This window comes from Ambystoma mexicanum, chromosome 2p, assembly GCF_040938575.1.
Source record: "Ambystoma mexicanum isolate Mex_15411 chromosome 2p, UKY_AmexF1_1, whole genome shotgun sequence".
In the NCBI taxonomy this organism is placed as follows: domain Eukaryota; kingdom Metazoa; phylum Chordata; class Amphibia; order Caudata; family Ambystomatidae; genus Ambystoma; species Ambystoma mexicanum.
The window spans coordinates 179680196-179752284 of NC_090923.1; positions in this window are offsets into that span (position 1 = coordinate 179680196).

The window sequence follows — 72089 nt, forward strand, 5'->3', positions numbered from 1 at the left end:
CTCAGGATCTTTGGGGTGCCGGAGTCGGAGGGAGAAACTAAAAGAAAATTGAACCGAGTGGTGAGGGACATTATCACCCTCCTTTTCTCGGACGAGATGGCGACCGAACCAACATTTGATCGGGTCCACAGAGCGGGGGGGCAGAGCTGGGGGGCCCCGGTCAATTCTGGTCCGCTTTCATTACTACACCGAGAAAGCGAAGGTTCTGGAGGAGGCCAGGAAGACACGGGAGATAACTTACAATAATGCACAAGTGTCCATTTTCCAGGACCTCTCTTCATACACGCTGGCCAAACGCAGGATGTGCTGCCCTCTAACACAAATGCTAAAAAGAGAAGGGGGTGCGCTTTAGATGGGGGTACCCCTTCTCCCTCACGTTCGAATACGAGGGTCAACGGTCGACCATGATTACAGAGGAGGACATAAGGGGAGCCATCCAAGAGTATGTGTCGGACCCGACCCCGCGGAGAGAATCCACGGGGTTCGCAGCAGAAGGAGCCAGAGAACGCAGGTCACAAGGAGAGAGGAGAAAGAAGATGGGTCCACGGAAATGTAAGAAACTGAACCCGCCGTCCCCGACGACGGACAGGGAGGACGCCGACCCCGGACACGGAGGAGCTGGCCGGTCGGGCTTGGGGTAGTCTGGTAGTTGAAACACCAATCTGGTAGTGAAAAAGGGTACGGGAAAACCGGGCAAAGAACTCAGTTCACGAACACAACATCTGGCCCGGCTCAAAGACGATTTGACTTCCAGGACCATGGAGTCCAAGGACGTAAGGGGCCTCCCAGAACAGCAAGTATGTCGGCTACCTGGGAGAGGGTGGCTTGGGGGGGGGTGGGCGCTGTGTAGCGCTCACCTGACTCCCACGGAGGCGCTGGCCTGGTTCGCGCTGCTGTGACCTCTTCTAAGGTGATGCGCAGGGTTCGGAAGACGGACTGGACCGGGCCCCCAAATCTGGCTTGTCTGGCTCGCAGACGTATCCTTCTCTAGGCGAAAATAGGGGATTAACTGTCTGCGGGGTAATGCAATCGGCATCCCACTTCCCCCTCTCACCCTCCTCGAAACCCTTCTGTGATTACTCGTAGCGTCTCACCTTAGGGTCTGGAAGGACGAGCTCTCCATCCTGCTTCTGATGCAGGGGCGCGTTGGTATCCAGTTACTTCACTGGATTTTCGGATTGGTGAGAACCAAACTTGCTAGGCTTCCAGGTAAGTTTTTTGATAAGAGGTTCCCATTGTGTCCATGCATTAATGTACTAATGCTAGTGTCTTTTTCCCCATAGGGGCCGGGGAACGGAATGCCGGGGAACAGGCACCGACCCGAGATGAGAGGTGAAATCCTTGTAGAAATCAGGTAAGTCTTTAATGAGCGTTTTTTGGTAATGTCTTTTCATTCGCTCATTAACACTGATGTCTCTTTTTCCCCTTAGGGGCCGGGGTCCGGAAATGCCAGGAAGCGGCGCGGACCCGAAATGGAAAGGGAATTAATCAGCAGGTAAGTCTTAACATGGAGATTTAGCTTTCCTTATTCCCTTCTCTCTCTCACCTTTTGTTCTGGTCTTTTTCTCCCTAGGCGCTGGGGCATGACTGCGAATCCGGATGATCGTTGCTGAACATGGAGGCACCCTGTAAAGGTGAGTGGAATGCGGCGCTGCAGCGATCGACGCGATGAGCTTTTAAATAAAAGTCTTCCTTTTCAGGATTGTCGGCGAGATGTCTCCGGGATGCGGTTTTAGCAGGTAAGGACTTTTCCTTCTTCTGTTCTCTTCTTCTCTTCCTTTGCAGGTGATTCAGGATGCTGGCAGGCGTGGCAGAAGTCAGGATGCAGGAGCAGACACGGTGAGCGTCCAGCTGCTAGATGCAGAACAACGTGAAGCACGTGTGGCTGTTCGGGTGGGTTTTAAATAGCCTTGGAAGAAGTTCCAGGTATGTATCCTTCCTCCAATCAGGTATGTATCCTTCCCCGACCACGCCCGGATGGTAAATTAGTCCCACAGGTAAAGTAGTTCCTTTCAGGCCTCAAGGAGGCCGGGATCCTGCAGCATGGTCTGCATCAGGTAAGTGCACCCAAGCACTCCCATAATGAGCCTGGCGCCTACGGCGCCAGGACTGATGTCTTTTATGAGCCTGGCGCCATAGGCGCCAGGACACTGTCCAAATGGTCCCTATATGGGGTTGCTGGGTCCTCCCTTGGGGACTGGATGTCCGCTTTCGGGGACGCAGGGCTTGAACCGGCTCCCCGGGAGCGGGCATCATGACAGGCGGGGTTGAAAGGGGGGGCTCAAGGAGGAGTGATTTCCGACATTAGCCCAGCCGGAGGCGGTAGGCTGGTGGTCCGGCCAATTACCAGCAATAGTGGAACTATTTGGCTGGCGGCCGGGGTGGGGGTGGGGGGTTGAAGGAATAGTTGGGGTTGTTCAGTTCGGAGGGGGGACCAGGGGGCAGTTGAGGACAGGTTTAAGGCCCACCTGGGGGACGGAGGGAGGGGGCAAGGGGGATCAGGACATAACACAAAAGGAGCTGGAAAGGAAAAGTGCCATGAGTCAGCTATCCAGTAAGATGTTGATCCTAGACAATGGCTGAGGATCTGCCTGTCCTGGGCGTGGGTTCCCTTAATGTGTGGGGGCTGAACACCCCAACCAAGAGATCCTTAGTCTGCAGGGAATTCAGGAGGGCAAAGCTTGATCTGCTCTTTCTTCAGGAAACACACTGGGCTCGGGGGAAGGAACCGAAACTGCGAGGAAGCGGGATCGGGGAGGTCCTCAGCACATCCCACAGAACCAAGACAAGGGGGGTAGCCATATTGCTAGCAAGGGATGTTGGCTTTGAAGTGGAAGCCACGGTGAAGGACCCAGAAGGCCGATATCTGTTGGCAAGGGGCTCTTTGCAGGGCTCCCCTCTGACTCTGGCAGTTGTGTACGGCCCCAATGAAGGACAAGCGCAATTCTGGGAGGGAGTGAAGGACAGATTGAAATTGTTTGTTCACGGGATGTTGGTGGTGGGGGGGGGATTTTGATATGGTCCTAGACCCAACCACAGATAGAAAACGCTTAGGGCCCCAGCCCACTAGGGCTGCAGATGAAACCATGGCCAGTACCTTCAAGAGGGTAAACGCGGAGCTGGGCCTGGTGGACACCATTCCGACTCCCAGGATGGGGCTCCCCTCTTTCACATACTACTCAGCAATCCACACATCATACTCCCGTATCGACTACATCCTGGTAGACAAACCCCTTCTTCCACATGTCTCTGGCCACAGGGTTGACCCGGTCCCTTGGTCCGACCACGACTTGGTCCGTACCACCATAGTGGGGGGTTGGTGGAGTGGCAGTAGAAGGCGATAGAAATGTAATGACTCCCTGTTGAAGGACGAAGTTCTGGCACAGGAAGTGCAGGACGCCATCTCGGAGTATTTTGAGTTGAACGACAATGGCGAGGTGGGCACACACGTGCTGTGGGATGCCTTTAAGGCGACCTTACGTGGTGTTCTCATTAGAATGGGAGCCCAGAAAGAGAGGGAGGCCCAGGAGAAGTCCCTGAGGGAAAAGATAAACTTCAGCCGGGTGGCCTCCCGGAGGTACCCCTGGAAAGGTATCAGATTGCCTCCCTAGAAAACTATAAACTCCAGTTGAAAGACCTCCTGTTACATACGACTGAGCAGAGCCAGCAACTAGTGAAACAGAAGTATTATGAGAAGGAGGCCAGAGCTGACAAAATCCTGGCTTGGAAACTTAGAGAGATTCAGAGGAACAGAACGGTGAAGGCAGTGAAGAATGAACGGGGATCATTAGATCACGACACCCCGAACATTGGAGCGGCCTTTTGCCGTTACTATGAAAAGTTATACTCATCAGAATATGACGGGGGTGACACTCAGATTGCGGATTTCCTGGACTCCATCCAGATCCCGTCCTTGACAGGCGAAATGGCGGAGGGTCTAGAGGTCCGGGTGACGAAAGAGGAGGTGGAGCACGCGATCAGTGGAATGAAGGTGGGAACATCCCCGGGGGAAGACGGCTCCTCAGTATACTTCTATAAGAGGTTTCGGGCTATCCTAGCCCTGCATCTGGTGAGGGTGTTTAACGAGGTGTTAGAGGGGGGCTCTCTGCCGGATACCATGATGAGGGCCATAATAGTGGTACTGCCCAAGGAGGGCAAAGACCCCACCGAATGCTCCTCATATCGCCCGATTTCCCTTCTCAATATAGATGTTAAGATTCTGGCCAAGGTGATAGGTAAACGGATGGAGGTGATAATGCCCAAGCTGGTTCACAGGGATCAAGTGGGGCTCATAGGGGGCAGGCAAGGCTCTGATAACATCAGGAAGACGATAGACCTAATCCACCATGCCCAAGAATCAGACCTCGAAGCAAGTCTGCTTTCCCTGGACTCCGAGAAAGCTTTTGACAGGGTAGAGTGGTACATGCAACTCCTCCTCCGTCGAATGGGCTTCGGGGATCACATCAGGAACTGGGTTTCCACCCTATACGGGGCCCCAATGGCGAGATTACCAGTGAATGGAGAACTTTCCGACTCATTCCCTCTCACGCGGGGGACGCGGCAGGGTTGCCCACTCTCCCCTTTAATATATATTCTGACGATGGAGCCCCTGGCCATAGCGGTCCGAGCCCACCCCAACATTAAAGGGATTAAAAGAGGAGAGGTGGAGTTCAAGATCTCCCTGTTTGCTGACGACATTCTAGCATATCTGGTGGAGCCAGCTTCTCGCTCCCCCCCTCCTGTCCCTGATGACGACCTTTGGGCAATTCTCGGGGCTAAAAATAAACGCATCTAAATCAGTGTTACTCCCTATGAGGGTCCAGGACCCGGGGCTGGACCACCGGGATAGGTGTGCGGGGATTGTGGTGGGGAGGGACTCCATTAGGTACTTTGGTTTGCTCCTAACGAGAGATCTCTCAAAATTGGCCTCGGCGAATTATGGGCCCATAATGGCGGAGATTACATCGGATCTGACGGGGTGGGGAGGTATGATCCTATCCTGGTATGGGCACATGACGGCGGTGAAGATGAACATCCTGCCGAGACTGCTGTATCTTTTTACGGCACTCCCAACGGGGGTCCCCGACCAGATGTTTCGAGACCTACAGAAGGCAGTCCGAGAGTTTGTATGGCAAGGGCGGAACCCGAGGATAGGGAAGGTCATTCTAACGTTACCTAGGGAGGAGGGTGGTTTCGGGCTGCCGAACTTCCTTCTCTACCACCGGGCCGCCCAGCTAAGGGTCCTGTTGGAGCATATGAAGGAGGGGATGGGCACTTATTGGTCTTATCTGGAGTACATGGATGCCCACCCTCTGAAAGTATGCGACCTTCTGTGGTTGCCGCGTAAACACATCCCAAACAGACTGCAGACCCACCCAACCCTGGGAATACTTTGGTCTATCTGGAAGGAAGGACCCACAACGGCACACCTTACTTCTTGGCCCTCCCCGATGTCCTCGCTCTGGGGCCACCCGCTGAAACTAGGCAGCAGGGGATTCAGGAATGTCCAGTCCTGGTCAGATGGGGGGTTGGAATGGGCGGGGCACCTGTTCAAGGAGGGCGAGTTCCTCGAATACGAGGAGCTGCAAGATGCGCTTGGGTGGGGGTCTCTTTCAGTCTTTGAATATTTGCGCCTGAAGGGCATCCTTTGTGACCAGATTTGGGGCCTGAACCTGCGGAGACAGTTGACCCCCTTTGAAAAGTTACTGGATACGGCCACAACAAGGAAGGGGGTAGTATCCAAAATGTACCAAATATTGAACACTGTTAACTTGGAAGGGAGGAGAGGGTTTCGTGCGTTCTGGAATGACTTGGCGGGTGAGGCTCTCTCAGAGGACGCATGGTCCAGGGTATTTAAAATAGCATTCCATGGGAACCTATTTACGTCGGACATCCAGCAGAACTTTAAGATCTTACAGGGATGGCATAGAGACCCATTAAAATTATCCAAGATGTTGTCGGGGGTGTCCCCCAGATGCCTAAGAGGATGTGGCCAAGTAGGGAAGAGGGGTCACATGTTGTGGTTCTGCCCTAAGGTACAGGGGTTCTGGGAGAAGGTACGGGGGTGGATGGCAGAGGTCACCGAGGAACTACTCCCACACAATCCGTTGACGATGTTGTTGGGCCTCCCACCGGAGGAGGCGGAAATATATAGGTACCCAAGAATGTGGGAGATTATGTTGCGAGCAGGAAGAGTGGCCCTAGCGCAAACATGGAAGAGCCCGGAGACCCCCCTCTAAGGAAGACTGGCTAAAAAAACTTAAGAACATGTTCCTCATGGACAAACTGACGGCCATGGTAAATAACGAATCGAGCGCCTTCCAGGCAAATTGGTATGGGGTTTACCAGGAATGGGGGTGGGACGCTCACTGACATTATGTAGACAACCTGGGGCATGAGGGCGATGGAGCCCAGAGAGTACCACTCAAGGACAATGGTGTAATCCACGGCCCGGGAGACAGCGGATCCGTCTAAGCCAGCATTTACGTGAACGCATAGCACAGCTCAAAGGCACTGAACTATGAGTACTGATGACAACTCCTGCGGTTGGTTTTTTGATGGGACACTGATCTGGGGGGAGGGGCGGAGTTGGGGAGGGAGGAAAGGGGGGCAGGAGGGGAGGGAGACCCTGAGGGTTTGATGATGATGTTAAACGTGATTTTCATATTGCTCTGAAAAATCGCCAATAAAACCAAAGTTTAAAAAAATAAATAAAAAATAAAAAATATGGATCTGAGCGCTGTTTTCCTGTGCCATTGTACTGTTGTCCTTCAATTGAGCTTCCAGTTCGGTGGTCCTCTCTGATAATTTAGGCGTCAGCCTTAACAGCCCGACGCCTTTTATTACCTCGTTGATCTTGGCACTTAGCAACATCTTCAGTTCTGCAATTGCCATTAGGACCTGGTTGTTGGCTTCGCCCGCATCCGTTTTGTTGTCTCGCATCATGGCCACCTTGTCTTGGGAATTTCGGAGCAGTGGTAGAGTGAAGTCATCAAGTGTTTTTTGGCTGCCCTTCACTTTGGACACCTTAGGAGGCATCTGGCTTGTTAGGGTGTGGCGTTGTTGTATCTGCAGTCTAGGGTATGACTGTTTTATTGCCATGGCACACTGCGCTTATCATAGCAATTGAGTTCTCCCGCTGATCCTCCCGCATGCACTGTCCTGTAGCTGTCTCAGAAGTGGATCCCAGGAGGGAGAGCAGCAGTTTAAGTGTGCCGAGGGGCCCCACAATTCTTTGGTCCCCGGCTCTGTCCCGCCTGTCCCCCCTGCCGGGAATATGCACTCCAAAGTCCTCTTGCATGCTATGGTGTATGTGCCTCAGTGAGGCAATGCAAGTATTACTTGGTGGCGCCCTGCGGTTGGGGCTATCCTGCAGAAAAACAGTAGGGTTCACTTCCCCCCCTTTTGTGGTTATGGAGGTGTGTATGGGTCAGTGCAGACTTGTGCAGCAAGTTATTATGCCTCTCCCCAGCCTCCCATTTGTATGCGCACCTTCCATAGTGGCGCCGGGTGTCAGGCACACGTCCTTTGCTCCTCATCGCCAGCTAGCTCATCTACTGCCTCTGCAATATCCCAGCTTGAGGCCACTGTGGGACAGCTACATCTTGCTCCGGGCGTGCAAGCACTCCTACTCTCCACTCCACATCCCCACTGCACCCCCGCCTCTGTGCCGGTGCCTTCTGATGTAATTGCACCGCACTGATGGCTTGGATTTTATCTTCCCAGGGGGCACTTTCTTTGCATGTGGTTGTTCCACTGCGTCACTGGTGTCTCCCTTAGCGATCGGCTGACGTTGCTCATGCGGGTTACTGCCTTCCCGAAGATGCCATCTTGTTCCCTTTGTTTGATGGCACAGCGCAGTTTCGGAGGGCTTTCTCACAGTGAAGCACAGTGTAGGACTATAGTGCAGACCAGAAATGCTTTGCCACCATATTCCGACGGGTCCTCCCATTGTGGAAATCCACACCGGCTCGATATTACTGCTTAAAATGCACAGATTTCGTAGGATCTGGCAGGAATTCCTCTCAGTTACATATTCCATCTAGTCAATAGGATCTGTTCTTTAAGACTCAAGTCTTGCAAAATACCCTCCCACTATCTCATTATCACATACAACCATGGGACCGATTAATTCTAAAAATCTGGCCGGTCTTTTCTTTCATCAGGCCTAGTGCTCATAAATCCTCCTCCCTCCGAGTGTCATGATGCCTACCCCGGGCATCCGGATCGAGTCCATCAGCCCCGGTAGCAGGCTTCTAGATACTCATTAAAACCCCAACAGCCCCGGCTGGGGGCTGTTTGGATTCAGTCCTGGCGCCTTGGGCGCCAGGCTCATCATAGAAATCAGTCCTGGCGCCATAGGCGCCAGGCTTATAGACTTTACTTACCTTATGCAGACCATGCTGCAAATGAGTCCAAGCCAACGTGAGGCCTGGATGGGACTATTTTATTACAGGGACTATTTTTTACTTGGGTGTGGTTCTGGGGAACTTCTTACCTGGGACTACTTTGCAGGCTATTTGAACCACGCCCGAACAGCAGCTCATGCTTCGTGTTATTCTGCATCCAGCAGCGTAGCGCTCACCGTGTCTGCAAGTCAGCATCCAGTCTTCTGCCAAGCCCGCCTCAAATCCGGAGTTCCTAGACAAAAGGAAAAGAAAGGAGAAGAGGTTAGATCACGGACATTATTTGATTCCTTACCTGATTCCGGACCCAGAACATCTCCTAGCCTGGAAAGGACATTATTTCAGCACGCGTCGCTTCGCCAGCAGCAGCGCCGCGTTATACTCACCAGTCCACCGCATCTTTCAACTCGGCGCTGCCTCCATCATTTTTTTCGTCTTAACTAGAACCTGGGGGGAAAACAAAAGGAATTACAAGGTGAGCCGAGAAAACCGACAAAGACAATCTCTTTGCCACCATAGGCTTACCTGCTTTTTCCACCGGAGGTATTATCCTTTAATTCGCCGCATCTTTCTATGCCGCACCTATAAAGGGAGAGAAAACAGCAAGTTAAACTCATGCAACTTTTAACGGACAGTGTTTGGTAATACAGACTCTTACCTGAACGCCATCAGCTGCCTCCAGGCAATATTCTTTTGTACCCAGCTGCAACCTAACGAGGGACTGGAACAAGAGCGAACATCGGACATATTGAACTCTTTGAACTTTATAGACACTGGAGTCAATATTCCTCCGGAACTCCTCCAGTACCTTCAAACCAGTGAAGTAACTGGTATCTACGCGACCCTGCGTGCCATGCAGGATGGAGAGCTCATCATTTAAAAACATAAGGTGAGGTTACCAAGAGGGGATATCAGAGGTGATTAGTGGGGAGAACGAGAACAGTTGGGGGGGGGCATCACTAAAGTCCACGGGTGGCTAAATCCCTTTCTCCACTTGCAGGAGAATACTTCTACGAGTCCAGCAGACAAGATCAGGCGGGCCAGTCCAGACTGTCATCTCTTCACTACGCATCACGTTGGTGGAGACCGCAGCTGTCCGGGTCCGATCGACGTCCCTGTGGGAACCAGGTGAGCGTAACATCAAGCCTTTTTCCCCCCATGGTATTCAGTCTCCATCGGTGGCACAGGACCATCAGGGTTAAAACCTAATCTTCCCAGTCCACTCATTTGACAGTCTCAGAATCAGATGACTCCAAAGATGTTAAAAACGTATCCGAAGGGATCGAGTGTTGTTTTTTCTGATTCAGACACCACAGGGAGAAGAACTCTTACACTCCCGGCCGATCTAGCCAATATCATCGCCCAATTGCAGCGCATCAGATACAAGCCAAAAACAGACTCCAGGAAAATCTAACTAGAATAACTGAATTGCCAGCAAGTCCGTTACTACTACAAGGCGTACTTCAACTCTATCTCGAAGGCGAGGATTTGTCAAATTTTTTCCCAAACTTTGAACACCTGGCCGAACAACTTGGGTGGGGAGAAAACCTTAAGAAATGCTATTTCGGACCCCTGTTAAAAGGGGAACTACAAGCCTCTTATCAACTACTCAACCTTGCACAGGGAGCCTCCTTCCTAACCATCAAGGAAGGCTTGTTGAAAAGTGTAGGGAAAAGCTGCAATTTTTATCGGCAGAAATTATGAGCCATTGGGTTGAACCCAGAAGAAACTCCTTTAGAGACGGGCGGGCGGATCAAAAACATGGTAACCCTGTGGACTAATAATAAAACTCTAGAAGAACTGACCGAGATGATTACCCTTGAACAATTTACAAATTCCTTATCACTTTTTTGCAAAAATCCATCCTTCAATTAAATCGACCTACCTATGGCCAATGTGACTGCGCAAAATCACGCAAATGCGGCTAAATACTTCCAGCCAGTCCATCACTGGGAAGATTGAAGAGATCATAAACCCATCCTTCACCCTACATCCTAGGCAATGGATAAACAAGGGGGGTCATATAGAGTCAAGGAAGGGGTGCCTTGAGAAAGAATTGAGATAAAGAAACCTGATCCAAGACCTAAAGATGAAAGCAGAAGGGAGGAAGCAAATCACCTCCTCTGGCCTGTTTTTCGTGTAGAGAAATCAGACATCTAGCTAGACACTGTCCAAGGAATGTCAAAGACAAACATAAGGAAATAGGCTGCTTGAAGGGTGAAGATTGGGAAGAAGTAGAGGAAGAGCTAGAGACCTTTAGCATCTGCTTATGCAAATCCCTACCGAGTCCACCTATGAAAAGGCTTGTGTAAATTGGAAACAGATAAAGGCCTTCATTGACTCAGGTAGTCAACCAACTGCTATACGAGTCGATTTAGTAACACCACAAGACCTGAACCACGCAACCCTAGTCTGAAAAAATCTTAAAATGCCAGTACACATACAAATCCGGGGCAAGCCATGTAAAATACCATCAGCCATAATCCCAAGGCTCCCTGAAGAAGTTATTCTGGGGCAAGATTTCCCCATCTTCTCTACTTTCCCACAGGAATCTCTACCTCCCTTCTGAAGCTTTCTGCCCCAAAGGTCCTGGCAGGAAAATTACAGGTCCCAAAACTCTCCAGTATGGGATTGGGAAAACTCAAAACCCATGAAGCCCAAGACAGACTTTGAAACCCAATTCGTAGGTTACTGTAGAGAGTCAGATAGGATCACTTCACCTCTACCTATTAAAACCAGTCAGTGGAATATGCAAGTGTGCCTGGACATCTCTCACCCCTGTTCTTTGGCCAGTCTTAATAACCGAAAATCTAACCAAAAAACAGGTATATCCACCTTGCATAGGGGAAGTATATGTAAGAAACCTGAAGGTGTCTCCCTGGCTAGGCCAGGTGGTGAGGTCATGCCCAATGCTATTCGATCCAGTTCCTGGGGGTGGACTAGTGAGGGAGGATCACCTGGAAGGCGGGTCCTTGGGGAGTGGGAGACCGACAGGCAAGACGTGGTATCGCCCTTATTCGTTCAACAACTTTTCCCCATCCAACCACGTAGGATATTCCAAAACACTGCCCCCCTTTTCCACATGAACACTTTCGCAGAACACGAAAGACAACGGACTAACACCAGGGCCGTTTACCTGACGTGTCCCAATACCAGGTTCAGGCAAAGTCAGGCAATAGACCAGAATCACACACACCTGACTGCCCTTTCCCTTTCCCACAGGGATAAAAGGTGGGGCACAAGAGCACAATACGAGCAAGGCAGACCGCACAATGTGAGAGCTAACTCAGTACGGCAGTTCAAGAGGAGCTAAAGACAGTGAATACCGAGAGGGTGACAAGGAAAGAAATGACCTTGCCCTTTTCTGATCAAGGCCCCTGAAACCTCCGCAGACGGAAACATAAGTCTGCGAACAATCGGTAGCATGTGTTGCAGCAGATGTCTATGGTTTGGCAGACCATCCTCCACTGATAACCGAGCTGGGGAAGAATGCTGGTCTCGGTGATACCAACCTTTACTCCAACGATAAACAAAGGCAAGCGGTTAATCACAGCCGGTGAGTCTAGGGGAGAATCGATAAGAAACCGAACTGTGTTGAACGAAAAGTAGCCAACAGCTAATTTTAATTTTGAAAGGCCTAATGATACATTGATAAAAGAGGGGGGAAAACCAACAACAGGAGTACGGCACCACGTGGGTGCTCAAGCAGGAAACTCTGGGCGATTACCCTGAAGATAGAAACTACTGTAACCAGAAGCCCTTGGGAAAAGGCGAAGAAAGGTCAGAGTGGTCATACAGCGGTCTTGTAAAATCCTCTGTACCGTAGAAAGTCTTTGACCAGCAGATGATTGCGAAAGCTAAGGGTAGCGAATCCTGCATGGTGAAATTATGAGCAGTGTATTGAAGTTGGCCAGAGTGAACCCGGCAGAGGGATGCTAACGAAAAGGGACAAAGTCTAAAAGTCCCATGCTGAACTGCTTTATAGATGTTGGCAAGAGTGAACCTGGCAAAGGGTCTGAAGTCCCTATGAACTATGTGTTAACTAAAGTAAACCCAACCATGTGGTGTCTACAGTGAACTGTCTGCGAAAGGTTGCGAGAGTGAACCCAGTAGAGAGAAGCTGAAAAAAGGGGCAGAGCCCGAAGAACTTTTTAAAAAGGCATCAAAGTTTGTGAACCCGAAGGAGGGAGGCGAACGTCTGAAAGGGGTCCGCGCCCGAATAAGGGAGATCCGGCGTGGAAAGTTATCACCCAAAGATTCATTGGAAAAGGAACAGTTTAATCAAATTGTTGAATACATTATTGTGAAGGGACTAAAACCAGAAGAGGGGGACCCAGGGGAGAAGCCATCACCCAAGGTATACGTGAAGCAGAACTTTGTGTTTGTGGTTGAATACATCAGGCCCTCGAAAGCAAGAGATGTTTATTGAAAAGAGACTTAACCCTCGACGAACCTGATAGCTGGAACGGAACAGTCGGCTCGTACTGAGAAGGCTCGAGCGAGTGCTGTCCTCCAAGGTCCCACCCTGTCCCATGCTGAAAACGTGGGCAAGGAAGACCCCTGGCAAAGCCATCCTGACTTCTTTATTGAAACCCTATCCCACATTCTTTCTGTAATTAGCTGTAAGGACTTGGCAATAGGTTTTCTTATTATAGGCCCTTTTATTTGACACAACGCCACTAGGACTGCGTTAATTTTTATTTGATGGCAGACGCATGCTCCCCTCTTGGATTTAGGTTAGGCGTTTTTCTACCCTGCTTTCATTGTTCAATAAACACCCTTAAATTGTGATCACTTGTGTCTGTATTTACTGGTGCCACCATGAGTTCCTTACATGGGGGGCATGAGAACACTTCCGCCACCTGAGCAGAGCACGAGAGCTCTACAAGGTCTTGGTGCCGGGGGAGAGGAAGTATTACTTTAGAATGAAAGCCTCCACAATGCTCCATGGGAAGTCATTCCTTTTTTTCATCGTGGCATTCACGGTTGCGTGAAGTGCCTGCAGCTGCTTTTGTCATGTGGTGAGGGATGCCGTGTGTGCTAGAGCCATGTTCCTCCTAAGGACTATGCATGTTCTTGTCATTTCCAGCCCCTCTCACGCCCACCTGCGGTGCCAATTTCCGTGTCTGTTTCCTTGTTCGCTCCCTATGTCGCCAGAGCCTTATGAGGTATGGTTCTGGCTGCTGCTCCCTGACCCCCCCCCCCTTGCAGCGCAATGTGGGGCCAGCTCTGTCCTTCAAAGGCAACCTTTCCCAACTCTCTGTGTGTCATTGGAGCAGGTTACCCCAAGGGAGTCACTCGGTCCCACTGGATCCTGTGTGTGTGCTGGCTGTCCCTCTATTGTGCTGCTGCCTCTGGTATGCCAGACATGGGCCCTATTGACGCCGGGGAGCAATGTGTGCACCAGTCCCTCCTCCCCTGGCACTCCACGCTGACACCCACCAGTGTCTTCCTTCGGGCTGGGCAAAAAAGTCATCTTTCTCCACCATCTGCTGCCTGTTTTTCTCTACACTTGCCCAAGTTTGGCACGACTTCAAGGGGTACTGGGCTTCAATAGCCTGTGGGGGGTTCATAAGAGGAGGCTCAGTACTTCTTTTCACTTGGCCGACCAGGAACTTGATTTCTATAGCACTTTTGCAAAATCGCTTAACAACATCAAAACAGAAGAATAAAAAAATAAATTGCATAAAACATTTTTCAATGAAAAGACCGAAAGCAAATAGACTTTAAATTGAGAGTAGAAAAGAAGAGAGAATAGAGTGATGTGACCATTGCTTAGGTGGGTGAAGTGCAAAAGAACGAAAGCAAAATTGAGCACAAGGAGGGCTAGGTACGGATAGAAACTGTGTCTGAGACCAAATAGTGATGGGGGGAATAAAGTGCGCTCAAAGAAGACAGATAAAAAGTGTGAAGGCATCATGAAGCAAGACACAGACAACAGATTCAAATTTCAAAATAAAATAGTTTATTAACTCAAGTGCTGGGTTGGTTGAAGGCCTAAATTGCCCTATGCTAAGGCAGGGTTTTCCTACCTGAACAAAACTAACAATGTGGAGGGATGTCAGTGATAAAAGAAATGGTGATCAAACAAATGTTCTGAGGTTCTTTCAGCTCCTAGCTTCCTTTTCAGCATCCCTTCCCCAAGTTCAAGAACGTTCCACAAAAAGGTCTCTGTACGTTCACAACAGTTCCACAAATCCTTGGGGTTCCCCTTTCCCCAAGTTCAAGGAAACACAGTTCCACAGAAAAGAGTCTTGAGGATTCCGTCCTCAAGATACCATTAAGGTTCATCAAGTCGAGGTTCATCAAGGGAATCCCCTTCCCCAAGACTTCAATTTGCCAACCTCTGCTTGGCCTCCGTCTATCAATGTTCAAGACAAATCCAAAATTAACTTATGTTCCCTTCTGGATAAGCTTAACAGTATATTCAGCTTTCTCTTTCTTGGTCTGCTTTAACAAGGTCTTTGACTTCCACAATTGAGGGTTCCCTGGTCTAGGCACGGTTGTCAGACCACACGCTACACCCATTGCAGGTCGCACAATCAGGAACCCTTGGCTCTTTGACTCAAACAGGTTCTTCTGCTTTTGCTCCTGTGTGAATGTTTCCTCTCAATTGGCTTGTCTTTATCTGTCTCTTGGCTTTGCCACACAACTTGGACCAATCCTTGGCCTTGTCACACTGTATTCAATTACAAGAGTTCACTTAGAGGTTATTTCACTCCTTTGCCACCTTGCGGTCATGCTTTCTCGCCATCTTCCATTCTTACTTTCTTTCCGCTTATTTGGCTTTATGTCATGATCTCTGCTTCCAAAAGGTCAGGGTTTTCCCAACTCCCTTGGAAGCAGATCCATAACCCAGGTTCCGAGTGCCAACCAGTCCCAATTGGGACCTTTTGGACCCAGTCCTGGCGCCAGTGGCACCAGGCTCATAAATATGCCCAGTCCCAGCGCTGGAAGTGCCGGGCTCATAATGCTTGGGTGGACTTACCTTCAGCAGACCATGCTGCTTACTTGCCTGCCAGTTGAGCCTCTGATCCTCTTCTGTTTGGAACTACTTTTCCTGTTGGGTGGGGCTGGAGCCACTCCCTAGATTCAGAACACTGGAACTCTTCTGGAAGGCAGGAACTCTTTTCTTACCAGGAACTCTTTTCTTACTTAGGCGTGGCTGTGGAAGGAGACACCTAAGCACTACAGGAGGCTATTTAAACCACACCCGGTGGATGAATCTTGCTTTGCGTTATTCTGCAACCTCTGCAGCAGAACGCTGATCGTGTCTTCTGCATCCGGTCCTGGGCCTAAGGAAAAAGGCTTACCATCCTGAATCCAGTCTTCAGCAACACCTATAAAGACAAGAAAGAACAGGTTAGCATTCCGGCATCTGAAAGGCAAAGGCTTACCATCCTGAATCCAGTCTTCAGCAACACCTATAAAGACAAGAAAGAACAGGTTAGCATTCCGGCATCTGAAAGGCAAATGCTTACCATCCTGAATCCAGTCTTCAGCAACACCTATAAAGACAAGAAAGAACAGGTTAGCATTCCGGCATCTGAAAGGCAAAATCTTACCAACTCTTCGCACGCTCCGGAGGCCTTCGGCGCTGCATCCCGCATCTGAAAGACAAAACAAGGTGCGTTTAAAGACATTGGGGAACTTTAATACTAACGTGCCATTACTCCTTTCCACATCTAATCCATTGGGTATTCCGGCACCCTGCAGCGGCTCCGAACTCGTACCTGCAAAATAAAAAGACAGTTAGAGCGCATCGTGAAGCAGGCAACAAGCGCTTACTTACGTGCTTCCAGGCGCTTCTATTCATCACACGGGCTCCATCTTCAACTCACTTCAGCCTGTCATCCGCCATCGCCGGAACCCTGCAAAACAAGAGACATCATTACTAAAGACTTTAAAGACATTTGAATGACTCGAAACTTACCGTTCGTGCAGTAAACGACGGACAGCAGTCCTCTGAAGTCAAGAGGCCTGCGCTACCTATCCAGTGAAGAAACTGGTTAAAGCACCCTGCCCCGAGGCAGATGGAGAGCTCGGCATTCACTTACCTAAGGTGAGAGCGTTAACCTTTGGGGGTCTACAGGAGAGGAGAAGAGGAAAGAGATAGGGACACCCCAATAACCCCAGTTCATTAACCCCATATTTTCTATCTGCAGACATCTTACTCTACATGTCAGGCATACAGTGCACAGAGGTCCAGCCCAAAGAGCCAACCGGGTGCTACACATCACCTTTGAAGATACGGTAGTCGCCCAGTCAAGACCGGCGCCTCTGTGAGAATCAGGTGAGCGTTACAGAACGCAAAGCCTACCGCAAAACTCTCGCCCAGGCGCTATGGAAACCTTGGATACTGACCCCCTAGCCCGGTTACTTGGGGAATTAAGGGCAGAAGTGCATGCAGCTCGTCAGGAAACGAATGCTCTAAGAAGGGAACTAATTATTTCCAAGGAGAGAACAGACAATCTTGCTAGACAAGTGCTACAGTCACAAGCCGGACAGACCCCGTTACCCGCATCAGGGGCAAATCTTCCTTCAACATCCTCTATGAATCCAGTGCAGATCAACCTACCTGGGAATGTACCTCTGGCTCCGCCCGAACGATTTTCTGGTGACCCAAAGAGGTTTGCAGTATTTATCAATCAGTGCCGGTTGCACTTCTTATGCCGGCCAGCAGCCTTTCCAACTGATCAAGCAAAAGTAGCTTTTGTACTTTCGTACCTTAGTGGCAATGCGGCAGACTGGTCGATCCCTCTAGTTAATCAAGATGATCCGGTTCTCCATGATTTTCAAGCCTTTCAGCTTAGTATGGAGAAACTGTTCGCAAGACATTCACAGGGGCAGGCCTTGGACAATGAGCTTCTTTCGTTGCGACAGGGTAATCAAGACCTTTTGGCTTATATTGCATCTTTCAATAGACTAATAGTGGAAACTCAATGGCCTGAGGACAAAAGGATTACGCTGTTTTATAGAGGTCTACGTGGAGAGCTCAAAGACGTTTTAGCCCAAGTAGTGAATCCCCCACAAGACTGTTCGGATTATATAGACTTGGTCGTTCAAATAGATCACAGGCTGCAGAACAGGAAGGCCGATCGTTCCAAGTTTGATGCTCGAGTATTTTCCAAACCGCCAACTCCTTCCAAAGGAGTAGACTCCGGGAAACCCATGCAAATAGGGGGTCTGAAAGGTCCTCTAACACAAAGGGAGCGGGAAAGGAGGAAACAGTTGCAATTATGCCTATATTGCGGAAACTCAGGGCACTTTCTTCGAGACTGTCCGGTGAAACCTGCCAAGAAGGCAGTAGGAGCTGCAGTTACCAAAGTTACAAACTCTGAGCAGGGAAACGACCTCGCCCGACAAGAATAGAGGTCCTCTTGCCGAGCGTGAAAACCAGTTCCGTGACCTCGCATTTCGTGATACCTATGGTCCTCATTAGCCCTGATAATCCGGATCGATTACATGCAATTGAAGCTTACGTCGACAGCGGTGCCATCGGCAATTATGTGGATCATGAAATGGTTTTGAGGATGAATCTAACTCTTCGTCCCAAGGCTGTAAAGGACGTCATTGCTACGGTGGATGGTACGGAGATAGCCTCCGGGCCAGTAACGCATACCACTAAAGAGGTGACGCTAGTAAGTCAAGATGGACACCATGAGAAGATCGTGTTCGATGTGATCAAGGCCCCTCAGTTTCAGATTATTCTAGGAATACCTTGGTTAGAGAAACACAATCCTCTGATCGATTGGCGAGCAAGAACGGTCCAGTTTCCAGAATGTGTCTCTACTTGTCACCCTCCACCTGGTGTTGCACTGGCCGCAATTTCTTCAGAGACTCCCCAGTTACCTCCCGAATACCTAGAATAACAAGATGTTTTCCGGAAGGATCAGGCTAACTCTCTACCTCCTCATAGGTCTTATGACTGCCAGATAGACCTGATACCTGGATCTACTCCTCCTTGTAGTAGAATTTATGCCCTCACCGAGCCTGAGAACCTTCACCTTCGACAATACCTGGATAAATACCTGGCAAATGGGTTTATTCGTCCTTCCAAGTCCCCTGCTTCTTCAGCTTTGTTCTTAGTTCCAAAAAAGGAAGGAGACCTTAGAACTTGTATCGATTATCGCTCCCTGAACCAGATCACCGTTAAGAATAGATATCCGTTACCTTTGATCCCTGAACTCCTGGACCAAGTCAGAAAAGCATGCATATATACAAAGCTGGATCTTAGAGGAGCTTACCACTTGGTACGAGTAAAAGAGGGCGATGAATGGAAGACGGCCTTCCGCACCAAGTATGGGCTATTTGAATATCAGGTCATGCCCTTCGGACTTTGCAATGCCCCGGCCGCCTTTCAATATTTTATGAACGATGTCCTCAGAGAGCTCATAGATGTATGTGTTGTTGTTTACATCAACGACATCCTCGTTTATTCTTCATCGGAATCTGAACATCGGAAACACGTGAAAATGGTCCTCGAAAGATTGCGTCAACACAAACTTTTCGCTAAGTTGGAAAAATGTGTTTTCAACGTGACTGAAGTTGAATTCTTGGGATTCATATTATCACCTGGCGGAGTGCGTATGGATTCAAAGAAGGTCGATGCAGTTCTCAAATGGCCATCACCATCCTCCGTAAAAGGTGTGCAAAGCATGTTAGGCTTCGCTAACTTTTACCGCAGGTTTATCCCCGAATTCTCTCGAATAGTCCAGCCCATCACTGCCTTGTTAAAGAAAAACAAACGTTTTGAATGGTCGACCGAGGCGGAACAAGCTTTCCAGGATTTGAAGACTAAATTTATCTCTGCACCAATCTTAAAACACCCTCGCCCCGAACTCCCCTACATCGTGGAAACTGATGCTTCAAGCCTTGCCATGGGGGCAGTTCTATCACAAAAGGACCCGGTAACCAATCAGTTGCATCCCGTGGCATTTTGGTCCCGCAAATTCTCGCCTCCTGAAATCAATTACACGATTACTGACAAGGAACTTCTGGCTATCAAGTCTGCCTTTAAGGCTTGGCGGCATTATCTGCTGGGGGCCCGACACACCGTTACTGTGATTACGGATCATCGAAGCCTGCAATATTTGAAGACCGCAAAAGCCCAATCCTCTAGACAACTCCGTTGGGCATTATTCTTTGCCGAGTTTGACTTCATAATTACCTATCGACCTGGTACAAAGAACAGTAAAGCCGATGCCCTTTCTCGGATGGGAGTGGAAGAACACTTGGTCAACCCTAAACCTGTACCAATCATTCCCGAACAAAGAATTCTGGGTGTAATCGCCACAGAATCCATAGAGGAAGTTAAGGATGAAGCCAGGCAACTTGTAACTCCAGCAGACATACAGAATTGGCATCTGCAGGGAAAGGACTTTGCAGTAAAGGACAACTTATTGTATTTCCAAGAACGATTATACCTACCCAGCACAGATTTACAGAAAAAAGTAATCTCTTGTTATCACGACTCTTTAATGGAAGGTCATCCCGGTATAGCCAAGACCTCAGAAAAGATCAAGCGCTACTTCTGGTGGCCGTCTTGGAAAAAAGATATCAGAGACTTTATAATGTCCTGTGGAGTATGCGCCCAAAACAAGAGTCAAAAGGAAAGACCAGCAGGCCTCTTACGCCCTATTGACATCCCACCTCGCCCTTGGCATACGCTTTCTATTGACTTCATCACCGATCTACCTCCATGCTCCGGATACAATACGATTCTAGTAATCGTGGACTTATTCTCCAAGATGGCGCATTTCATTCCGCTCAAAGGCTTGCCAACAGCAGCAACTCTGGCCCGAGAATTTCTCGAAAACATCGTCCGACTGCACGGTTTTCCTTCGGTTCTAATTTCGGATCGAGGTAGTCAATTTATTTCTCATTTTTGGCGAAGTTGCTGTCGGTCGGCTCAAATTGATGTGAGACTATCGACCAGTCACCACCCTCAGACCGACGGACAAACCGAGAGGACCAATCAAACTCTGGAACAGTATTTACGCTGCATGCTGCAACAAACTGAAAAAACTTGGAAAGATATCCTTTGGATAGCCGAGTATGCCTACAATAACTCTGTCCATTCGGGAACTGGGAAAACCCCGTTTTTTCTTTTGTACGGCAGTCACCCTCGAACCTCGGAGTTGGATCCCCTCCAAGATCTTGAAACACCAGCAGTAGACTACCTGCATTCTACAATCACCCAAGCCTTTAAGGAAGCTGTTTTTCACCTTCAAAGGGCTAAAGAACAATACAAGAAAGGAGCAGATCAACATCGGAAGGAAGCCCCTCACTATCAAGTAGGGGATCAAGTCTGGTTATCCACCAAATATCTATCTCTAAAAGGGCCACGCACATTCAACCCAAGATACCTTGGTCCCTATTCCATCACTACCATAGTAAACCCAGTAGCGGTCAAGTTGGACTTGCCCCCGCACATGAAGATACATCCGGTCTTCCACGTCTCTCTATTAAAACCCGTGCAACCTCAAACCCGACTAACCAAATCTCCAAAACCTATCCTAGTGGATGGAGAACTCGAGTTTGAAGTCAAAAGCATTCTGGACTCCAAGATCTCCAAATCTAAACTATTCTACCTAATTGACTGGAAAGGCTACGGCCCCCAAGAGAGATCCTGGGAACCTGCTGAATATGTCCACGCTCCTCGCCTAATCAAAAGATTTCACCGAACATTTCCTGACAAGCCAAAACCCCCGGAGAAGCCCGGTTTGGGAGGGGCCTTGAGGGGGGGTACTGTCATGATCTCTGCTTCCAAAAGGTCAGGGTTTTCCCAACTCCCTTGGAAGCAGATCCATAACCCAGGTTCCGAGTGCCAACCAGTCCCAATTGGGACCTTTTGGACCCAGTCCTGGCGCCAGTGGCACCAGGCTCATAAATATGCCCAGTCCCAGCGCTGGAAGCGCCGGGCTCATAATGCTTGGGTGGACTTACCTTCAGCAGACCATGCTGCTTACTTGCCTGCCAGTTGAGCCTCTGATCCTCTTCTGTTTGGAACTACTTTTCCTGTTGGGTGGGGCTGGAGCCACTCCCTAGATTCAGAACACTGGAACTCTTCTGGAAGGCAGGAACTCTTTTCTTACCAGGAACTCTTTTCTTACTTAGGCGTGGCTGTGGAAGGAGACAACTAAGCACTACAGGAGGCTATTTAAACCACACCCGGTGGATGAATCTTGCTTTGCGTTATTCTGCAACCTCTGCAGCAGAACGCTCATCGTGTCTTCTGCATCCGGTCCTGGGCCTAAGGAAAAAGGCTTACCATCCTGAATCCAGTCTTCAGCAACACCTATAAAGACAAGAAAGAACAGGTTAGCATTCCGGCATCTGAAAGGCAAAGGCTTACCATCCTGAATCCAGTCTTCAGCAACACCTATAAAGACAAGAAAGAACAGGTTAGCATTCCGGCATCTGAAAGGCAAAGGCTTACCATCCTGAATCCAGTCTTCAGCAACACCTATAAAGACAAGAAAGAACAGGTTAGCATTCCGGCATCTGAAAGGCAAAATCTTACCAACTCTTCGCACGCTCCGGAGGCCTTCGGCGCTGCATCCCGCATCTGAAAGACAAAACAAGGTGCGTTTAAAGACATTGGGGAACTTTAATACTAACGTGCCATTACTCCTTTCCACATCTAATCCAGTGGGTATTCCGGCACCCTGCAGCCGCTCCGAACTCGTACCTGCAAAATAAAAAGACAGTTAGAGCGCATCGTGAAGCAGGCAACAAGCGCTTACTTACGTGCTTCCAGGCGCTTCTATTCATCACACGGGCTCCATCTTCAACTCACTTCAGCCTGTCATCCGCCATCGCCGGAACCCTGCAAAACAAGAGACATCATTACTAAAGACTTTAAAGACATTTGAATGACTCGAAACTTACCGTTCGTGCAGTAAACGACGGACAGCAGTCCTCTGAAGTCAAGAGGCCTGCGCTACCTATCCAGTGAAGAAACTGGTTACAGCACCCTGCCCCGAGGCAGATGGAGAGCTCGGCATTCACTTACCTAAGGTGAGAGCGTTAACCTTTGGGGGTCTACAGGAGAGGAGAAGAGGAAAGAGATAGGGACACCCCAATAACCCCAGTTCATTAACCCCATATTTTCTATCTGCAGACATCTTACTCTACATGTCAGGCATACAGTGCACAGAGGTCCAGCCCAAAGAGCCAACCGGGTGCTACACATCACCTTTGCAGATACGGTAGTCGCCCAGTCAAGACCGGCGCCTCTGTGAGAATCAGGTGAGCGTTACACTTTATGAGAAATCAAAGGGTGTCTCGCCCGCTAGTCCTCAGAAACTCGTCATCCAGGTGGGCAGGACATGGCCATCGCTTTTGGATCCAGTTTCTGGTGGTGGACGAGTGCGGGAGGATCACCTGGGTGAGGTGTCTTTGGGGAGTGGGGGTGAGGCAACCGATCGTGAGACGCGGTATCCCCCTCTTTTGTTTATCTAACGCCTTTATTCTTTAGGATTCACTGAAGTCCCAACTCCCCCTCCACCTTTTTACACAAACACTGGGCCGAGGAACAAGGTGACTGAGAGTAACAACATTAACTTTCACACCTCATACTGGACCTGTCCTGCTAATCGGGTCAGGCAAAGTCAGGCACTTGACTCTAGGTGCTTACACCTGATACCAATTAGCTCTCCTCAAACGAATAAAAGGCAGAACCCAAAGAAACACTCTGAACAAGGCGGAACACGAGTACGAACAGAACTTCCGGGACCAAGGCAAACCAACTGGAGTCAAGTGACGGACCAAGGGACGAGAGCACCGGGTAGAAAACCACATGAGTTCCCTATTGGCGATCGTTGCCTCCGACAAGCTGCGGAAAACACGTGGAGAAGGCCAGGTCCCACAAGTGAAGACTGCATTGTGTTTCAAGGACACCAGAAACCCTCCCGGGTGAACAGTAGAGTTGGGGAGTCGAGGCCAAGCCTGTGGTACTAACCTTGACTCGAAGTGGATATCGCAAAACCAAGAAAGAGACCCACACAGCCAGTGAGTTGGCAAGCAACCTGAGAGACTGGTGTGTGTTGAAGTGGAAGTAGCAACATTATATCGAAAGTGAAGGCTGCATGCGTGTGTATGAGACGTGAGGAAAGGCAGACCTTTGAATGAACTTTGAAGTAAAAGACAGCTGTGAAATCAGCTAACCAAGTAACGGATTGTCCGGCGAAAGGAAGTAGCCCACTCGAAAGTCTCAGTGAAAGGTACATTGTTAGAAGTGATAAAGCGAATGAACAGCAAAAGTGAAATAAAGGAGTTTAACTCCTAGAGAAAGGGAAAGTGAAAATTAAACTATAAGCTTTGAGTTGAAGTGGTCCTGCAGCGGTCTGAAAAGTAAACCACGCACATTCGAAAGTCTTCGACATCCGAAAGTGGTCCCAGCCCAACAGAGGGAGCCCCGAAGTGAAATAAGCTTGGGGAACGCAGCCCCCCTTGCAAGTTTGTTTTGAAATTTATCATGAGAGGTGAAGGAACTGCTCCCTCCATTGCTAGCCATGTTGACTGAGGCTTTTGAAGCCGGCAGACTGCCCACTTCCCTGCGAGAAGCAATAATTATTCCACTGCTTAAGCCTAACAAGCCTGAGGCAGAGTGCGGTTCCTAGAGACCACTCTCAATGCTCAATCAGGACAGCAAAATATTAACAGCGGTGATGGCGAATAGATTGAAGCCCCTTTTACAGCGACTTATTCACCCGGATCAGTTGGGTTATGTCCCAGGGAGGTGCATAGCAGATAATCTTAGGCGGCTACATCATGTTATAGGCCAGACAGAGGGGAGCACACAAGAAATAGCGATTATTTCCTAGGATGCAGTGAAGGCTTTTGACTCGGTCAGGTGGCCTTGGCTGCTAGCAGAGCTGGAGAAGTATGACGTGGGGCCTGGATACCTTAAATGGGCTCAACTATTATACAGCGACCCGTTGGCCCGGGCCAAAATAGAGGCAACCATTTCTGAACAATGGCGGTTGGGCAGGGGCACCCGACAAGGATGCCCTTGGTCCCCAATGTTATTTATCTTGGCACTTGAGCCCCTGGCGGCATATCTAAAACAGCAGTATGGCGAGCTTGGGATTAATACCAAAGGTGGGTGACACCTAATTTCGATGTATGGGATGACATGTTGTTATATTTACAATACCCTGTGGAGAACCTGCAGTACATACTGGAGGTAATGGAACAGTACGCAAAGTTGTCTGGCATTACTGTCAACCCCGGGAAGTCCAGCATATTCTTTACCATAAGGTTGAGGTCGAATATGAGCGAAGTACGGTTCAAGCAGTGACTAACACTAAAAACAGCATGATATTCTGGGCTAAACTGCCGTTAACCATGATGGGGAGGGTAGCATTGCTGAAGATGGTTGTGCTGCCTAGGTTGTTGCGCATTATTTTGCTATAATCCCATACCTGATACCGAGACGCCTCTTTTTTTAGTATGCAGAGCATGTGCAGGGGGTTTATATGACGTAATAGCAGGAATAGGATTGCGCTGTGGAAACTACAAAACCCATATGAGCTGGGAGGAGTCAGACTAACTAATTTGGAGGTGTATTTCCTGGCCAGCCAACTCCAATATGTGGCTCGGTGGTTGGCGGATGATTCTACATCAAAGTCCAGGTTGCTTGGGGGGGACTGTGCCCCTCACTTCTTGAAAGAATGGATGTGGTTACCAACTAGAAAATGGAAAAGGGGGTCGAGACTGTTAGATGTGGGGGAAAAAGTATGGCAGAGAACCTGCCGGCTGCTAGGTAATTCAGAGCTGTGCTCCCCACAAATGCCACTTGTGGCTTTAGATGGGATTGATTGCCAGATGCGAGGGATACTCAGGAAGCACTGGGAAACTGTTGGCATAGCAACAGTGGGGGACATATGGCAAGAAGGTGCAATAGTACAATTTGAAGAGTTGGTAAGAGATACAGGATTGCACCAGGGTCAATACATTATGTACGCCAGATTGATGAAGATAGTTCAGAGTAAATGCACAGAGACTGTCCTGGCTCAACAATCTGACACTGTGGTGGAAACATTCTGCGATATATCTGAGGGTGGCCATCTTAAACATGGGAGCAAGTTTAAGGACCTGGCATATATACTGGCTAAGTGTAAGATTGCAATGGGTTGGAAAGCGGAAAAAAGACTGAGTGTGAAAGCATGGTGTCAAGATCTCCGGAAATTGGCTAATGCTGAAACAGTAGTATGGCAGGAAGACACGAATAGAGGAGGGGAAAATGAGGCACAGTCTTTAGTAGGCTGGAGGCATCTAGTAGCGTATCTGTTCGAAAGCAGTATGGGTAATCCGGAGGACGGAGACTCCTCACAGGATGTTATTGTGGAAGTGCCCATAAAAACGGCTGTAGCGGAAGGCAGTGTTGAGCAGGCAACGGGGGAAAGAGGGTAGTTAATAGAAAATGAGGTTTTTTACATATGACTATGATGTGTCTATTTGATGTATGCCGTTTGTATTGAAACCAATAAAAAACTGTTTTTTTAAAAAAAACTTTGTCATGAGAGGTCTTAGCCCGGCAGAGGGGGAACATTGTGAACTTTTTGGTTGAAACATTATCTTTGGAACTAGAGAAAAGACACTTAAACGTGGAATGCCAGACGGGCCTCGATCCACGTTCTGGAACTGTATATTGTATTGGGAGCTGAGCCAGAGTGTGTCATCCTGCCAACAGGGACAGCCTTACTCTGTGATGTCTAACATGGGGAGGAGAGCTGGTTCAACCACACTTCTTTATTTTGAACACTGATTTTTTCCTTTTCCATACATTTCTTCTTTTTGCACTTTTTGTACAAGAGATAGGCATTAGGTTTTGTTAGCATAGGCCATTTTGAGTCGGCAGACTCCACTAGGACTGTGTTACTTATTATTTGATGGTCGAGACTACTCCCATCTTAGTTATAGGGCAAAATAGGATTTTCTCCAATCCCAACAATTTCAATAAAGGTTTTACAAACTGTACCCATTGTGTCAGTGTCATACTGTTGATACCATGCCTCACCTACAGCTTTCACAAAACAATATTGTTGCAACTTTACTCATGAAGGTTTCATTCAGTGCGGTATTCAATATTTGTTAGTCTTTGCTTTGCCGGTTAATATTCACCCTACTCGCGGCCTCAGGTTTAATGTTTCATGATGTTTCACTTGCTTGGCGCTTGCCTTGCTTCCCCCACAGCCCTCAGGAGTGCCACAGTTCAAGTGACTTTCTCCCTTCACTCACCGGTCTTTGGTGTTCCCTGCAGGCAGCTGCACTGGTGAGTTCAGCTCTGCGCGCTCTTTTTGGTCATCGCCGTCAGCTCTGCTCTGCTCTGCTTCCATGGATGCTGGCAGGTGCCTCTCTTCCTCTCCTTCGTTCGTAGCTCCGGCTGCCGTTCCCTGACCATGGAGGCTCCCAAACTTGCAGTTTCCATCGGCCCACCTGCTCCTGGGCACCACAAGTTCTTTGGGTCATCTGCCGGCGTCCTGGCTGCTCTGCAGAACCCACCCTGGCTGCCTCCTAACAAACCGGACTACCTGCTGGACTCTCCCACACAGGCCTCCCTGTTGATCTGTGTGTTGCTGGTTTCCTCCCTTCTCATACACCTGCAGCCCCTTGACAGGTTCCAGCTGTGAGTCTTCAATTACAATTGCCTGACTACATTTGGAGAGACATGCCTGACCTTCACAATACTCTGCAGGCATCTTCCTTGTCTCAGTACTAGAGTGGTGAAATAGGTTACTAGTTACTAGTTACTCCTAGTCACCTCTTCCTCATCCCAGTAATGTAGTAAGTTGAATGAGGAAAATTGAGGTGAACTGCTGTACAATAGCCCATACAGGCCGGTGGAGGGTTAGGTTGATTCTCAGAGGGAAAAGGGGGATACCTTGTCTCACCTGTGGGTACCCTTTTCTAGCTCCCCAAGGACACTCCACACAGGTGATCCTACCTCGCTTCTCCACTGCCAGGGTCGGGATCCAAGAGCGATGGCCTATCATCGGGCCACCGGAGCAGAGGATCCAGGGAGAGTAGGAGTGAGGATACCCTCAGGTTTCTCACAGAGCAAACCAGGCAATATGGGCATTTGAAAACAATGTACTGAACATTGCATAGTAGACAGGATTCAAAGGCTAGCCAATGAAGAGAAGAGAGCAGAGATTTTGGAATCGGAAAGAGAAATGCAAAAAATACTGCTAATAGAGGATTTATACAGTGTAGAGGTGTCAACTGATTAGCAGGAAGGCCAAGGAGAATAGCCGAACAGTAATCAAGGCAAGAAATAAGGCCAGTGATCAGGCGCTTAGTAGCTGAAAATAGAGAAAAGGGCCTGGTTTCTGGATATTGAAGAGTTGAAAACGGAAATTGCAGGCAACAGCAGAAATATGGGATAAAAACGGAGCAAAATTGGGCATTTGCATTTTTTGTCTTCTGATAGGTTTGTGGGCTGTGTTTTATCTGTTTTCACAGAACTTCCATGTGTCAGAACCACGCATTGATCCTCTAGATACTGGGCCGCATCACAAGTTGGGTGGTATCCCGGCTGTAATTTCGCCCAACTGTAAGCTTGTTAGCGCCCACCGGTCTGGCGGCATTGCCACTGGATCACAAGTTGGCGCTAACGGTAAATCCCCATTCCCAATTGTGTCCATTGGATCCAATGTGGCATTTTCGGTGCTAATACTGCACGCAAATACAGCTGGCGGTAATACGGCCAAAAACAGGGCGCTAAATGGGATTTTCACCTCCAGAAAAAAGCTGGAGGTAAAACAGTCCATTTAGCGCCCAACTTGTGACATGGCTAGCCCTTAAATGCAGCGGTTATACCATTACCGCCAGATTTAAGGGCTACAGCTCAACTTGTGATGAGGCCCACTGTATATGGCCTCTGGAAGAAATTCCACAAATGCCACTTAGGAATTAAACATGCTAGGTTTGGTTCCAGTCCCACAAAGCTTTTTTTTCATGGACTTGTTTTTTTGGCTTTTGACCTTGCCCTCCTTCCCCCTGTCAGTTCAGAGCTTTCCCTGTTCCCGGCTTGCTTTGCTCTTTCTCTTTCCTCTTGCTTCTCCCTCAATGCACAGTTTTGTCCTCCCTTTGCTTTGTTCCTCCCAGCGCTCCCACTCCCGAACCACCTCTTTGGTTCATTGCACATTGCCCTGGTTCTGCCCCCTGATGCCTTTCTGCATGCTCTTTCTTGCTTGTGGTCAGTCTGCTCACCCAACAAAATTGTAAGGTCTGCATTTGTCGCCAGTGAAGGTCCTCCGTCGTCCCCTCTGAGGGTTCAATGAACCCTGGCAGTTTTGCACATGACATATAGAGTGTTTTCTACACTCAGTATTATTACAGGGACAAAATGATGCTGGTGGATGTCCCATGGGCAGGTGGCAGCGGCAAAGTGTCCATAAGTCCTATACCAGGTAAGTCTTCTGTTACAGTTGCACTAGTATTTGTTCCTTTGGATCAAAAAAGACATCAATTTGTTGCGCTTTTGTGTTCTTTATAGAACCAGTGAAAACCATGGTTCTCAAATTCTCTTGTTTGTTTCTCCTCTAGGCAGTGAGGTATCATGGCGTGGTTATTATCTGGGGATTCTAAAGGTTGTGGGAGGGAATGGGTTGGTCTCCGAGTCCAGGTGAATGTCCATCTTAATTTGGCAGGGCTCGGGTCAAATCTTGGGTGAAGAGGGTGACCTGCCCTTTATGGGTTCGAAGCAATGGACTCAGAAGAGATGGCAGACTTACCAGAAGAATTTAATAAGAACAATGAGATACTGACTGCTATGGCATTCAATTTGCATGACAGCTGTGGCTTGGACACCTTGCCCAGGCATGACTTTATGACCAATTGTCCCATTGTGACCCTTCAGACACTTTGCTATGCACCCCCGCACACCCTTAACTCACATAGCCAGGCACTGTAGCAATGCATCTTTTTATGGGTCTGCTTGATGAGTTTTAGAGTTTCACTTCTGAACATCTGAAGAGTTATTTGTTTTACTCTCAATATTGATATCAGGGTCAAGGCTGAAAGACTGTCTACCATAGTTACAGGCATTAGGTGAGAGAAACTAACAATAATTTAAAATATAAATATAGTATATTCCATTAGCGCAGGAGCTACATGATTAAACAATAAGCATGATGAAGCCATATGGTCTGGCTTTTGAATTGAATCTTTTTTGTGTTTAGAACTAGGTAGAATTATTTTCATTTTAAAGCCCTCCCATCCCTGGAGTGGCACATTCACTACTGACTTTAAACTGCTCCCCTGTCATAGACCTTTGTAATGGCCCTTTATTGAGACTCTAGTTAGCCAGACACTATAGACTTTGTCCCTCCCCTTTATTGTTAGGGGACTCATTGAGCACGGACCTACGTTTGGGAAGCAACAGAGCGCTTTACAATCATAGAGGCATGAACATGGTGAGGGAAGCGCAGAACGAAGGAAGCAGGGGGCTAACAGGAGAGGGAGAGGGTGGGCAGTTTGGTAGCAAGGGATCTACAAGCAATCACAGGTGGGAACAGTGGGGAGCAAATCACCCAGTCTCAGGTAGGGTGGAGAGCAGAGGGTGTGTGGACTTGGGTGTTACGGAGGAGTCCCTATGGCACCTTCACTTTAGTGTTCCCATGAAAGTGATTGATACCATTGCTATACTCCTTCCCTTAAAGACATTGGGCCTCATTGCACGGATGGCGGTAAGGATTTACCGGTACCGGTAAAATACCGGTACCGGTAAATCCTTACCGCCTTACTACAAGGTCCCTTTGCGGGTTGGGGGATTTAACGCCTGCTTTTTGCAGGCGTTAAAAACCAACCCGCAAAGGGACCCAGGGAGCTAATTGCAGTACCGCAATTTGCGGTACCGTAATTAGCGCCTTCCCCGTTCCCATTATGCCCTATGGGGCAAAAATGGGAATGGGGAAGGGCATTGGTGGAAGGGGGAATTACCGCCCCGCCAACCTTGGAATGGGGCAGTAATTCCCCTTTCCGCCAAGGCGGTGCCAGTAATTTACCGGCATGAACCAGGGCGCTAATAGCGCCATAGTTCTCCGCCATCCTTGTAATGAGGCCCATTGTGGTCAAGGATAGAGTTGTATGTTTGGAAGTGCATGCAGGGCATTTCTATGTGTGTTCAATGTAACATCATTAAAAATTGAGTCTGAGATGATAGCAAACTGATCTCTTGACCTCACAATTTATATTTTGATTGATTTGATTTTGCCATAGTTTGGGCTTTAGAACAAGATTGAGGAGCGAGCTTGTTTTGTTCTGCTTGGCAGGAATACCAACATGGCCACCACAGATATTTACCTTCCTGTTAACAGGGACAGGAGGGCATCTGTGAACTGAATGGGCTTATTAGATTACTGCCCTTCCTTCATGTCTATGCATTGACTTCAGCTAGGTCATGTGACCTGCATGGAGAATGTGACTTAAATGTCTAAATATAATGATAGCCACTTAAACGGCAAAAGACGGACTGTGCAGACGCTCACATTAGTGCGTCCCTTGGCCTCCCTGAGAGGAGTCTCGGAGCACCATACATGTATGAAGTAAGTACATTGGGTACTATGTGATGTGGTAAATAATTAACTAAGTTGTTCCTTTAGGGTGCCCGCAGCGCAGGGTCTGGCCACGCAGACATGAGCCACGATGAGCTTCTTATGAGTTATAAAGCACATAGCTTGCTTTATGCAGCCTTTAGGTGACCCTAATGGAGTCCATTTAGCGGTCAATATATACACGTAATAAGTTACGGTTTTCCTTCTCACTTGACAGAGCATAGCAATACAATTTGTTATCTACTGCACGTGAAGTCCAGCTGTTGCACACAAGGATTGGCCACCACCCAACTAATGTGTAATATCTCACAATAAACAACAACACTCTGCTTGATTAACAACCAAAAAGTCAGGCCCTGTTCTCCCCAAGAACAATGCACTTGGAACATTTTCTTTTCCTAACCAAAATGTCATGTTTATAGTTAACAAACGGCATCCACACAGCAAAATGTACTGAATCTAGGTTGTCAATTTGTTTGTTGCCATTGATCACTAATAGTTATGCTAACACCGGATGTATTACAATCCATCTATGTTTGTTAGAAGACTGCAGAATCAGTAAAATTGCCTATGATCAACTTTTTTCGGTTTGAATATTAGGAACCAATTGTTCTTAAGAATGGTTTTCATGAAGAAAGTAATCTCTTCCTAAATCCAATATTGTTTTCCACTCCTATCCTAGAACCTATGCTTAGTTTAGATGTGGGTAAACCTGGATTTTAACATTGTTTCCATTCCTTGATTACACATAATGACAATGATTTTTCTTCGTGTATATATGTTGTCCACTTGATCTTCACTTACAATACATGTAAATAAACACATGTCCCCTGAATTAAGGGGTTTATAACAGTTGTTATGATTTATTCGGGAAAATCTCTGTTATCTCTTTAAAATGTGAGCAAAATTTGAAATACTCACATGCTGGGAATAGGGTGATCATCTTGAACACCATCACAGTTCCCTGTAATCAATACAACACTATACAATTCAAGAATGGTTTAATTCTTTCGGCGGCTACCATCCCCACAGTGATACATAGTTGCACAGTGATTTGACAGAGCCGAGGAAAACACAGATGTGTTCCCTGGCTACTTCAAGAAAATACTTATACCACAAACAATTTGCTTATGGTGAGCACATATTTTTCAGATTGTCTCTTGGAATTGAGATCTTTTGCCTGAGTAGGAATGCATCTTGTTTTGGGCAGCTGACGGACTATAAGCATCCAATTGTGATGGATATTTTTTCCACTGTTTTTCTTGTTAGGTGGCTGTAGATCCAATGCTTCAGCTAAGCCTTATGAGTCAAGACCAGTTGGCTAACATGCTAGGCAAACCCTTCTTTTTGTGTCTAAGTACTGGCACTTTTGTCCAATAACTGAAGAATTGTGTTGTGAGCCACACTGTGTGTGCTGGCTTTGCCTTGCGGGTCAAAGCTTGGTGTTATGGCATGTTCAGATTCTCTTGGGTTTTCTGGAATATACTGTTTGTTCCGGAGCACATGGTGTAACTAATAAGGATGGTAATTGACATCCATGTGTACCAAATGTTACTGTGATATATACATTGTATGTAGGTCAACGTCTGATTTTATATGTAATCTTTTTAGGATTATTGTATGTCCCCTGATTAAGACGTGGTTTAATTGTGCCAAATACGTAGAAACTGGTTGGTCCTGTTCAAATGCCTGGAAATGAGACTTACAAAAATTAATTAATAACCATTCCAGGAGAGAAAATATAACTTTCCAAAAATTGTTCAATAATTTTAGTTATTTGGGAGTGAGATTGTATAGAGTGAATGCAGATATGGATATGCTTGTTTAGACTGAGGCACATTGCCCAGTATGAATGTGAGTAATAATTGTATATATACATTTTTCCGTTTTCCTGCATTGAATTATGGGCTTTTGATTTGTTCTTGATTTACTCAATATTCATATGAATGAAATAAATAATTTTTCTAATTTTGTAAATTTTTCTTTCCAGAGGGTAAGTTTCTCTGCTCTTGAGTTTATTATTATATTGCGTCAAAGGACAAGATTATCATGGTCATTCCCAATGGCAGATTTATGTTGATTGCATAGTGAAATATGCTGCTACTCTGGGTTATCACACTGTAGCAGTGACAGACTGGAAAAGTATACCTAAAATTGACAAAAACATACACTTGCATTATGAGCACAGGGGTTCCTTGGCACTACGCCAATCTGGGATCTACAACCTTGGGCTAGCTAGATTATTTCTGTTACTGCTCCAATCATCCCCAGCTAGTGTGGTCAATGGTGAGGGGTCATGGGAGTCAAAGTCTAGAGAAACTCAGTTTGCAAACCAACTTGCATCGCCACGATTTGGGGGGTGCTGCAAGGATCTGTATCCCGAGTGAGTGCTCTGGTTGGACTGGAGTGGTTGCATAACAGGGAGGCGAAAGGGCACCGACTGCCGGTGACAGGCATACGCCCTACGCCACAGAGGTGCGGGAGAGTACACGATTGAGGGAAGATAAGCAGCAACATTGAAGAGGACTTCGGAGTTGGCCCACAGAGAAGCTACCCAGAAAACGGTGGCAGGTTGGGTGAAGTCCTGCAGAACACAAAGCGCTGTGCACGGATGTAAGCAGACAGCTTATACCGTAATACAATCTGAAGCAACGGAGAGCAGGGGCATCCCGCCCATTCGAATTAATATCTGTGTGACTACTTCCTTTGTGGTCCTCCCCCGAGCTATTGCACACAGCGGGCGGTGCACATAACTAAATCAATAACGAGGAAGCAGCTTCCACTGTGGTCCGCCCTAGCTCCATTTCAAGCATTGGAGCGTGGGGTGCGTCAAGAACACTAAAACAATAACAGTATGACTGTTTCCACTGCGGTCCACCAACATCCGAATCAAGCAGCAGAGCCCTGGGGATGTAGCGGATTGCAAAATCAACGTCTTGGACTGCTCCCACTGTGGTCCGCCTCAACACAAGGAGCACGGACCGAAGGAGGAGCGTAACGCTGTGTATGCAGTTTCTAACGTGATCCGCCCGGTAGGGGCTCTGGGGATGAGCGAGCAGTGCGGTGCAGACGTACAGCAGGTTGGCAAGGTCCATAAGGGCCTGTCCAACGCCCATGGAAGCAGATGCACAGATCAGTAGCACAGGAACACTGCTAACCATTCAGCACAGTGAAAAAAGAAGTAAGGAGATCAGGCCGATGAAGAAAGCTCCTTCTCCACAGGGTCAAGAAGACTCCCAGTCACGGCCACACACCAAGAAAAAAGACATAGGCTAGTACATAAACTGCCACCCTCAGTCACCCTGGTGAGGGGAGCACACCATACAGTTAAGTGAACGCATTGCACACATGGTGCAAGGTGCGACAAAAGTTACAATATCAGCCCCAGCCCTGGCACCGAAATTATAAACAGTGCACTAGCATCCAGCGGCGGTGTAACATTGCCAAGAGGACGGAATAATTCAAATAAGGCTGATAGACACGAGGCCCTACGCAGCACACAGAAGAGAGCGCCACAAGCGATAGTGGGGTGACACCATGTAAAGACCAGAGCTACACACTGGGAAAGGCATAATGAACAGCACAGTACAGTAACAAGTGGCCTCTCTGAAAGTGGCCTAAACAGAATTGCAAGATAAAAGGGCATGATAACCAGCAAACAAAGTACGGAAGCCAAAAGACAGCTGGACAGATGGATTGGAAATGATGCAGCAAGTACTCAAAGTGATTACAAGCAGGAGCAGCTATAAGCCGCACTAGAGGGGACAACGTCCACAAGAACAGGTTAACACATGACTAAGCGAAGAGCGCAGAAACACTGTTCAAAGCAGTTATGTCATCCGAAGCCAACAAAAACAAAGGGAAAGAATCGTCCATAGATACGTCTGCTAAGCCTGCTCGAGCATTGGACAGCATGAAGACGATGACCTCTGTGACCCAAGGGGCAGAAGCCCCGGTGAGTGGAGACCAGAAAATCTTGAAAGCCATAGCAGCCTTAAAGTCCTCATTGGAATTCAAGATAGACGCAATCAGTATTGATGTAAAGCTCCTGAGACAAGATGTGAGGTCATTGGCGGAAAGCACAAGCACGTTGGAAAAGGAGGTGCAAATAAATAAGAATAAATGCAATGAGAATATCAAGGACATTTCCGTGTTGCAACAGCAAATACGAAACCTTGAAAACAGAGCGGAGGAAGTAGAGGGACGAGCCAGGAGGAATAATGTGCAAATTATTGGGCTCCCAGAAGGTGAGGAGGGCGCAAACCCAACTGACTTTATTGAGACTATGCTGCTGCAGAAAGTAGGCCCGGAAACCCTCACGCAGGGGTTCACGGTGGAGCGAGCGCACTTTGCTCTGACACAAAGGCCGCCACCTGGAGCTCAACCTCCGCTGATAATAGCCCGGATACTCAACTATAAAGATAGAGAGAAAATCCTCGTAAAATTTCCGCAAGGGCAGCACGATTCGAAGAGTGTCGGATAACATCACGGCATACCTGGAATATACACTCCTGGAGCAAAAACAGAGGATGAACTATACAGCAGTCAAGAGGAGGTTGTGAGATGAGAACATTTAATACATGCTGCTATTCCCAGCCAAATTGAAAGTCCTATACAAAAGCCGAGTTGTCTTCTTCGAGACTCCAGAAGAGGCGAGTAAATGGATGGATGAAGAGGACCTGATGGACGAAGCGGCTGGTCAGCCGAGAGGCAAGGTTGACAGACGGGAGGATAACGCCTAACCAATGAGTAATTATGCAAACACACGCCCATAATACAGTGCTGTGCATGTTCGTAAAATGGAAAGTTGTAATTGCAGTTACAGAAAAGTTTAACAAGCAGGAATCACTGGTGCTGGGTCTCACGAGGACTGCACGAGGAGGAATCAGCCTATACCCCACACTAAATTAGAGTAGTAAGGATACTAACAGTTACATATCCTCCTGCTGCACCACGAACCCTGGTACTAGTACCTGGGATAGGGGTGAGACGCGGGGATGCCTGAGCCCCTCATAAGGATCTGGGCAATTGTTGGGAAGGGGGTGGGTTGGGAGTTGGGATAGTTAGAGGGGAGTTGGCCCACAGATACCCTCAAGGGTGGACTAGTGAATGCGACGGGTGGAGAATGAGAGCAGGAATCTTGGGATGGGATGGGGGAACTTAAAATAGCAACCTTGAATGTCAGGGGCCTGAACAGCTATATTAAGAGAAACAGGGTAATGGCATATTTAAGATGCCTAAATATAGATATAGCTCTCCTGCAGTTTATAGTGATTGCATCGAGAAAAAAAAGGGTCGACACACCAAAGCATTGAAAACAAAGCATCTAATAACAAAGCATTGACAGTCTATCTTTAACATGGAAAAGTGCCTTTCCATCTAAACCAGTCCATCGAAAATATAAATGGACTGGTTTCAATGGAAATGCACCTTTACATCCAGAAGATAGCATTTCAATGCATTTTTTTGTAACGTTAAAACGTTACATGGAGCTGTCCAGTGCTGGCATTTGGGCACTGGCCAGCTCCTTGTAACGTTTTATTTATTGTTTGTATATTGGGGGGTTTCCCCCCATCACGCCAACCCCCACAACCACCCCCTCCAACCCTAACCCTAACGTAATGTTACATGGAGCTGTCCAGTGCTGAAATTTCGCCACTGGCCAGCTCCTTGTAATGTTTTTTTTGTATATTGGGGGGGGGGGTTTCCTCCCAACCCCCACGGCCACCCCCAAACCTAACCCTAAAGTAACCCTTAATCTAACCCTAGCCCCAACCCTAACCCTAATGTAACCCTTAATGTTACCCTAGCCCCAGCCCCACCCTATCCCCAACCTTAACCCCAGCCCTAACCCTAATGTAACCCTTAATCTAACCCTAGCCCAAACCCTAACCCTAATGTAACCCTTAATCTAACCCTAGCCCCAACCCTAACCCCCAAACCTAACCCTAACCCTAATCCCCAACCCGAACCCTAATGTAACTCTTAAACTAACCCTAGCCCTAAACCTAGCCCTAGCACCAACCCTAACCCCCAACCCTAACCCTAATGGAACCCTTAAGCTAACACTAGCCCGAACCCTAACCCAAACCCTAATGTAACCCTTAATTTAACCCTCGCCCCAACCCTAACCCAACCCTTACCCTAATCTAACCCCTAATCTTAACATTACATTTCGATGGATCCATCGAATTTTATTCAACGAAATGGCCATTTTATGGAATGGTATTTCGATGGAAAAAATTCGATGGTTTGGTTTTAGATGGTTTGGTTGTCAATGCAATGACTGGATACCTCTCCTGCAAGAAACTCATCTTACTAAGGAAAGGCAAGATACGTTGGCACAGAAGTGGGGGGAGTGACCTTGGGCTCAACATATTCTGCATATGCCAGAGAGGTGCTAATTTGGGTGGCACCGACAGTCCCATTCAAGGTTCTTCAGACCTTCCTGCACATGGATGGTAGGATGATAGTATTACGGGGAATGGTAGAAAACAGGGAAATATGTGTTATTACTACATATGCTCCAAACTACGACACTGCAACCTATCTTAGATCCCTATACACCAAGATAGGCTTGTATAGGGATAGTGTATTGAGATGGGAGGTGATTTTAACTGTACGCTGGACCCTACAATTGATAGATCGGATGATAAATTCACTCATCCAGCCCTTCCAGCTAAAGCTCTAAACACGCTATTACACGCATTTCAGTTGGCTGACGCATGGAGGACAATGTGCCCGCAGGGCAGAGTATACTCTCATTACACGGCTCCCAAGAACCTCTACACAAGGTTAGATTATGTGATAATGGGAGAAGAAGCTCTAGGAGAGTTCACAATGGCTGAATGTAAAGCAAGGGTCCGCTCAGACCATGCCCCTCTGTTGGTTACGTGGCAGTTCCTTTCCCCCCGAGCTAGGATCCCAACATGGAGACTGAGGGTCGAGGCACTTAAGGATACAGGGTTTCGGGAACACCTGAGGAAAGGTGAAGGAATATTTCGAGCACAATGCAGGCAGTGTTGAATCTGCGGGTACACTGTGGGAGGCCTTTAAAGTAGTGGTGAGAGGGACGGCTTTAGCGAAATCAAAAGGGATGCAAGATGTTATTACACAAGATCTACAAAAAGCAGGAGATAGACTAGAAGCCATAGAACAAACAGGAGATAGGTCCCTAGAGGAAGCTAAGGAGGTGGCCTGCCTGCAGCAAGAATGTCGAACACTGGAACAGGCTAAGCAAACTGAACTACAGGACATATGTGGAGAGACAGCATGCTGAAGGGGACAAGCCCGGGTGCCTGCTAGCCTGGCTTTATAGAGATGGGAGAAAACAAGAGACAATTAAAGTAATTGTGGAACAGGACAGTGTATTGTGCATGATGCAGGGCGGGGTGAATGAATGTTTTTATGATTATTACAAGCAGCTGTATGAGGAGACCTCAGAGTGTGACATGTCAGAGATAGAAGAAGCATTGTCAGAGATTAATCTCCCCAGGCTTAACACAGATGAGAAAGACAGGCTATAAAGCCCCATCACCATAGAAGAACTAGAGTATGGGATTAAGGAACTACTGATGGGCAAAGTCCCAGGAGCGGAGGGCTTCCCAGTGAACTCGATAAAGAATATATGGCGGAAGTCCTAGCGCTGAACATGGGCAGGCTGCCTGGGTCTTTGAGAGAGTCGATAATTGTTCCCCTTCCTAAACCTAATAAGCCGGTCACGGACTGTGGCTCATATAGGCCCCTTTCATTACTGAATCAAGATGGGAAGATTCTTATGGCCTTAATGGCTAACAGGCTTAAACCGGCAATAGCCAAGCTTATACATTCAACGTTCTTACTAGGCCCAGTGACATTGAGAACGTGCAAGTGCAGGGGAGAGGGAAGGGGAAAAGTGCAAGGGGCAAGGGGGGAGTGGAAAGTACTGAACACATGATAGAACAGGTAGTGCAGCCAGCAGGTGGTACGTGCAAAAATAAGGTGTAGACAACAGGTGTCTGATAAGTGCTGGAAGGGGACTGTAGGGTTGCAGATACAGACCCAAGTGCCAGAGTTGCCAGGAGGCAGGGCAGGTGTGTGGCTGTGAGGGCAGGGATCTGGGCCTGAAATCACAGGGTAACCAGGTGCCGGGTTCCAAAGCAGACATATTAGCTGGGGAGAGGAAGAGCGAAGGAAGAAGTAAAGAGGAAGGTCTTGAGGTGCTTCCGGAACCGAAGATGGTTCTCTTCAAGTTTCAGAGAGACAGGGAGGCCCCAGCCGAGGAAAGGGATCTACCCCCAACTCGTTGCTTGGAGAAGTGACTGACCCAGAGGGAGTTGGAGGTGAAGGAGCAAAGAGCTTGAGTAGGAATGTATTTACAGAGGGAGAGCTGAAGGTATTGTGGACACGGGCCCCAGAACACCTTGTCCACAATGCAAAGGGTCTTGCATTTTATCTTTGCAGCCACTGGGAGCCAATGAAGAGATTTCAGGGCTGGAGAGATGCGATCCAAGAGCTTGAGGCCAAGGACAAGTCTCGCAGTACTGTTCTGGATGAGCTGTAGAGATTTGCGGAGAGAAGGAAAGCGTGGGGTCAAAGATGACCCCGAGGGTCTTAGCCTCGTAAGTGGGAGCAGGGAGAGGGCCAAGGGAGGCCAGCCAGAGAGTGACAGGAAAGGAAGGTGCATGTGTGCCGATGAGGAGGATATCTGTCTTACTGGTATTAAGGCAGAGGTCGTTGGCGGCGCACCAATCGGTGCAAGGTATTGGTTGAAGATTAGAACGCTGGGGGACACCACATGTAGAAAGTAAGATAGAGGAAAGGAACGACCCAAGTTGGACCTGGGAGGGCTGGTTGGAGAGGAAGGAGGTCAGCCAGGCCAGGGCTGATCAGTGATACCCAGGTATCACGGTGGCGATTGAGCAGGATGGCATGGTTGACCATGTCGAAGGCAGAGGAAAGATCATGTAGGATGAGGACAGATGGGATATTAGAATCAAGGTTGGATAGCAGGTCTTCACAGATGTTCAGGAGAGCAGTTTCCGTGCTTCTGGCAGCTCTGAAGCCAGACTGATGGTCATGGAGACAACCAACATAATCAGTGTGAAGATTAAACTGGGAGATGGCCAGCTTTTCCAGGAGTTTGCCCAGGAAAGGCGTGATCGAGATCGGGCGATAGTTAGCCAGGCAAGAGGGGTCATCTGTGGCTTTTTTGAGAAGAGGGTGCACAAGAGAGTGCTTCAGAGGGGAGGGATTTCAATATAGCTCAATATAGCTCCCAACAAAGTTAGGGGGAAAGACTTCCTTTGTCAGGAGTGGCACTCTATTAAGAGTGGCACAGGACACCCAGAAAGGGTTTGGGTGGTTGTGCCAAATAAAGTGGACAGAAAAGAACACACACAGCGGAAAGGAAAGAGAACGAAGAGTAAGCAAGTACTCTTGCAAGGGAAAAGATACAGAATGAATACCCTCTTGGGGTGTATGCAGATATAGGAAAAGAGTATTCCACGAACCTTGGAAATACTCTAGCCTTCTGCACAGTTTGCTATAACAGAGGCCCACGCTGATTGCTCATGACTTGGAACAGCAGCTCTGGGTGTCTGTAATGTAGAAACAGGACAAGGGAAGGGGCAGAGGTTGACTGATGGGAACCAACAGACAAGCTCTGTACAAAAGGGTCTACAAACAGTACAAGAGAAGATACTACAGACAAATCCAGTAAAGGAGGTGATAGCAAACTAGCAGAAGGAAATGAAAGGAAAGTCGTGTAACAGGTTAGGATAGCAGAGGACAGTAAGGAGCAAGGTTGAGAGCTCAGAGGAGCAGGAAAGCAATGAGTAAGTCCACAGGGGTATGACTGTAAGGTAGAACGCCCAGAGGAAAAGGGCTTAGGGCAGCAGAGTAAAGCAGACTGCACGGCAAGGATCCCGTAAGGGCCGGGCAGAAAGGAGTGAACCCTGAGGGACAGGGCCGCTGAACGTAGAAGGTAGCAGAGGACTGTAGAGAGCTGGTAGGCCGAGAACCCAGCGGAAAAGGTAGGTAGTAGGCAGCAGAGCGTGATAAGCTGCAAAGTAGGAAGTCCCTGAGGACAAGGGCTGTAGGCAGCCAGAGAGAGGTAGGCTGCAGAGCAGGGAGCCCCAGAGGACAAGGGCTAAGGCAGCCGGAGTGAGGCAGCCTGCAGAGCAGGGGAGCCCAGAAGACAAGGGCTGAAGGCAGCCGGAGTGAGGCAGGCTGCAGGGCAAGGCGCCCAGAGGACAAGGGCTGAGGCAGGAAAGCAGCAGAGCGTGATCAGCTGCAATGTAAAGGGTACGCAAGGCAAGGGCGGAGGCTGGAAGGCAGCAGAGCGGTGATCCGCTGCAATGTGGAGAGCCCGGCAGGGCAAGGGCGGAGACTGGAAGGCAGCAGAGCGTGATCCGCTGCAGTGTGGAGAGCCCGGCAGGGCAAGGGCGAAGGCTGGAAGGCAGCAGAGCGTGATCCGCTGCAATGTGGAGAGCCCAGAGGAGCAGGGCTGTGAGGCAGGGAGCCTGGAAGGCTATGGAGGCAGCAGGGTGGAGCAAGCAACAACGCAGGGTCCAAGCAGGAGTGAAGGTAAGCAGCATACAAGATCCGTAGAAAGAAGCAAAAGGTGGAGGAAGAACTCTCAGATGCAAGAGGCTGAGCCACTGCAGGCAGCAGCCTTTATACTGCCTAGCCCAGCACAGAGGCAGGCTAATTGGTTGCACCTGGCTAAGCACACCTGCAGGCAATCGGCCACCTCCCTTTCTGTTCCAGGGCTAGTGGAAGCAGGGCAAGTCTCTAGGGCTTCTGGGGGGTGTAGTTCCATTGATAACCAATAGAAACAGCCAGGAATCGATGCTTGTAGCCAGGTGCATTATGGTATGCGTAGTTTGTTGGAAATAATAATTAAGCAGCAAAGTCTCGCAAATGGGAAATAAAGTTTCCAAAGTAAATATAGATGGATCCAAGAGTCTGTTGTAAATAAATGATAAACATATAGTCCAAATTGAGCGTAAATGGATGCGCTCATGGCGCAGGCATGACAGTATGCCCCTCTCCAGGCCCCTCTCCAGGTTCCCTGAAGACCGACCTATAGGAAGAATGTCTGTCACACCGTACAAGAGTCTTACTCCAAAAAGGCAAATCATGAAGCACCAGAAACGGGTTGCAAGGTGAGAGTCTTGAATGGCTGTAGAGAGTATCAAGGCGGTAGCAACTGGGTGTGTGGGTGTCATGAGAGAGCCAGCGGGCTGGAACGCATCTGAGACTGGTAGAGTAGAGTCTGGCAGTCTTAGTACTATAGATACACCAGCAGGAACAACTGGAGCAGTAGTCTTAACAGGAAAACCCTTCGCTGACCCTGCAACAGTTAGCATGGCGGATGTAGGATCAGGAAGAGAAGGTGCTGAGGGATCAGGTTGTGTAGCAGAGGATTCTGCTGCAGCGAGCACAGCTGCGAAGGAAGTAGAAATCTGGGCATCGGGAGCATCAGAATTAGCAGTAGCTTCAGGAATCACAGTAGCTATAGCAACCTCAAGATTTGCAGCAGAGACTTGAGGAGTCTCAAATGTGGCAGGGAGTTTAGGAACCACAGCAGCAGGAAGATCATGGATTGCAGTTGGAGGTTCGGGTGCTGTAGCAACTACAGATAGTTCAGGTGTTGCAACTACTGGTAGATCGGGTACCACAACCACTGGCGATTCAGGGGGTATCGAAGAAACTGAAGATGTTGATTGCTCAAGAGTGTTGTCTGATAGCACAGCCACACTTTGGCAAGCCACGCTTGCCAACTCAGCATGCTCGGTGTGAACAGCGCCAGTCTCTTCAGCTGCCATTGTCATTTCAGAAGAGGTTGTAAGTGTGAGTACTGGACAATAGGCAAGGGTGAGGGCAGAACCATCCTTTGACTCAGAGGGATTTCCAATCAGAAGACCACCCTTGTTTTGCGGTGTAATGGCTGTGTGCGTGATTTGACCCACCGGAGGAGTTAATTCTTTTCTGTCAGTACAACAACCTGAGTTTCTGTGGCTGGAAGGTGAAAGAGCAGTGTCAGTCTTTAGAAGGGATACATATGCTATGTTTAGGTCTTCCATCTGCTTGGTATAAGTCTGTATACTTTTCTGTATGGCAATACCAGGCCTTATCATGTCGATCTCTAAAGATAAGATGTCAGGTGTTGGACATAGTGTCAGATGGTCTGGTGACTTGTGTCCCTTCATAAGATTCTTATAATGCAAATAAACAAAGTCATCATAGAGGTCTTCGGTCTTTCTTTTAAGGCGTAGGAGTTGTTCGTGTAGCAGGTAAGTATCATTAGTTTGATCTAAAGCTTCAGAAGCTGGTGTGGTAGAAAATTCGGTTGTAACAATGGGAAGACTGACCTTAGGGTTATTGTGTTTAGTAGGTACTGTAGAAGCATTAAGACAACCGATGGTTAGTATAGGTCTTTTGTACCCAGGACCAGATGCACAAACCTCAGGATAATGACTGCCTTGTCCTGTCAAATAAGGGTTTCCAGCATTCTGGGGAGCTTGCCAAGCTGATCTTGCGCATATCACTCTGGCAACAGCGTATTGTGGTTTAGAGTCTCCCACAATGAGTGCTATACAGTCAGTATAACCTTGTCTGTTGCGGTGTTAGAAGGCTTGTCAGAAGACGCAGGAGTGTCTTTCACTGTTTGGTTTAACAAGATCTGTAAGAATTCATTATCTTGCTGTAGCTCTGCAACAGATAAGGACTGCGGGTCATAGTCGCAAATGTCATAATAATTGTACATGGAAGAAGGGTCAGCTAGCCAGTGAGTATAATACCGTGCTTGTAAATCTTTGTTTACTAAGGCGAGACTGTCCTTTAGACTAAGGTTCTTGTTTGCTGTCTTTAGGGAAACCATAGGTTTATGCAAAGGTTTCTTAACCTGAAAGGAAAGCATCTTTGTTCTGTGTGTGCCTTTCCGGCCTATGGAACAAGACATTTTTGGCTCTTGCATTCTGTCAGGAGTGGCACTCTATTAAGAGTGGCAAAGGACACCCAGAAAGGGTTTGGGTGGTTGTGCCAAATAAAGTGGACAGAAAAGAACACACACAGCGGAAAGGAAAGAGAACGAAGAGTAAGCAAGAGTAGCAAGGGAAAAGATACAGAATGAATACCCTCTTGGGGTGTATGCAGATATAGGAAAAGAGTATTCCACGAACCTTGGAAATACTCTAGCCTTCTGCACAGTTTGCTATAACAGAGGCCCACGCTGATTGCAACAGCAGCTCTGGGTGTCTGTAATGTAGAAACAGGACAAGGGAAGGGGCAGAGGTTGACTGATGGGAACCAACAGACAAGCTCTGTACATAAGGGTCTACAAACAGTACAAGAGAAGATACTACAGACAAATCCAGTAAAGGAGGTGATAGCAAACTAGCAGAAGGAAATGAAAGGAAAGTCGTGTACCAGGATAGGATAGCAGAGGACAGTAAGGAGCAAGGTTGAGAGCTCAGAGGAGCAGGAAAGCAATGAGTAAGTCCACAGGGGTAGGACTGTAAGGTAGAACGCCCAGAGGAAAAGGGCTTAAGGCAGCAGAGTAAAGCAGACTGCACGGCAAGGATCCCGTAAGGGCCGGGCAGAAAGGAGTGAACCCTGAGGGACAGGGCCGCTGAACGTACAAGGTAGCAGAGGACTGTAGAGAGCTGGTAGGCCGAGAACCCAGCGGAAAAGGTAGGTAGTAGGCAGCAGAGCGTGATAAGCTGCAAAGTAGGAAGTCCCTGAGGACAAGGGCTGTAGGTAGCCAGAGAGAGGTAGGCTGCAGAGCAGGGAGCCCCAGAGGACAAGGGCTAAGGCAGCCGGAGTGAGGCAGCCTGCAGAGCAGGGGAGCCCAGAAGACAAGGGCTGAAGGCAGCCGGAGTGAGGCAGGCTGCAGGGCAAGGCGCCCAGAGGACCAGGGCTGAGGCAGAAAAGCAGCAGAGCGTGATCAGCTGCAATGTAAAGGGTACGCAAGGCAAGGGCGGAGGCTGGAAGGCAGCAGAGCAGTGATCCGCTGCAATGTGGAGAGCCCGGCAGGGCAAGGGCGGAGACTGGAAGGCAGCAGAGCGTGATCCGCTGCAGTGTGGAGAGCCCGGCAGGGCAAGGGCGAAGGCTGGAAGGCAGCAGAGCGTGATCCGCTGCAATGTGGAGAGCCCGGCAGGGCAAGGGCGGAGACTGGAAGGCAGCAGAGCGTGATCAGCTGCAGTGTGGAGAGCCCAGAGGAGCAGGGCTGTGAGGCAGGGAGCCTGGAAGGCTATGGCTGGAGGCAGCAGGGTGGAGCAAGCAACAAGGCAGGGTCCAAGCAGGAGTGAAGGTAAGCAGCATACAAGATCCGTAGAAAGAAGCAAAAGGTGGAGGAAGAACTCTCAGATGCAAGAGGCTGAGCCACTGCAGGCAGCAGCCTTTATACTGCCTAGCCCAGCACAGAGGCAGGCTAATTGGTTGAACCTGGCTAAGCACACCTGCAGGCAATCGGCCACCTCCCTTTCTGTTCCTGGGCTGGTGGAAGCAGGGCAAGTCTCTAGGGCTTCTGGGGGGTGTAGTTCCATTGATAACTAATAGAAACAGCCAGGAATCGATGCTTGTAGCCAGGTGCATTATGGTATGCGTAGTTTGTTGGAAATAATAATTAAGCAGCAAAGTCTCGCAAATGGGAAATAAAGTTTCCAAAGTAAATATAGATGGATCCAAGAGTCTGTTGTAAATAAATGATAAACATATAGTCCAAATTGAGCGTAAATGGATGCGCTCATGGCGCAGGCATGACATCCTTCCCCTGGCATCTCCTGAATATATTCAAAGACTTCAATTTCTTCTTCAGGAGAATGACTCCCTTCTGGTGTTTCAAAGTTCTTTTCCTTCTCTGTTAACTTGATCTTTATTTTCCTACTCTTTCATGATATTAGCAAAGTCCCTCCTCGGAAGTCTGCTTCACTTGTGTTGAGTTCCCAGACCCTTCTCCAGGTGTCAGCGGACTCATTCCTGACACTGTGACGAGGAAACCTTTCTTGGATGCACAAATCTTCTCTTTCAGAGTCAGCAGCCATGGGGCTACCACTGAGATGAGGAAACTATCATCGGATGCACAAATCTTCACTTGGAGCATCAGTGGTCTTGGGGCTACCACTGAGATGAGGAAACCTTCCTCAGATGCCTAAATCTTCACTGTGAGGTTCAGTGGCCTTGGGGCTATCACTGAGAAGAGGAAGCTCTCCTCGGATGCACAAATCTCACTATGGGGGTCAGCGACCCTAGTCACAAAGTTCATCTTATCACAGGTCCACCAAGGAATGTTAGCATATGCTATACTTAGAAGGAATTGTGAATGTTAGGATGTCCAACACTTAAGATGGAATTGAGAATGTTAGCATATGCTACACTAAGAAGGAATTGTGAATGTTAGGATGTCCTACACTTAGATGGAATTATGAATGTTAGCATGTGCCACACTTGGATGGAGTTGAGAACATTGGCCTGTGTCGCATCTAGAGCGGTTTGTGGAGGTTAGCAAATGCCACACTTAGATAGAATTGTGAAATGATAGTAAGTGCCACACTTACTTAGAGTTGTGAAATGATAGCAGGTATGATATGATATGATAGGTTATATATAACGTGCTTAATACCCAGAGGTTTCGAAGCGCGGACCCGGGGATCGGACCTGTGTTGCCCCATGTTGTGTTGCTTCCAGGGCGAGCACGTTGCCACTGAGCTATCCTCCTGAGAGAGGTACCACACTTAGATAAAATTCTGCATGTTAGCAAGTGCCACACTTGGATATAGTTTTGAAATGTTAGCAAGTGCCTCACTTGGATAGAATTGTGGAAATTGGCCTGCGCTGGACCCAGGCAGAGCTGTAAATGATGGCAAATGCCACATTTGGGTAGAGTTGGGAACATTAGCCTGTGTCGCATCTAGATAAAAATTGTGAATGTTAACCAGTACAACACTTAGATAGAACCCTATTTCGCCCCCGGAAACCTGCCCGAAAGACAAACCCTGGTGCACCAACATCCAGAACGCCCTCATCAATAAAATTTTAGGACTCCAAACTAAAATCGAAAACAAACAGCAACAACTCAACAACAATGTCACCAACCTTAGCCTACCCACACCTAACTACACTAGCGCAGGCTTCTCGTTCAAAAAAGTCACCATACCGGAAGTTCAAAAAATCATCACATCCCTGAAACCCTCTAACTGTAAAGGAGACAGCTGCCCGGCTCAAATCATAAAAGATGCAGCCAGAGAGCTCTCCCCCTTCATCACCAAACTCATCAACCTATCCTTCACCAGTAGCTCCATCCCCAGCAACTTAAAACAATCATGGGTTCTCCCCCTCCTGAAAAAACAATCCCTCGACCCGGCCACACCCACAAACTACAGGCCCATCACCACAGTCCCCTTCCTACTGAAAATCCTGGACAGAGTCGCCTACATCCAAATTCAGGAATACCTAGAATCCAACCAACTGCTAGGAATACGTCAATCTGGCTTCAGACCTCAACACGGAACTGAAACCGCCCTTGTTGATCTCAAAAGCCAGATTGATGAAATTAAAGACAAAGGAAATGCCGCTATCCTACTCCTCCTAGACCTCTCAGAGGCCTTTGACCTGGTCAGCCATGAGGTCCTCTGTAATCACCTTGCCACCGCAGCCCACTTCTCCTCCCATGCCATGGATACAATCCTTCCTGGCTAACAGAACCATACGAGTCTTTTCCACCACAGCTGCAGCAGACCCCACCCCCATCACATGCAGGGTCCCACAAGGTTCCTGTGTATCCCCCACTTTGTATAACATATTTACAAAGCCTCTATTTGACCAACTGGATCATCTGGGTGTCACCTACACAAACTACGCAGATGACACCCAGATACTCCTCACTATCTCTGGTAATTACCAAGAAGACTCCGCCCGGATCAACAAAATATTCTCCATCATTCAGGCATGGATGGCCTCCCATGGTCTCTGCCTGAATGATGAGAAAACAGAGCTCCTAATTGTCGGTTCCCCCAACACTCTAACTAAACTTACCCATGCTATAATAACATCACCATCGATGGTCATCCCATTCCCATAGCCAAAAGCGTAAAAACCCTGGGTTTCTATCTAGATGCCAACTCCAACCTCAGCAAACACACCAATATGATCGCCTCAGCCGCTGCCTATACCGGCAAGCTCATTAGGGCCAGCAGACCCTTCCTATCACCCAACAGCTGCCTCACCCTTGCCAGGGCCCCAATACAATCCAAATTGGATTACTGTAACAGCCTGTACCTAGGCGCTAATCAATCCATACTCAATAAATTGCAGGTAATACAAAATAACGCCTTACGCGCAGCCCTCAACATTCCCAGACAAGAGCATATCTCTGCCACTAGGAAAGCCTGCAAATGGCTTTCCATACGCCAAAAAATTGATCTAATAATCATCTGCCTCACGTACAAAGCCCTCAATCACCTAGCGCCACCTTATCTAGCTAATAAACTCACCCTGAAACCTGCCACCAGACTCACCAGATCCTCCAACACTCTTTGCCTACTAGTGCCCAGGTTCCACCTAAAAAGAGCGGGAGGGGTAAGCTTCACAGTGCTGGCCCCCCAACTCTGGAACTCCCTACCGCTTAACATCAAAACTGTCGAATCCTTCCAGATCTTTAGGAAGCAGGTCATCAGATGGCTGCTAAACAAAGAATAACACCACTAACTCTAGACCCGTGCGGATACTGGTTTAGACACTGTATTTATTCTGAAAATTGTATATTGTACGCACTGCATATGTTCTGTTTATTAACCACTGTATATATATGTATATATTATAAACCTGTACGAAGTATGCAACACACAGATACTTCTCAACTCTGTAACCAAATTCTTAAGCGCCCTTCTACCTCCGGGTTTGGAGCGCCATACAAATAAAATAAACAAACAAACAAACAAACAATTGTGCATGTTGGCAATGACACACCTGGATCTAATCGTGAACGCTGGCCTGCGTGCTTCTGATAGAATTTTGCATGCTGGCAAGTGCCACATGCGGATAGAACTGTGAACGTTATCTTGCGTCGGACCCAGACAGAATTGTGAATGACAGCAAGTGCCACACTTAAACTGAATAGTCAATGTTAGCCTGCATCGCATCTGGACAGAATTGTGAATAGCGGCCAGTGCTGCATCTGGATTGAATAGCGGATACTAGCCATTGCCACATCTATACTACATTGGAATATTACCAATGCCGCTCTTTGAGTGTTAGCATGTCCTACCTTAGATGGAATCTTAGACATGAACATGCGTCTCAACGATGGGATTGTGAATGTCAGCATGGGCCACACGTAGACGATATTGTGCATGATAGCAAGTGCCACACTTGGATGGAATTTTGAACATTGGCCGGAGTCGCATCTAGATAGGATTGTGGATGGCGGCAGATGCCGCACCTGGATTGAGCTGTGAATGTTGACATGTGCCACACCTAGATAGAAAATTGAAATGTTAGTATGTTCCCACACTTAGTTAGAAACGTCAATGTTAGCTATACCAAATAACCAATCCACTAACAAATTTCACCCCTCTGCATACACCTCTTAAACTCTAACCAAACACAACCACAAACCTATAAACACAACAATCCGCACAAACTTCAACACAATGCAACAACAAAACAAACCACACAGACTCGCACTACAATACACGACAGATACCGACCGGAAAACACCCCAAATCCAGCCAACAGGTGTTAACCGGGTTGAGACTGCTAACAGCACATCTCTTGCACTTCTCCTGCTTATTCCCACTAACTCACCCACCCCCCCCCCCTTCTCTTTTCAGAGCCACCAGAGCGCCAGGGGACCACTCCGGTGGTGATAGTACACGGTACAAATATCATTTAACATTAACAAGGACTAAGCAGAGACCCTCTTACTACCCCCACCATGTCCCTACCGGTTCACATGTGACTCCTGTTACCTTCTCTGGGCGATTGGCCTGTCTCCGGTTCATCCTGGGGCTGGGGTCAGCGTCTCTTCTGCTGTGCACAACTTTGCTATGCCCTGGACATTCCATGGCTCCCAGCTTCACACAGTCTCGGCATCATTGTGGAGAAGTGTCCCACATCCCTGAGTTCACCCCACTACTTCTCTCAGCCGTGTTGGGTCAGCTCCTGCCAGATCCGACAAGGACTTTCTCAGCGGCTCGCCGGCATCCTGCTTCCCATGTCCCTGCTCTGCCGACAGGATTTGAAACTCCCCCTCTGGAAGGTTTCCACGTCTGTTGCCTATCTCGGCTGGGCTTGTCAAGTTCCTTTGTCATTCATCTCTTCTTATACAATGTTGACAGTCCTATCCTGGCTTATTGTAAACATCCCTTGTTTTCTTTTGATGCTTTGATCTTCAGGCCTCCTGGGGGCCACCTCACACCACTACTAGCACAGTGAGTGATCTTCCTGTTTTCTGTGCTCTTCTTCATGTCAGTACTTCCTGTATCCCAAGCACTACAATAATACATGGGTCTATTTTCTTTTTTTTCCAGAACTTTATTTATTCAAACCACAATCATTATTACAGAACAGTGGTACATAATAGTGGCAGCACAGATGCTTCAATGAAAGTTTTGCATACAGTTTTCATAAGCCGCTTCAACTTCGTTTCCCTTAGGGTCACAGATTGTGTAATTATATGGTTAGTTCAATATTGATTATAACATTTCAACAAAAACTTCTCACACCCCACCTCCCCCTCTATCCCCAGTTGGTATGGTTGGATGTCCATGTCAAGCGCTGAGTTCAGCGTGTCCCTTCTTTAGGCATATCTTGTGGGTTTGGATCCCCCTTGTTTTGTAGTGCTCTCACTATTGCCGGTCTATTATACTGTCCTTCCCTCTCCCTAACAAACTCGAGAAAGGGTCCCATAAATCCGGAATGTCTAATGTCTGCCCTCCTTCAGTGCCCCCTGAACTGGATAGCCCAGCCCCTTTGATGAGTAGCAATTACCCTGGAGATGGATGTGGATGCAGATAGTTATTCATACATCAATAATCCAAATGACTAAGGTAGTTGGCAGAAGGAAGACTGTTTTAATATCAATTATCTAAAACAGAGAGCATAACGAACATGAACGAACTCGCTCGATCCACTTACTCAAACATTCTTAGTAAAAACTGAGAACTTGTACAAGAAACTCGGCATCAATGACGTTAACCTACGTATGTACTAACATCATCCTACGTGGCAAACTACAAAAACCTATGAGTATGGGTGATTGGCTCTGAGTGAACATCTAAGTATACGATCCATACTAGTCTAAGAAAGTGTGAATATGTGATTGGTTACTTAACATCAGGTGGGGCAACTAAGCCCTCCACTAAAAATGACCACTATGAATGTCACTAAATACACGACGTCCCATTGGTTAAACAAACTATAGGACTCCTAATTACACGGTCCTCTACAATTGGTTGGCAATCTAACCTCCGTCAGTACTTTTCCATCTACGTCTAGCAGCATGCAGGCTGGCCATCCAGGTGCTGGTGAGCTTGCCTTAACCATTGCTTCCCACCAATTAGCATATCAATCCATCATCACCTCAGTGGACTACTGTCAATTAGGCTTTGAAGCTCGGCCTTGAGTTTGCTCTTAGCTCTGAGAAATGTAGGGAGTGAAAAGCACGGTCTGCCCTCGTGCGTAGGTGTGACCATCTGGTTCGTCCAACTTCATGCTTTCCATGTGACTAAAGACCATGGAATAGAGCATTTTGGGGCATTTAATACTATTTTTTAATAGACCTCTGACGGTCTTCCTTGTTACGTTCATGCCTTCTGAACAGGAGTTTTGTTCTTTCACACGATTTGTATCCAATGTCAGTTCACTCCAGTTAGATAAGACCATGGCTTCTTGGCTCATCCAGCCTCGTCTGCTGAGATTCACTTTGTAATTCAATTTGCTTTTTAACTGCGACACATGAGAAATGAGGCCTTCTTGCTACTGTCCAGCACTGCTATAATGCGTAGGGGAACCATCCATCTTTTATTGATACATAGGTATATATGTATATGTTGGCACTTGCCGCAATCTATTCACTATAAGCTGGCCATAAGATTACTTTGTCTGCTTGCGTTTCTTTTGCATCTGTACACATGTAAAATGATTTAATGTCTTCATCTGTTTCTGTGGCATAAGCTTCTTCACCTTGATCCCAAGATGTCCTTGATACTTTATTGATGCCTTATAGAATATCTGCATTCTCTGGTCTCTGCATCTCTTCTATGTATGTCATCTCAGCTCTGTTTGACGTATACTGGCGATGATTAGTGACGTTACCATTCGTCCTTGCCGTTTATTGGCTCTGCTTCTTCAGGGATTTCATTCAAATGGCCATCGTATTTTCTTGTATGCAGGTATGATTTTCTCAATGGGAACCTTGTCTCCAGGTGTCTCTTTGGCGTCAGTATTTTCACTGGTACCGCACAAAGTCCATACTCTGCACTTTGTTGGTTCATCTGTTCTGTATATGTCACATACTCTGGTCTCCAACATACAGGTAAAAGGGGTGGAACGGTTGAAGTAGGGGTACTTGGCTCCTCCTCTACACCCTACTTTCTCCATGGCCATTACGTTCCAAATTTTAACCTACCAGCATGCAATTATGGGCCCGTCTGGGTTTTTCCACCCTTGGGCCAGGGTCATCTTTGCTGCCATTAACAAGTGGGTGATGAGGGTGGCATTGTTACCAGTTTCTGCATAAACCCCCCCCACTTCTGTTCCCAATAATAGACCCTTTGGTGTGGGTGGCAGCTGTTTCCCTGTGATCGCTTTTATGTGCCCTAAAACCTCCTTCCAGTATATTGTGGCCTTGGGGCAGGACCACCACATGTGGTACAGATCTCCTGTGCCTCCACATTGTCTCCAACATGTAGGTGGGTAGCAGGGGTTCATTTTGTGGAGCCTGTGGGGAGATAGATACTCCCTGAAACATGTTTTGTATGCTGTATCTCTAATGGCAGTGCATTTGGACTTCTTTTGTGCTCGCCTCCAAATTTGACCCCATTCCTCCTCAGTGATGGGTGCGCCCAGGTCCCTTGCCCAATTGTCCTTATATGAAAGAGTGTCCCCCCCTTGCGCATTGTCCAACCGCATGTATAGTCTCGTTATTATATTGCCCTTGACCTGTTACCCTCCTGCAGAGTCAATTCCATCCCTATCGGGGTTCTAGTGGCTGCTTTCCTAACCTCTTTCTGTACTATCCAATGCCTAATCTGTATATATGTGTACATTTCTTTTTCCCCTACGCCAAATTTCTGTTTGCATTCCTCAAATAGCGGCGGATTTTCTCCCTGGAAAAATTATTTTAAGTGGATTGCTGGCCCCAATTATCCCAGAACCAGGTGGCTTGGAATGGAGGGGGAAGTTAGAGATGGTTGGGGTGTGACGCTCTTCAATGTGCTGTACCCTAGGTGATCGTCCTTGTCCCCAGAGTGGGAGTGCCTCCCCATAAGGTCCTCCCGCATTATACCACCCTTTAGGAGACTATTGGGTAGCGACTGCACCTCCCTAGCCTCATGGGAAAGATTTCCCCCTGGGGAGAAGTGACAATATCAAGCAAATTGCCACAGTATGAGCAAGTGTATGATATGTGAATGTTACGTTATTTGGCTTTTATACTGCTCTGATCACCACCGTAGTGGTCGCAAAGCACCAAAACCTGTCCAAAGGAGTGAACTGTGACCTGCACCAAGGGTGTAAACCAGGCCAAATGAGCGAGTGAATGTGTATGTGCTGGTGTTTGTGTCAACCGGGCGCTGATTTGGGAGGGGATCTTTTTTTACTGGGCATTGATGATAAAACAAGCATGAGAAGTGTTATTGCATGGCAAGACTGGCATTTTGGTGCAGCCAGTATAGCCATTTATTACTGTGGCATGCCATTTTTTACGGAGCATCTATGATAATGCAAATATGGTTATTTTTAGTATGTGGCTAGACTGGCCTACTTGGTGCAACCAGTTTTGAAATTTCTTAAGTGGGGATACTGGCATTTATTGGCAGAGCAAGTTTGGACATGTTTTCTTATAGTATCTTTACTGCCATTTTACGCAAAGCAAACAAGAGTATGTTCTTATAGGGGTATACGGCCATATATTGGTGCAGACAGAAAAATGTTTTTTATACTTGCATATATTGCGCATTGAGAAAATGCTTTAGGAAAATGCTTCTATACACTGTTGGTGACATATCTATTGGAATTTTTTAATGAGTTACCTACAAAAAACGATTTCAAACTGTCTGGCTCGTTACACAATTTTTTGCAGAAAGTGTGCTGTATAATTCACCATTTGAAACCATTATTGAAAGGTTTCAGCACTCCACCGCACTCAGATTGGTTGGTTTGGGCTCCCTTGCTATGCTTGGTCGCCCTTGCATATTTGTGGGAAATATTACACTGCACCAATTAAAAAAATTCACCAGACGCCCCTGTCAGTTTTGTTAAAGTTACTTCTACATTTCCACATGTTTAATATAATGTATAAAGTTTTACCATGTTGTGAAATAGTCAACTCCCCAAGCCAAAAAAATGCCTAGTCTCTTTCTGCCTCATGCCAGTGTGACAATACAACACACTGGTAGGTCAGCTAAGACAAATGGAGAGCCTGGGCACTTATTGTTGTACACACTTATCACTGCATTTATAGTGGGGCTGATAGCACCCATTGGGCACATAAAGGCACACAACTGTGTGGTACACACCAGGTAACACCAAACTGCCAAGAACACTCAAAGAAGAAAAATACTTTATGCAAAAATGTAAACTTTCCATTAGAACCACCTATAAACCATACCAACAGATCTCCCCTCTTACACCCTCCCTCAGCAGCAACCTCCCCACACATTAGAAGCCCGCCACATAATGTTTAGGAGGCTATATTTATTTCTACCCACAAGAGCTCCAAGCCATATGCTGGCAAGTACTATCTCTGTATTCGCACCCGGGGGGAAGGGTGCTCAGCCATTCAAGTGGCTGGAAATGTGGGCGAGAACTACCAGTGTCCCATGTGCGTTCCATCAGCCACCTGAGCCACTTCTATGTTGCTGCCATTTATTTTGTTGCCAGCCCTGAGCCTTTCCCTGTTACCACCCTATCCTGCCCCCAGGCCTCTAAGAAATCCCACGACACTTCCTCCACCCCCTCCATCCTTACCCACTTACTTGCTGGTCCAGAGCTTTCTGCTCCAATTTCTGTGATCCATCCCCATAAAAAAAAGTTACTTTGACCCTTTTCTGTTTACTATGGTGATGGCGCTCTTTGGTCCATGGGAGATTGGGCTTGCACAATGCACGTGAAGCCAATCTAACATGAAAACAAAAATGAAAACTATTTGCACCCTGGATGGATGCCCAGGGTGCAAATCGATATTAACCCTGCTTCGTAGGAGCATACTGAGCCAGCAACGGCCTGAACACTCGCTGAGGCCCTCACTTCTCTCTGGCATTCGTAGGCTTGAGTTGGCGTGCTGTTACCAGCCCGCTGCAACCCACCTCCCCCACAAATCAGGTTTGATAGCTACATTAAGCTTGCACTTATCCTATAACAGAACTTGACTTTTTATAAAGTGCTGAGCCTACAACACGTCCAGCCAGCCAGTATGTCTCAATGATGATAAAACTGAAATCCTCATCGTCGGCTCCCACTCCACGCTACGCAACATAGACCCAGCCTACAAGGAGTTTACTATTAATGGAAACCGAGTCCCTACCTCCTCTGCTGCCAAAACCCCAGGCGTATACCTGGATTCAACCCTTAACCTCTCGCGTCAGGAGAACTCCATCACTTCATCAGCGGCCGACACAAAAAACTGCTCCATGAAAGTAAGCCCTTCCTCTCCAACCCCATCTGCCTATCTATTGCAAGAGCCATCACAGTGGATGCATCCTGCATGCACACTGCCTAGTGCTGCACCCTACAATCCGCACCAAGCCTGGCAACTTCTTTTTCAACCTGCACTCTTTTTTTTTATTTTTTTTTATTTAAAGTGCTTTTGGTTAATTAAAACCTTATACACTACAAAATTTTAACATTGACCATACATAGTTACATATTTCACATAGAAAAAATCAGACTAAAACACATTTACAAAGTTACACTACAGAATTCTAACATTAATCATACATAGTTACATATTTCACATAGAAAATCAGACTAAAAACACATTTACAAAATGCCTCCTATTACACGCTTCCAAATATAAAAGGCTGCCCCGATAAAAACCTTAATTTCTCCGTCATAAATAACTGACCAAAATTGGTCTGATTCAATTCTTTGCATGTCCCCTACTAAATTTGAGTACCCTTTAGTGTAGTATTCTTTTAAGTTTGGGCAGAGAGTTAAAATATGTCTTATTGTCTCCACCTCAATATTACAGTATCTACACAATCTTTCTGCACGAGGAGTTTTTGTTCTTGCCCCGATAATTTCATTACACGGGAGGATGTTCAACCGTAACTGTAATATGAATCTTCTCATTGCTTTATTTCCCGTGTTAAGTAGATACTGTCTTGGTGTAGCAGGCTTGAGGCCTTGGAGAGCATAATAGGAATATCTAGACTTTTTGTGTAGATAGGACTGATTTTCGCATAAATCCCAGATGAAAGCCTTATCTTTAAGGCTTTTCTTAATGTGCATAATGTTGTCTTTTCCCATGTGTACATTATATCCTAGGGCTTCTAGGAATATTAATACTATTTTTTGTAAATTTAAAAAATAGGGATTTTTAAATCTGCCTTCACTTTTATTTTTACCTATCAGATTGAGCAGATTACCTTCATCCCCCTCCCCCATAATTATTCTTAAATAAAGTTTGCAACATTCTATTTTCCATAATGTCGAGAGCGATATTAGCCCCAATTCACATCTTATTGCTTGTATTGGTACCGAATTTGGGAGTCCTAAGGCTGGTCTCCAAATCTTCCCTTCAAGTAGGTGCAATTTACTCAGATATTTGCTTTCTACAGTTACCAGTGCATACAAAATTCCAGGAATAATACAACTTTTATATATCTCGAGTAGACCTTCGACAGAGTGACCTCCTTTACTGGTGATATATTTTCTTATAACTTTCCATTTCTTTACTATTTTGGAACTCACCGCCTCTTGGAAAAAATGTATGCAGGGATTGCTCAGAATAGGCATCCCCAAATAAGGGTAGGCCTCTACTACCTCCAGTTTTATCGAGTTTATCTGCCACCTAGACATAAGCCTTTTCTTTTCGAGCCTGGTGGCTCCAAATACCATAACCTTAGTTTTGTTTATATTAATACTTAGGTTATTCTTTTCGGAGTATAATAATAGCCCATTCAACATTCTTTGCAACCCTACTGGAGTTTTATCCAAGAGGACGGTATCATCCGCATACATCAGACCACAAATGGGCGTTCCCGCTACTATTGGTGGAAAGTTATTTATAGTCGCGAAACTTTCCCACATATCTGAGACATACAAATTGTACAGTATAGGAGATGTCACACATCCCTGCTTTAGACCGGTGTTAGTGGCGATCTCTGGAGATGTCATCCCTCCTTTGCCCAAACAGATGAAAACAGTGGTTTCCCTATACATTTCCTTCAGAAAGTGCAAAATTTTGGGACAGATATTTTTCTCACTTAGTTTCTTCCACAACAACCCCCTATTGACACTATCAAAAGCTTTCGAATAATCTACAAAGCACACATACAGTTTTTCCCCCTTATCCTTTAACCCTGCTATGATGTAATTCAGCATTGTTAGGTTATCAATGGTACTGTACCCTTTCCGAAAACCAGTTTGAAAAGTAGATAGAAGTCCCTTTTCCTCTATCCAAATGTTTAACCTCTCCACTAAAAGGGAGCAGAAGATCTTACAACTGCTGTCTGCCATAGCCAGCAATCTATAGTTATCAGGCAGTTTTCTGTCTCCCTTTTTGAAAATAGGGACCACTATGGCTTTCCTCCAGCTATCCGGTATGCGGCCTGTCTCCCATATACCAGTGAACAGCTCGAGCAAAATCACTGCCCATTTCTTAGGATTTTGTTTTATGACAGCATTTGCAAGCCCATCCGGGCCTGGGGCACGTGAGGATTTCATTTTAGAGATCACTTTCAAAATATCTAGGATACCAAAGGGGATAATGTCTTGATCATATAAGTTTATCCCATTAAGATTAGCAGACATGTCACTAGTCTTGAAATAGAGGTCAGTAATATATTGCTTCCATGCCTCTTGGCTCACATTGGTACTTTCCCTACAGTCCTCATCCATCAGGTACTGTCTATATAGGTACCAAAATTTTTTTGAATCACGGGTTTTACATATTGTGTATAAACACCTCCAATTGGCATTGCTGGTGTTATACTTGTAATCCTTGATCCAATTTTTATATTGAGTCTTTATGTTTTTTATTCTCTTACTTTTCTCTTCTTCATCCAAGTCACATGTCTGCTTAAGTTTGCAGATCTCACCCAACATTTCTTTTTTTCTATCATAGATCATTTGATCATATTTGTGGGAGTGATTTTTGCCCCTTATATTTTTCACAATAACCTTGCTGTTTAACCTCCGAATTATGCCCAAAAGATTAGTTATTGGATTAAGACCATTCAATGCAATATCCTGCCCCTCAATGGGCAGCCGGCCAAACAGCTCATTAAAGATGATTAAATTTTTATCCGACCATGTGATCCTATTTCCAGATGCTGAGAATTGTATGTCCATCTCATTACTCACTTCCCAACATTTACTTTCCGAACCCTTAGAGAATGTGCCCCTAATGGGTGTATGGTCACTCAGAGTGGTAGCAATATGTTTAAAGGAGATTGTGGATAGGCTTAATTGTTTACTTACAAACATATAGTCTAACCTATAGCCTACCTTCCCATTAGTCCAAGTTGCCCCCACACCTGGACCTAAGTGAGGTTCTAGATATTCTAGGTCCCAGCTGGTCATGAGGTTCATCCACCGACAACCCTGCCTAATCTGTGTATTTAAACCCGCCATCAGGTTACCCTCTTGAGTTTCCAATGATGCGATAATGGCCGTTTCATCCCACAATTCTTTGCATCTATTCATCTCCTTTACGGCAGAGTCACAGTGGGCATTGAAGTCTCCCACTATACAAATATCAGACTCAGGGGAATCCGGATCCATCTTTCAATAGTATGGTTTATATATTCCCCAATCTCTTGTATATCTTCCCGCCCTGGTTGAGAGTATATATTAATAAGAAGGAAACTCCCTAATTGATTTCCCCTGTCTATAATTGCGCACATAACATTAGGTAAGTTCCCATACATCTCATACTGTTTAAATGATAAATGGTTTTTTACCCCAATACATAGTCCTCCATAAGGCCTGCCTTTTTCACCTTTGTGGGCAGCTTTATTCCAAATACTATACCCATCTAGTAAAATTTCCCCAGTTACCCAAGTTTCTTGTAAGGCAAAAATGTCACTCTCCATCAACATTTGTATGCCTTCCTTGTGTAGTAGAGATTTATAGCCTCTACTATTCCAGGAGAGGAGATTAAATGTCTTATTATGTTCCTTATCTCAATTCTGGATTATAGTATTTACCTCCTGGGAATTAGCTTGTACGTTTTTATTTCTTAATTCCATATTGGTAGGAGTAACTCCCACCCCTTCCATGTGTTTGTCATTCCAATCGTTATGAATAGCAGAGTGGCATATCACAATTTCATAGTTATTGCCCCATACTCCGTCAGAGTATTCTCTTATGTGGTCCACAAAAACTGCAGATCTAAATTGGACAATAACCCAATTTTCCCAGCTTCCATATTCAGGTAGGATAATGGTTTCAATATCCCCTGAATTAATATTTTGAAGCTGCGGAATATGTGATAATTTATTAAGTAACCAGGCTCGGTTGAGAAAAGGGCTTTCATCTGTCGAGGATTTTTCTATGATTTTAATACTTTTCCCCACTATAAGTAGGGGTTCTTCATTTGTTCCCACACTGTTTACCCTGCTTGTTTTTTGCTTACTATGCATGGCCAGTCGTTCCATCTCTTTGAAATAAATTTCCTTCTCCCTTTTAGCAAGGGGCCCAATGTTCCTATTATATGGGATTTCAACATATTTAAAGTTATTTTCAATGGATACCGTATCCTCTAGTTCACTTTCCTCAATAATATCGTCCTTCCCCTTTAGCCAATTTTCTAGGCCCTTACTTTTAATTGCCACTTTTTTCCTTTCATCCGGCTTCTTTTGATGTTCCATAATTTCATAGTGGTTCCCTACTTCTACACATTCCGAGTCTAATGGGTCGGTGTTAGCAAGAGACATGGAGTTTCTTTTCATAGTTTTATTCTCTTTAGTCTTGGCCATCATCATCCTTTTACGAGGTGCTTTCCTATTTTTCCTATTTCGCCTAGTGCGCCTCTTAGAGCCTTGGGCTACCCTTATTTCTATCTCACTCACACTATTATTAATCTCTTCAACTAGGTTTTCCCTAGGGTAGAGTTGTTCCATATGGGAAATATTAATCTGTGTCCTAATATTCTCAGTTTCTTTTTCAACCGCCATAACCAACTCACTCAAATCTCCTATGACCTGATTTGGATCCATGGTATGTCTTTTCTCCCTCTTAGAGTCATTGCCACAGTATTCCTCTATCATAATCCCAAGTGATCTAGTATTATCAATGTTCTGTAATACCATTGATTTTATATCACTATATTCTTTAAGCAATTTGTACAGATGGTCAAAAGGACATCCATCATAGTAGTTAGGGCGTCTAATTTCTCACCTGATTTAAGTGAGTTTTCACACCCCCTACTTCTATTGCTTTTATCATCACTTTCAGAGTGGTTTCCCCTAGAGTTAAATGACTCATCACACGAATGGGAGTCCTCTTCTCCTTGAGCAAATGTATTCAAGTCTGGGGAAGCTGACAAGTTGGACCCAATTTTATTGTTCATATCGTTATCTTCAACCACCGAAATGTCCAAATTAGTACCTGTTCCCATAGATTGTCGCCTAAAGTTATGTACTAATGTCAATAGTGAATTATTATCTATCATAGAGCTATTAGTGGGAGGTGGGAGAGATTGTATTTTATCAGATACCATTACTTTTTCTTTAATAGTTAAGAAACTGAGTATTTTTGGTTGATCCAATACACCTTTACCATTACCAATAGTTTCATTCTTATCACCCTTCTTAGCTTTTCCCCCATTACCCGGCTTCTGAGTGGCTAGTTTGGTATTTGGTGTAGGTATGTTATTCTTCCCCTTTTTAGATCGTGTACTTGGGGCCATATTAGTGTAGCACCAAGTAAGAGGTATGTACAGATATAGTATAGAAAGAGATAGAGAAAGTTAATGATAATATTATATATTATTTATCCTTAAAATGTTACATCACCATAAAAACCAACAAATAAAAATGTTAAATCAGTTCTACTATAGCGAAAATTTAAGTATACCTATACCCAAACTGCACTGCATCTATTAATAATAAATAGAACTGAGGAGAGGAAAAATCCTTCGCAATCCTGGGCAACCAGTACCATCAATTGATAGGTAGACAATTGAAAAATAAAAGTTAGCAATTAAGTACAGCTTTTAAATTATGAGTTAAAATCACATAGCATTTTAGAAAAAGTCCAAATCATCAAATGGGAAATAATAGATTCAATCCAAATCAGTATGATGTAAAACTGTTGGTGGAAAGAGCTTACCCGGAAAGGGAAAGCCCGACAGTTTAAGGAGTGACCTTAGTCCGACTCTCCCCCCCACCAGGTAGAGAAAAAGAATTAGCCTGAAAAGGTGAGGTTCGCTTACTTCGATTACTGGATATTGCTAGTTTATTTTTCACACTCCACAGCACGTCCAACAGCCGTATAACAGCCAGCGCCCTTTACCCTTAACGGGCTTAACGCCGCGAGGGTGGATGGCAAAGGGTTTAAAGGCTGAGTTGTATCACGTGATGGGTCACGTGGCAGGCCCTAGCCCCGCCTCCTCAGCACAGCGTTTCCAATGCCAGCACCTGCAAGAGCCCCCTCACAGCTCGCAGTGCAGGTCAGTTCCACAAGTTAGAACGAACGTTTAGTATTTCCAAAGCACTTTTCTCTCAGCAAAACTCTACTTCAGCCAGTTCTTCTTAGGCCGTAACTAACTGTGTGTCTCCTGCTTGCTCGCCGTCTCGTGGTGCACCCTCTCAGCTTCATACTTGTCATTACATCTCCTGCCTGCATCACGGGCAGTCGTGCACCCAACCACCTCCCTTTCTGCCTGCCTGAGTGTCTCCTGCATTCCGCGCGCAGTTGCACCCCACCTGCTCCACACTCGGATCTACTGTCCTTCTCCCCTGCTTGACTCTCTCCATCTCCAGCACATTACCCTACCTCTGCCCGCGTGGCAGTATAGATTCAAACTACTGTAATGCTTTTTCTACTAATCCTTGAGCGCACGCAGTTGTGATATGCACCGTGCATCCTATGTATTTGCAGTATCTCGCGTAGTCTGCTCGTAAACATTATCACTAATGCCATTATCTTAACATGCATGAATGTACTAGTCACCTGTATGTCACCAACTATGCCATAGCATATTTGCTCTATTGGTACACACATTCTGCTGACTAGACTGTCCTGTTCTGCTTGTCGATCAAATTGTCTATCTGTGCAGCTACATGCATCTCCCTTCAGATCCCACATCACTACACCTCCAACTCAGAATATACTATTGTGATTCTGCCCTGTCTGCACCCTGTGCGTCTTAGCTCGAATGTGCTGATGTGATTAGGCTATACTAGGTCCTACGCCCGCCCACCTGCCACTCGGACCTGTTTGAATCCTCACTGCCCATATGGCGCCACAGGCCCCACCACTCTCTGAGAACATACCCCCTACACCCTTACTACCACCCTTTAGTAGATCCCCCACTGACTTGCTCACACAAACACCATCAGCACATGCACTGCCTACCACCTCACATAATAGGCCACAAACCAAGACCAGCTGCAGCTCTAACACTTCCCAGAATCCCAGCTCCCGCCCCAGTCCCACATACATGAGAAATCAACTCCTAGGAATCCGCTCCCACCACAGATACATATCACCCAAGAATAAACCACACGCCACCACACCTGCCGCACACAAGCCCAAAACTCCCACCCCATCCAGTCCTACATCCACACCCTCCCGTGACACCACAGCTATCGCAGCCCAGCCCAGCAAAAACAGAGTTGCACCTATAGCCTCTACACACGCACCCCTCAAGTACGCCCTAATCAATGTCAGATCACTCTCGGCTCACGTCACAGAGATTCATGACCTGATCACCGACCTTGACTTAGACATCCTCACCCTCACTGAAACATGGCTTCATGAGGCCTCTAGCCCCTCGATCTGCCTCTCACTCCCACCAGGCTACACTATGTTCCACAAAGACAGAACTACCAACAAAGGAGGGGGTGTGGCGATCATCGCCAAAGACCCATTGACCATAAGACAAATCAGCACTACTTTCGAAGAACACACAGATGCACTATCAAGCTTGCAGTCTCTGCTAACGAAACAATCACCGTACTTGCCATATACCGCCCGTCAGGCCCACTACTAGAATTCCAAGCTAACCTGCTCCACCAGATAGGACACAACCTGAAAAACAATAACAAAACTATCATCCTAGGCGACATTAATCTTGGCCTCCGAGACCCCAAGGACAAACAAAGCAAAGCCCTTGACAAAGCTCTTCATGACCTAAACTTCATCCAAAGAGTCACTGACCCTACACATACCAAAGGTCGAGTACTGGACTGGATATCAGACCACAATTGTGACTTAAACATCAGCTCCATCACGCCATGCCCTTGGACTGACCACTTCCTCATACACTTCTTTATTCCAACAAAACCGCCACCCAAACCCATGGCACCCATACCCTCAGCTACTACTAGATCAGCCAAACTCCTCACTAAAGAAAGAATACTCCCCGTCCTAGAGGCTGTATCAACCTTGAGGCCTCCCTTCTCAACGGACCCGGTAGCACTAGTTAACACATACAACATAGTTATCAAAACGGCCATAGACGCCATTGCACCTCTAACCAAGAAAAAAGCCAAAATGCGGAAGCACTCCAACTCATGGTTCACCCAAGAGTTACTAGACCTGAGATCCTTAAAACGAACGGCACTCACACATGGAAAGCATGCCCGACCCAACCCACGCTAGAGGCCTACAAATCCCTTGCCGCCCGCTACAAAAAAGAAATCACATTAGCCAATGCTGCATCATACAACTCCAGAATTACTAACGCTCATTCTGAAGTAAAGGAACTATTCGCTTTCTACAAAGAGCTTGTCTGCCCACCCACTAATACCCAGGAAACAGTCAAAGACAAAACATGGTGTAATAATATACAAACTGCCATGTTACTCAAAATAGACACACTCAAAGAGAAAATAAAAAACCACCTCAGTGCCCTGCCTATAACCAAGCCCCCCCGAAGCCCAGCTCTCGCTCATGACAGCAAAGACTCTAAAGCCTTCTCCTTCAGACCTGTCACTGACTCAGAAGTCACAGCCATCATGGAAAGCATCAAACCCTCCTCATGCAAGGGCGACATTTGCCCTGCAGCACTCATCAAAGAGTGCAGAGAACCACTAGCACCACTGATTACAGCCATCATTAATGCTTCTCTCTCCACCGGCATAGTCCCCCCTGCTCTCAAAGAAGCCTGGGTCTGCCCATTACTCAAAAAACCTTCACTTGACACGGACATGCCCAATAATTATACACCCATAACAACCGTCCCATTCCTGCTTAAGATACTGCACAAAGCAGCATACCTTTAGATACAACAATTGGGCAATCAGGTTTCCGGCCAACGCATGGAAACGAAACCACCCTACTCGACCTAAAAATGCAAATTGAACAAACCATAGACAAAGGCAAACCAGCGCTACTCTTGCTGCTTGACCTATCTGCAGCCTTTGATTTGGTAGATCACATGACCCTATGCAGACACCTCAAGAAGGCAGCTCACTTCCCACAGCAAGCTACCACATGGATCACCTCCTTTCTTGAGGGAAGGCTAATGAGGGTATTCCCAGACCAAGCATGCCCCATCCCCACACCCATCCATTTCAGAGTTCCGCAGGGAGCCTGCACGTCACTGACTCTCTACAACATTTTTACCCTCCCTCTCTTCAACGACCTCGATGATCACGGCATAACTTACACCAATTATGCCGACGATGCGGTACTTATCCACTCACTGGCTGCAATCAACAGGACACTGCCAAGCTAAGTGAGATCTATGCCATCCTCCAGGCCTGGATGGCGGCTAACAGCCTCTGTCTCAATGGAAACAAGACTGAAATACTCATAGTAGGTACCAAACAAACACTCAATAAATTGGACAGCAAATACTCCTCCTTCATCATAGACAACACTCCCATCACCACATCAAAAACAGCCAAAACACTGGGAGTACATATAGACTCCACCCTATCCATGTCACGACAAGTCAGCACCATCACATCTTCGGCAGCTCTTACCACCAAAATCATAAATGCTGTCAAACCTTATCTCTCACCTCAAAACTGCCTGGCCATAGCCAGAGCCACAGTAGGGGCTAGATTGGACTACTGCAATGTCCTCTTCTTAGGCACCTCAGCCAAGAACTTAAAGAAACCCCAAACCACTCAAAAGAACGTCCTCAGGGCAGCGCTCAGCATTCCCAAAAGGGAGCACATCTCCCAAGCCCGGAAAGACGCCCATTGGCTCCCAGTCAGAGAGCACATCCTATTCAAAGCCCTTTCCATTACACACGCCTGCCTATCAAACACAGCACCTCCATACCTTTCAGAAACCATTCACTGCGCCACTTCAGAAAGACCTACACGCACCCAACACTGAAACCTGCTTGCCTCTCTACCTTTAAAAGAGCCAAAGCTGGAGGCGCCAGCTTTGCAGTCTTAGCACCAAAAAATTGGAATGCACTGCCACCAACACTCAGGAAAGAGACCTCACGCTCAGCATTCCGCAAGTTTCTGAAAACTCAACTATTCCACTAGGCCAGCCACCTTAGACACTTCAGACATACCTTACCTGACCTGTGGGTTCATCCATGTTAATTGCCCAATCCGTAACTGAAATGTATGTCTAAACTGCTGTATGCTCTTGTAACCCTATAAGCTATGCTCTTTGTCTAAGCAAGTATCCTTAAAAAGCGCCACGATGCCCTAGCGCCGAGGCGCGCTAAACAAATGCAAATAAATAAATAAAATAAAACAGGAGCTAAGCGTGACTATTGCAAGGCCTTATTCGCCAGCACCTGCGAGCGCAACTTGAACAAACAATCTATTCAGAACAATGCCCTGAGAGCGGACACGGGTCTCTCCAAATTTGACCACATCTCAGAAGCCAGCAGAGATGCAAACTGGCTACCTTTCCGCAGGAGGATCAAATTTAAAGCACTATCCATAGTCCACAGATGCCTTTCCAACACAGCCCCAACCTACCTCTTATGCTGCGTGGAGAAATAATCCCCTGCCCGACCTCTCCGATCCGCGACTGTCACCTCCTCAAGATCCCCAACTTCAGTCGACTCTCGGGGGGGAGGGGGGGCAAGAGCTTCCCGGTTGTGGCCGCCAAACTATGGAACAATCTCCCATGGGTCCTCAGAAAAGAACCTGCCTACAGGAGCTTCTGGAAAAATCTAAAGACCTGGCTCTTCAACTAACAGAGCACCTTCTTAGACTCGCTACTCATCCTTGTGACGTCCCAGTAGTGCGCAGCGAATTCGCGAGCCTCGTTCCCGGCCGCGCATGCACATGTGAATAAACGGTGCCCGTGCGGTAGTTCATGCCGGGGCGCGGACGAAGCAACACTGCGTCCCGCGTCTTCCTTGCTTGCGTGCAGAGTGTGCGTGCGTGCATGCAGGAGTGAGAGCGGGCGCCTCACCCGACAATCTGGGGTGAGGACATAACAACTGTCGACGAGGAGGAGCGCCACGACAACGCTCGCCCCCGACAAACGTCAGTTCAGCGGTGCTGCGTATCATGGCATGACATGGACCCGGCGCGAGCGCTATGATTAAGGTGTGTCGCAGCAGTAGCGGCCTGCACAGGTGCTCGTGCGCTGCTGCGCTTCTACCACTTAATAATTTTTGGAACCTTGGTCGTTCACACCCACCCAGGGACGACCCTTTACTTCTGACACAGAAAGGAGAGGCCAAGACACGTCGTTGGTGATCCATATATATCAGGTTTGCGGCCTCTGGTACACCAAGAGGTGCCTGTGCGACCTGCAACAATGGCAGAAAGTGATGGGGAAGCTGAGACAGCACGTGGCACAAGGGGGCCACATCAAGGATCTCTGTTACCGATGCAGGAGTTTGACATATCGGGACCCCCATCCAAACTGGGGCCAAGATGGTTGCTCTGGATTAAAAAGCTCGAAATGTACTTCACAGCGACCGGCATCACCGATGATGACGCGAAAAGGGCGACTTTGCTGTACTCTGCAGGGCTGGACGTCATCCGCATTTTTGAGGCATGCAATCTGCAGGTGGTCACATATGCTACAGTCAAGACTGCATTGGAAAACCATTTCATACCACAGTCGAATATGGACTATGAGAGATTCCTGTTCTGTGGTGAGAAGCAGAAAGAAGAAGAACCTCTTGATCAGTTTTGTGCCAGGCTGAGAATGATGGCCACTACATGCCACTGGGACAATGATGAGTCAATGATATGGAACCAGGTAATACAGGGTTGTAGCTCGAGCAAGCTAAGGAGACAAGTGTTGCGAGAACCTTGATGGACACTGACACAAATACTGGACAGCGGCAGGACGTTTGAACTGGCGGAATCGAGAGGCTCAAAGATGGACGCAGCCAGGCGCTCAGGTATGGCGGATGAGGCGTTTGCCATTAGCAGACGTGGGGATACAAAAGAAAAGTGGGGCCAGAAAAAACTAGAGACTCGCCATCCTCCAGGATCGGAGTCAATATGTCATTACTGCGGTTATGACCTGCCACATTCAGAGGAATGCCCGGCCAAATCAAGATCGTGTGGCCGGTGCGATGGACCAGGGCGCTATGCCCGTATGTGCTGTGCCCCAGCCCTGGCATCTGTACAGAGACGCCCAGCAAGAAGTCGCGGTGGCGGATCCAGAAGACTACAGAGCATTGCTGCTCTCGAACAGGAAATACAAAGGCTACAGCTAGCTGAGGAAGAGGAGGAGGAGGATGAAGAAGTGTTCTTCATATCTAACCAAGCGTCGGGAACCAGGAAGAAGAGGCAACCCAAATGCATGGTGGACATACAAGGTGTGCCAACACAGGTTCTAATTGACACTGGGGCCTCTGTATGTGTATTGGCCGAAGAACAATACCAAAAACTTCCGGGACCTCCCGTGCTAGACAGCTCCGCGGCTAAAATATTCACGTTTGGAGGGGACACCCCGTTACTCATCAAGGTGTGTTTGTCACGCCGGTCACCAAGGGTGACAAAACAATCAAAGCACGTTTTTTGTCACGGACGTGAGTCTCCATTCATTACTCAGCTGTGCAGCATCTGAGGCCCTTGGTTTGGTGCATTTCGCACTGGAAGTACATCAAGTAGACATTGAGTGCCTGCTGGACAAATACGCAGGCATTTTCGAAGGAGTAGGGAAACTGAAGTGCCCCCGATAAGGCTGCACATCGACGACACCATCAGACCGACCGCTCTGAAACACAGACGAATTCCTTTCCATCTCAGGGAAAAAGTAGAAGAAGAGCTGCAGTCGCTTGTTAACATGGACATCATTGGGAGGGTGGAAGGGCCCACACCCTGGGTTTCACCAATAGTAGTCGCCCCCAAACCAAAGCAGCCGGGAGCAGTCAGGATCTGCGTAGACATGCGCCTCCCCAATGCGGCAATTAAGAGGGAGAGACATCTAATGCCGACCCTCGAAGACATCGTAGGTGAACTTCAAGGGGCACGTGTGTTCTCCAAGTTGGATCTACGAGCGGGATATCACCAACTGGAGCTCCACCCCGACTCAAGATTCATCACAACTTTCACAACGCACGAGGGCCTATACCAATTCAAACGTTTGAGTTTTGGAATATCATCTGCGGCGGAAGTATTCCAGAACACAATTAGGGGAGCGTTGGCTGGGCTGACAGGTGTCCTAAACATGAGTGATGACATTTTGGTATTTGCAAACTAAGAAGCAGAGAACCTAAAACGTCTAGAAAGCCCTCTAAAGCGATTGAAAGACCTGGGGCTCACGTTACACCGCCAAAAGTGCGAATTCTTCAAGGATCGGATAGGGTTTTCCGGCTTCATCTTCCAGGCCGCAGGAATATCACCGGACCCGGAAAAGGTCAGAGACATTCGAGAAGCGGCGGCGCCACAATCCCCTACGGAAGTAAGGAGCTTCTTAGGGATGGTGACGTACTGCGGGCGCTTTATAAAAGGGACTGGCGTCGATGGCGGAACCTCTCAGGGCACTAACAAGAAATGATGCAGTGTGGAAATGGCAGTCATGAGAACAAGAGGCATTCCAGGCCCTGAAAAATGCCTTGTCGAATGGGGACACCATGGCGTATTTCAACCCAGCGGTGGAGTCAGAGGTAGTGGTGGATGCGAGCCCAGTCGGTGTGGGAGCAGTGCTGTTACAACCTGATGAGCGTGGAGATATGAGACCGATTGCCTACGCTAGCAAAGCACTCTCCAGCACAGAGATGAGATACTCCCAGATATAAAGGGAAGCCCTGGCCATCCTATGGGGCTGTCGCCACTTTCGCCTGTACATATTGGGCAAACCTGTGGTGGTGGTCACTGACCACAAGCCGCTGATGCCTATACTAGCGGGGGCATCATCAAAACCCCCACCCCGCATTGAGAGGTGGTTGCTGGCCTTAATGGAGTACGGGGTGAAGCTGGTATACAGACCTGGGACCAACAACCCCGCGGACTATTTGTCAAGCCATCCCAACAAAGAAAGTGCAGAAGGAGACTGCAGTTAAATGGAATGCAATGGTCTGCTCTTTCAGATAGTGTAAGGTGCGCTCCCCAGGGCACTTTCGAGACTAGCGATCGCCACAGAGTCATCTAAGGATGAGGTCTTCGACATCACCAAGGCTGTGGTGAGAAGTGGAGACTGGAGGGAAGTCCTGCGCAATAACTCGCGGCGCCAGGAGGAAGCCCAGAAAGACCTACAGGCACTCTGGAGGGTGAGAGATGAGTTATCGATATCTGATGATGGGCTGTTACTCAGGGGGCGACAGATCGTCATCCCGCGAGAGCTCAGGCTGCGAATACTGGAGTTGGCGCACATTGAACACCAGGGCGTCGTGAAGACAAAAGCAAGGTTAAGGCCAAAAGTATGGTTTCCTGGCTTGGAAGAAATGGTGGAGGGCTTTGTAAAGAGATGTCTGGTCTGCCAAGCTGCCACACCAGGGGACAAAGCACCACCAATCAGCTCGATGGAATGCAGCACAAAGCCGTGGAGTACTGTACACGTGGACTTTGGCGCGACGGGTCGGGGGATGTATTTTCTGGTGGCCGTGGATCAATGGTCGAGGTACCCGGAGGTGGAGGTGGTCGAGTCGACGGCTACGGAGTACACCACGGCGGCGTTGGACAGAATGTTCGCAACGCATAGGTTTCCCGACACCGTGTGCTCAGACAATGGACCACCTTTTACAGGCCGCCAATTTGCCCAGTACCTGAGTGAGAGGGGGATAAAACATTGGAGAGTGTCCCCATTATGGCCGCGTGCAAATGGTGAGGCCGAAAGAATGATGCGTACGCTCAATAAGGTGATGAAAATTTCAGCCAGCCATGGTGAACCTCTCGAAAAAAGAATTGTGGAATTCCTTCGAGTGTACCGCACAACCCCTCACCAGTCCACCGGGGTTGCCCCAGCCGAAGAACTCTTTGGGCGCTGCCCGAGAGGGATGATACCGGAAATGGATGACCGGAGACCCGGGGTCATTGACAACAAAAGGGTCCGAGAGGAACGGGCGGAACGCAACGAGAAGGAGAGCGAACGAAGAGGGCTGCAAGAAAAGGAGGAGACTCAGTGCTCGTCAAGAATCGGCACCCGGAAGGGAAACTATCCTTGCCCTTTGAGCCATGTCCCTGGAAGGTGACCCATGTGAAAGGCACTATGGTGACTGCGGCCAGTGAACGTGGCACAGTCACCCGCAATCGATCGTTCTTCAAGAAAGTGGACGTCGTGCCTGAAGCTCGGACATCAGGGGAGTTCTCAATGCAGGGAGCAAGCTCTGAGGCCCAGGAGAGCGAGCCGTCTAGAGATCCGCACCCCACCCGTGGCGCTGACTGTCTCGTGCCCACAGTCACACCAAGATATCCAGTTCGAGGGGGAAGGAGACTTCCAGCCCATTTCAAAGATTACGTTATGGACTCGGGTGACTGACCTAGTTAGTCCAGAAGCTTACACTCGATGCGTGCAATGTTTGTGATACAGTTATGGTTATCACGTGAGTACAATTTGTTTGTGCTACACTGCTGTTTGTTGTTATAAAAAAAAGAAGGGATGTGACGTCCAAGTAGTGTGCAGCGCATGCGCGAGCCTCGTTCCCGGCCACGCATGCGCATGTGAATAAACGGCGCCCGTGCGGCAGTTCCCGTCGGGGCGCGGACGAAGCAACACCGCGTCCCGCGTCTTCCTTGCCTGCGTGCAGAGTGTGCGTGCGTGCATGCAGGAGTGAGTGCGGGCGCCTCCCCCGACAATCTGGGGTGAGGACATAACAAATATCCCCCCTCTTTCTCGCCCTTCCCTGTTCTTTTTTCTCAATGTAACTAGCACCTAGATACCGGAGAGATTTGTGCGCTGCTATAAATGCATACATAAATAAATAAAATATAGCAATATCATAACAAATCGGTCAGTGATTTAACTTAATTTAGTATTTCCGATTATTGGATCCACTCTCCCTCTCAACTTGCAAAGCACGTAGACGCATTTTATACTGAATTGGGTGTAGGTGGAGAGATACTTTAAAAATGTTGGATGATTGAGGTTAATATATGTTTTTTTTACATGGATGTATATTGACAATTTTCTGGAAAATACAATTCACCAAATTAAGGCACAGAAACATGTCAAACATCCTTGAACAGAT